At 40.7% G+C, this 60948-nt stretch overlaps 1 long non-coding RNA gene across 2 annotated transcripts; it reads left to right on the top strand.

The window, feature by feature from the left end:
* The first annotated feature begins 10642 nt into the window (after positions 1 to 10642).
* Positions 10643 to 29410, top strand: LOC140104982 (uncharacterized). 2 transcript variants are annotated; one of them, XR_011850468.1, is made up of 3 exons: positions 10643 to 10732; positions 10825 to 10943; positions 29076 to 29410. It is a non-coding gene; the product is annotated as an uncharacterized lncRNA (long non-coding RNA). The 2 variants fall into 2 exon arrangements; XR_011850467.1 differs by lacking the exon at positions 29076 to 29410 and adding an exon at positions 11791 to 11979.
* Positions 29411 to 60948: the final 31538 nt, after the last annotated feature.

Here is a 60948-nt window from a genome sequence, read left to right as displayed (position 1 = left end):
CCAAAATGCATTGTGACAAGTCATTTCGTGTTTTTCTTTTTTTTTGGCTGCTAAGGTGGTTCTGTGAAAACACAGCCATTTTTATCTGCCTGATCACGACTTTAGTGTCAAGACACATGTTCAATCGTTCACGTTGTGCAAATGTAAAACTATACCAATTATTTATGTAAATGTGTACATTTTCAAAATATAAATGCACTTCTGGCTCTGAGGATTATAACATTGGGGCACAATTAGTTACCCGGCCTTGGAGTTCACCGAAAGTGCATTGTCCGACGATAATGCCCTGTGGCGCGATTCACTAAGATCGTGCGCCCAATATCGTTTCCCCACTCAGATCCGACGGAGTTCACCTTCTTGCCGGTGCATGTAAGTGCATTGTCTTGCGACACAATTTGAATCTTAAATCCCGCGGTCAGTCCCAATCAGTCACATCGTCTGACGGCACACCCCCTGATTTCTGTCCCATTAAAGCCAGTGCAGCTGCACCAAAGTCCGATGACACAATCCCAGTGCAGACACCTGTTAAATACCTGTCAAAGCTGTGCAAGTCCCGAAAATGGCGAACAGTCCGATGAAAGAGCTTTCCGCGACCCCTAGTAAATAAGCCCCATTATGTTGGATTACTACAACTAATAAGTAATCATCTACTAAGACAATACAATCTAGTCCACACAATGTTAGTGAATAATGGAATTTACCTACATAGACCACAGGAAGAGTAACCTATATTATGGTTTTGTGAGTGAATAAAAGTTGTATCATCTGTGACTAATATTTGAGGACATTATCTTGACATCAGTTGATGTATGTTGTGGCAACACATCCAGAGTCTTTACTATAAACACTATATAAATAGTGAACAAAGTATTATTAACAGCAAAATATATGCACATATTAATATATCAGGGAGACTACTAGTGTCATAGGAAACGTGTGTTCAGGATGAAAAGGTGTAGCAAACATTAATATGTCAAGTGATAACGTAATAACACCGGGGAATAGCAGAAACAATGTCTCCACCCCAAAACAACAATCAGTTGATAATAACCAGGTACATGAAGCTGTGGAAAAAACACCTAACATATTGAATAAGTCACCTCCACAGATGTTCTGCAGCTCTCCGCCTTTGAATTTTGAAAGTTGAAATCCACATTGAAAGCCAAAAGCAACTGAAAACCCATGCACGTTACTGCTCCTATAGAGTACATTACATAAATAATCTGTAGGCAGCATGTCATATAGCAGAAGGAGCTGAGCATAGTGTACAGTGTGTCCTATCTTAGGCAGCATGTTATAGAACAGGAGGAGTTTAACAGATAGGGCCCTATCTGCAGAGATGATGTTATAGAGCAGAAGGAGCTGAGCAAACTATATATCTGCAGAGAACATTTTATAGAGCAAGAGGGGCTGAGCAGATTGTACATAGGGTCCTATCTGCAGGTAGCATGTTATAGAGCAGAAGGAGCTAAACACCTTTTATACTGTGTCCTATCTTCAGGTAGCATGTTCTAGAGCAGGAGGAGCTCAGTAGATTGTACAGATAGACCTATCTGCATGTAGCGTGTTCTAGAGCAAGAGGAGCTCAACAGATTGTACAGAGAGACCTATCTGCAGGTAGCATGTTATAGAGCAGAAGGAGCTAAACACCTTTTATATTGTGTCCTATCTTCAGACAGCATGTTCTAGAGCAAGAGGAGCTCAACAGATTGTACAGAGAGACCTATCTGCAGGTAGCATTTTATAGAGCCGAAGGAGCTAAACACCTTTTATATTGTGTCCTAACTTCAGACAGCAAGTTTCTAGAGCAGGAGGAGCTCAACAGATTGTACAGAGAGACCTATCTGCAGGTAGCATGTTATAGAGCAGAAGGAGCTAAACACCTTTTATATTGTGTCCTATCTTCAGACAGCATGTTCTAGAGCAGGAGGAGCTCAGCAGACTGTACAGAGAAACCTATCTGCAGTCAGCATGTTATAGAGCAGAAGGAGCTAAACACCTTTTATATTGTGTCCTATCTTCAGACAGCATGTTCTAGAGCAGGAGGAGCTGAGCAGATTGTACAGAGAGACATATCTGCAGGCAGTATGTTGTAAATTAGGCCAAGAGGAGATAATAAGATTGTACATCATGTCCATAACAAACAGCTGGTTGTGGATCAAACCTGTTTGACTTTGAGCCACCTCTAAGGGACTTTTCCATACACCTTTCCGATAATCACATTTTTACTACTATACAGGGATCTAGAACTCACTGCTGTCACATCTTGTGATGGTCCCTGCTATGTTCCTGCTCTAAAAAGTGGCAAAAGCAAATTAACAGGGACCTCCATAAAAAATAAAAGATTAAAATAAAGAGAAATCTCTTTCAAATAATACATTTTAAAATAATTTTGGACATCACAATGCCAAGTGTTCCAAAATGAGAATCCATCGTTTCATATTTTAGACATGATGAAGCTGAATAACAGCCAATCTTACACAAGAATTTTGGTGAAGCCTATATTTCAAAATGTAACATTAATTGAGAGAAATAGGGAGATTTATTCAGGGAAACCCTATTGGTCTCCTTGCAAAAAGGTGGTTCTGTGTAACTGTTCATGCTGACCCAGTTCTTGTTACCATTTAGTGCAGCCTCCCATATTCTTATCCATCTCACTGATTGATTATTGATTGACTAGCCCTGGCCACTGTTACCTCAAGATAGGAGATCTGGCTATAGACAGAATCTAACAATATATTAGATCTGACGCGTTTCTACAATCATCAGGGGTCAGATATAACAATAGGTATTAATTCACAGATCGCAGCTTGCACCCACATTGATGCCAGCACTGTGCAAACACAAGGGACACCCAGAGTTTAAAGAATTTGCCTCACCCCATCTGATGTTGCTGTGATATTCCCCTCCAATCACTCACGTCCATCCTGACTTACCCCGCCCCTTGTCCATGCCGCCCACAACTGACATATATGGAGGAGGGGGCACATCACTCAGCCATAGTCCCAGACATGAGCATCGCCCCTTCTCCTAGCCACGGTATAGGCACATCACCCTGGCCCTCATAACCTCCCGGGATCACGGGGTGGAACATCCCAGTAACATCAGATGGAGAGAGGGAGGAATTCTTTAAATGCTGGCTGTCCCTTTTGTTCGCACACTGTTGGCATCAATGTGCTGATTTAACACTTATTTTAGCAGTGGGGGGATACACTGAGTGAATTTTATGGTAGATAGATATACTATGCAATAAAAGTTAAGATTGCTGTTGATGTCCTTATTAGGGATTTGTTTGCGAACAACGGCCAAAGAAGAGAAACAATCTGAAGCAAAGAAGATTCAATTGTTTTAATTCATTCATTACTAAATAGATGTGAAATAAAGAGGATAACCCTCAATATCCAATCATTTCTATGAAAGAAGTTAAGAAAAATCCAAATCACAATTGTGCCACAGAGGAGCATTGTTTATTATACTTCATTGTATTGTATTCTCTTCTCCCCCAAATCAAATCACCCACAATGGATTCCAGCGTAGAGAATAGTTTCTTTGGTAGCCACATTGGTGAATTTCCCCCCAAAAGAACTAGGTAAAACAAGCTATTACAATGCATGCCAATTTAATGTGGAAGACAGTTCCTTGATTTTAATTTTTTTTACATAAAGATTCCATAAAAATTGAGAGATATTTAGTTCAATATAATATTACCTCTTTCTTCATTTATTCTGACTCTCAGTATCCTCCTTCCTTCTTAATTTGCATTCTATGGTTTGTTGAAGGCAATGTGTCACTATAATTTTTATTAAACCACAAAGTGTTACAAATATATTTTTCTTGTCTGTCTTTATTATCTGATGTTTATTATTATTATTATATTATTATTAAATTTTATTATATGTTAATGGAAATCTGCCATCAAAATCAAAATCCAGCATAATAAACTAGGGACACTGATTCAGACCGAAATTGTGTTGCACGCCGTATATGGGGAACTCTGTCGGACCAGTGCGGGGAAGCGACATATTCCTGATTTCTGGCGCACGATCTTAGTGTATTGCCACACACAGCATTACAGACGGACAATGCACTTTCAGTAAACTCCAGCGGCAATATAAGTAAATGTGCCCCATAGACCTAGGCACTGTGACTGTGGTCATCTTCTATGCTAATCCCCTCCATGCAGCTTCACAGGCTGTTAGGTGCATTCACATGGCCGTTATGGGGGCTGTGATCTGGTCGCATGATTTGAAACCATATCACGGCCCCCAAAGACCTCTATGGCTCCCAGTGATGGCATGGTGAGAATGGTGTCTGTCAGTGCACCCCCACCTATTCAGGCAGGCACGCCGCAAAATACAGTACTTGCACCCAGATTTGCAGCCCTGGTGCTTGTCTCCCTATGGAGAGAGGAGGGCTCATCGCTCCCAACTCCTCCTCCCGACCCTGTGCTTGTCACCAGATCGTGTCCCAGTGAGCAGGCTTGAGCCTTCCTGTGATGTCCCGTGGACTTCTGGCAGATCAGGGGCCAAGCTACTCATTCCTGTATACAGCCCCCTTCAGGAACACCACCACCATGTCAGTGGTTGGAGTGGTGTGCTAATGACATCTGCTTATCCCTCAAACCCCTGACTTGGGAGTGGTGGGTGACCCCATTAACTGAGGACTATTGTATTACTCACTAATTTCTTATTTTGTTTTTATATATACCTCATGATCTATAAAGTGTTGTGGAACATGATGGCACTATATAATCATAGGTTTATTATACGTATTATTACTAACATGTCATAAGCGGTTTCTTATATCATCTAGATCTAGTTGTTAATAATTGTAATCAGTTCTAAAAACCTGGCTACAGAATAGTTATCTCCACAAAAAAGAAGGGTTGAAAACTGCATTTTGCTTTTTTTTAACAAAAACATATCAAAAAAATAAAGCACCAAAAATCGAATGAGAAACAAAAACTGCTTCTCCATTTTTCTGAAATAGATAGTTTGCGTAATGAAAACTTTTTAAATGTTCACTCTAGGAAGGTTCATTGTTGTTTACAGTAAATAGAAATATGTCTCTGGTCATGTGATGTCACACAGGTACATGGCCCATAAACACATGGCTCTGATTACTCTTTGTGATACCAACGAGCTGTGCACCTGTGTGACATCACATGACCAGGGGCAGATTTGTATCCACAGGAAGTGAAAAACTTTTTTTTTAGCAAGTAGAGATTTAGAAACCAGTGAGAAAATGATACAGAATGTATATTGGAAAACTTTATATTATACATTTGTGAAGCTGGACAACCCCTTTAAGATTTTCACATTCCCTTTTTGCCATCAATATATAATTGCCGTAAGACTGACTGTGCCACAAACTATAGTGAAACTGCCCTCCAGAAAACCACTGTGGTCCCTTTAGTAGGAAATTCTGGGGGTTGGTCCCCTAAATAATCACACATTAATATGGGATCATAGAATGAGATATCATTATCATATCCCATAAATTGAATGTGATAGTCCCAACCAGGACAGGAGCACCAGTGGAGGTGAGTATATGCTTGTTATTATTTTTAAAGCCCCTCTTGTCAAATATAAACAGAATTGTATTCTGGACAACCCCTTTAATAATTATTTCTTCAAATTGTACCATTTCTTATAAATTGTATCCCCTTGCATACCACATAAGTTACATCATGGCTGAGTTGTGTAACATTATTAGCTAATGGCATACGTCGAGCGAAGGAAGGAAGTCAATGGCATTTTAAGTACATTTGTCCCTGGACAAAACAAGAAAGATAAATGCTCTCCTAGTTTATTTTCTCCATTAGGGTGGGGGCCCAAAGTTTTCCTTATCCTGATTAGTCAAAGCTGGTCTATAACACAAAGGTTTTAGCATTGCATAACCAGTACCCCTTCCACAAGCCCTTAGTGGATTGTTATGTGGTTTGGTAGACTTGGGCCTGGCTTATGATCATCAGATTTTCTATACAGTCCATGGCTTTGTATTGTAGAATGATTTGTTATAGAGCAAATCAGGACAAGTAAAACTTAAAATCAGCTGCAATAAATTTCTATATTTGCTATTGGCTGCTTGGAGTGAAGTTTTTATTATATGGAATATTTAAACTCAACCTTTACTCAATTTTTCAGTATACATATGACATGAATCTACACAAAATGTGTGTCCATTTGTAAATACAATAAATTACTTACCATTTCTAAACATTGACTTACTGTATGTATTACAGTCCACAGCTGCATTAACAATTTTATAGACTTCAGAAATTAAATCTCCCATCACTCCAAGTTTTCTCAGTGCATACACAGTTTTCAGTGATGACCTTCAGTCTGGCACAAGGCATTGTGCAAATAATCTCATGTATGAAAAAAAGAAACCATCCCAGTTCCAAGACTACTGAATTGTAGCCAGACTAATGATGGGGGAGTTTCCATAATTGTGCCAACTCTGATTCTGGCAACTAGTTATATATATATATATTGACTAGTACCATTGTAAATATGAATACTCTAAATATTATTATAATCTACTGTATATAGTTATTGATACTGTTTAATTCTTTTAATATACTGTATCGGATAATACCATTTTACTATAGCAAATCAGCAGTGGATTATAATATAGGCGGTTAAGGTGGTAGCCCAGGGCCCAAGCATTTTAGGAGGCCCATGGCCACCCGAACCACCCACCAAATTGTATGGCCTTCAGCCATGAAATACTTGTACATACTGTATTGTATGTTCCTCCTCTCAATACACATGTATACAAGAGCCATTTCAGGACCTTTGACGGTCCTCCAGAGGTCCTGAAACTGCAGGTTAAAAGCAGACAGAAGGGACACATCCTCCATTCCCCAAGAAGTTTGATTCTAATACCTTATGTTGGAAGTGAATTCCAGACTTGTAGGGGCTATAATATCCATGCAGTCCAGGGCCCATGCAGTCTTAATCCATTCCTGCAGTTATTATATTATTCTTGATTTTTATACATACTGTAAGTCATTTATGAACATGAAAGAGCTGGAATTGGAGTCAGTTGACTGACTGACTGTCTTCTACATTGTATGAGGTTGTTGGAGCTGTGTCTGACAACAAGGTGCTGACAGTTTCCAATAACAGCAAGCAGAACTAATAAGGCAGCTGCTGGGTATTTGAATTTTATTGATACATATAATGTACATGTGTAACATATATTTGGTGTATAAATGTCTAAATATCTCTTAAACTTTTACTTTGTGGATTGATCATATTAGAAAAACTAACATCTGGAGATCATTACGTAAATCGTTGCTTAGCAAATGATAGACATCACCAAAATAACCTGCAGTAAACAATGTTTTGTGTAAGCATAAGGCTCCTCCAAAGATTTATTACTTCTATGTCTTCTTGTAATTAACCATTAGACCCGACTGACCTGTTTCAACTGCTGTCAGACAGGTTTATACTCAGTTACAAACAGTAATCAAGTTCAACTAATTTGAGTCATTGAGAAAATGAAATAATTTGTCTACCCAGGTGGTGAGAGTGACAAAATATTATGCAACACGTCTTATTAATGAATCTGTACAAATTATGATTCAAACTACAGAATATGTAGAAAGATTTTCTTAAAGGAAATTTATCAAATGCAGTGTTTCTAATTACAACTAGATCAGCTCATTATGGTCTTGTGCACTCCATTAAAACTGAACTAATGAAACATTGAAAACAAAGGCCGGCCATGTATAAGGAAGACTATCTAACAAGTAAATGAAGTTGGTGGGGCTGCTATCATCATTATCTGTAGGGTCCTCATCTAACCCAGTCTTCCCATAGTATACATATTCATCTATTCATGGTCTATTGCAGTGTGATTGGCTAAAAAGAGAGAAATCACACTAAGGCCTCCACTCGGGGCCACAGCCCTAAATAGCTGCCAAGCCAACTGGAACCTTTCCTCGATCACAAAATCCCTTTTAATGACCTAAATGTCCCGGTCTAAAGATATAACATTACAACAATAATACATATTTTTGATTTTACAACTACCGTTTATATTTGGTGTTTGCCCTATTTCCACTTCTTGTTATCTGTACTCCAGCCAGTTTGGCAAGCTAGGTCCAAGCACATGCGCAAGACAACACCCTTCCTAAACTTAGACCCTGTTAACACAAAGTTGTGCGTAAGGACAACCACAACCACATCTGGTGAGCCTTTTGGACATGATTTCCATAGTATTTGTACCTGATATACTTAACCTGTAACCGTTTTTTTAAATTTCTTATACTCTTATACCTCTTTTCTAGAACTGTGGTATTTTGAGGTGACTACCAGTATACAGCTCAGAAAGTAGCCCTCTTTACTTCCATAGTAGGTTTGAAAGTTTTGCTTCCAGTGCTCTACTTCCTGCCCCTCAAGCCACAGGAAGTGCCTGATCAACCAATCATAACCACCGTGGTCATTTATTGGCCGAGCTTTTAGTTATTGTTAAGTAAGTTGGTTCTCCATGCAATGTCTCACACTCCACGCTGATGGCAGGTGGGAAAAGACACTTTTAAGAATCAGTCCCTGCTTTATATTAGGTGACTGCACCCCTGATGCTGCCATCCATTCTGCTGCAGGTTAACTCCCTTAGGAAAGAAGCTCACCTCACCTTATGGCAGGTGTACCCCGGCTTGTAATTATACATAATACAAAGAAAATATACACTAGGAATTAGGGAGAGTTGCTCCCTTAATTAGGTAGCCACCTCAATTTACTAATATGAAATCTAAGTGGATCAAGAGAGACTAAAATGTAACCTTTACTTAAATTGTCAAATCAATAAAGCATCATGCATAATGTGAGTAATATTACAAATAATAAACTGAAAAAATAATCACAAGAAAGGTAATGTACCCCAAATAGCGTGTGAACAGGAACCAGGTTTCAAAAATTCCTTCCATGTATAAGTCCTAGCGCACTCCAACTCAGTGATCTTCTGGTGAATGTGCAATCAATGTAGGATCTTATAGAATTAATATAGTATAACTAGTATGCAGGAAGGGAAAGTGATGTTTGTGGGAGAATGGAGCGACCCCCGGACCAGGGTACCTGTCTCTGTTGTCGCCTTATACAACCTTCATGTAATGCCCTATCCTATCATGTAATGCCCTATTAGCCTCATCTCAGGCCATAGTCCTATACGACTACCACCCTGACAGGAATCTGTCCATGCAAGCCTAGGAAGCCCTACTGCGACCTATTAGTGATTGGTGGTCTCATGTAAGATAAAGAATGCTAAAAAGTTCCCGACATGGCAGGTTTCGCCCTTGTGGGTTCGGCAGGGGAAGAAATCATTCATGCTCACCCTATTTCGGGTGAAGTGGTAGAAAACTCAACCCCAGCTACAAGTGTCGATTCAGCACAATGGCCGGTATACATGGTAATGTGGCCAGTGGGCAGCCAGTCTGCCTCAGATACAGGGTACAGTATTTTTCAGACTATAAGGCGCACCGGATTATAAGGCACACCATCAATAAATGCCTGCTAAAACGTCTAGGTTCATATATAAGGCACATTGGATTATAAGGCGCATCTGATTATAGGGATATATGACCAGCAGGTGCCAGACCTATGTTCAAGGCGGCTGTTGTCTGTAAGTACGGTCCATATATAAGGCGCACTGGACTATAAGGTGCACCTTTGATTTGTGAGAAAATAAAAGGATTTTTTGTGTGCCTTATAGAAAAATACGGTATATAACTTGCTACGTTTTATTTTCACCATTTGGATTTCATAAAATGTTTTCTAAGAGAACAAACATCATTTTACTGTAAGTTATAAAGGGCAGCAATTTGCAAACTTGAATCTCCATGATTGCTGTGAAACATCCTAAGCCTGTCAGGATATACTGGGAGTTGTAGTTGCACTGAAGTTGGAGAACCACATCTTGCAGGCCACTTTTAGACCAGAAAGAGAAGTGAGAGCGTTGGTACTAACACAAGGCAGACATGGCCATATGCTGCTTATTATCTTATTATAGGGACATGTTGCACAGCATGGAGCACTATCATCTGTATTACAGATCTAACTGATTCCATTCTCCAGATTCACAAGTTAACTTCCCATCTGACAACTCATATTTCAGCCATGAGGTACATGCCTTAGATTTATGTGTCATATTCACATGAAAATTCCTGGCCCTCCGCATACTGACTAGAAATGAGGACTACATTATTCAAAGCTAGCAGGATCACAAAGCCTGGTGTTTATTTGTTGAGTCCTGCTACCCCTCCTCTTGTTATGTGAAGATGAGCTGGAAAAGTTTGGGAATTATTGAGGATGTAACTTTCCAGTTTCTCATGACAGGTCAGAGACCCATAACTAAACAAGTTATCTTCAAAACTCACATACGTGCGGTGCTATTCTGGAAAAGGGAATGAGAAAATACCTGTGGAAATAACTGTGAAAATATTACATAAAAAATATAAAAATTTAAAGGAAAATTGTCATTAGAATCATGGGGAGGGGTAGATTTATCAGAAGTATTTGCAAGCATAAGTGTTCTAGCTAAACATGGAAACCAATCAGAACTCAGCTTTCATTTTGTATACAGCTGTTGGAAAATTAAAGCTGAGCTCTGATTGGTTGCCATGGGCAACTAGTACAGTTTTCTCTCTCAGACACTTCTGATAAATCTCCCCCACGATAGATTTACCTCTGCGTCCTGATTATAAAGAACTATGCTTTACTCTATGGTACTAGCTCAACTTTAAGCAATTTTAGCTGTTTTCCATTTGGCATAAGTTATGAAAGCTTTTTGTAACTGATCCTTTTTTATCAATTAAAGTTGCAAGAGGCCAGAGGCAAAAGCAGAAGATCGTGTGGCCCCATTTTCAGTGTGGTGGAGCTCTGATGACTAGCTGCATTGATAGCTATATTCACACTGGAAACTACCTAGTAACACAAGTGAGTAGAGCTCAGCAGAGTAAAGTGCGACAAATATAGAAAGATTTCTCTGCTGCTTAATGTCACCAAGTATTTACTTAATTTAACTTGAGACAGCCCCTTTAAATGATAAACTGTAAAGTGTCTACAGCTACCACTATGGAAAACTTGCTGCGTGCTTCTCTATACAGCTCCCATCAAAGGAATAATAAATGTAGAAGTAGTAATCGTCTAAGGTTACCCAGCTCCTTCTTCTCTCACGTACAAACAAAAGCAGTGACATAACAGGACCTACAAAGCCGAGAAGCTTGAATTAAATAGAAAAAGAAATGTACTGGGGTCTTCTTCAACCCCCCCCACACACACACACACACACACACACACTTTCTGCCTTTTTAGGTTCCATGATGGAGTGGACTGATGCCATCCTAAGAAAAGAACTACATACTCTTTTTTGAAACATGGGAAAGCTTTGATGCTTATTTGTCATCCAATGTTGTGGCCAGGGACGGCTTTGTTCTTACTCCATGTAAACGGGAACATCCAGTGTGGACTTTTCCATACCTTACACCACCCCCAGCCCAAGTGGGTGCAGAGTGGCATGTAGTCGGCTGTGTAGATGTGCGCACTACTTGTAAAAGGGTCTGGCATAGAAAGGTCTGCAAGACCAAAGGGGAAGGGGGAGTCAGGAAAAAAACATTTTCCATTTAGTTCTTACATTTTTTTTTAAAGATGCCTCATAGGAACATGGTTATACATACAATCTTCCCTAATTCTATTGTGCATTTAATTCACACCTATAGCTCATCAGTGCCTGATCCCGACCTCAGATTCTGTGACCATGACCAAGTTCATTTGTCTTTCTCAGCTGCACTTCATCACTACATCCTGACTACTGCTATATGATGGAAGTGCTTACCAGGAACTGCTTGTGTTTTACATCAGCTCCAAAGCAAAAGCCAGAGTTGCCCTTTGGAAATGTCTATCATCAATTGCAAGTGACTTTACTGGCAGAACCTACAGATTGACGTCTGTTTCTATAAGAGTAAAACCCATTCTCACAGATAAAAGACAGCGCTCAGCAATAGCAAACACTTCTTACTAAATATATAAATGTCATTACATGAAGGAGAACAGTATGTAGTAAAAGTGATTTGCTTTTCATGAAAGAGCCATACATATTCAGTGGATAATGCACCTGTCTATATCTGCTATCAGACACAAGGACTACTTTACAAGTCCTGCATTGTAGGGGGTTTTAGTAGAAAAGCCCCTTGGCTTATTGCTTGAGGAAAGCTGGATGCTGAGCTTCTAATTTAACATTGTAGTAAGTCAGTCAGCATGAAAATTAGTGCAAATTGCAGGCAGCATGTTATAGAGCATGAGGAGCAGAACACAGTGTACATATTGACTCGCTGGTAGGCAGCATTAGAGTCAGATGTGCCAAGAAGATTGTACAGTGCTGGCGGCATGTTATAGAGAAGGAATAGTTGAATAGATTGTACATGATGACCCACCTGCATGCAACATGTTATAGAGCTGGATGTGCTGAGAAGATTGGTTATAGTGTCATATCTGTAGGCAGCATCTTATAGCTCAGGATGAGCTGTACAGATGGTGCATGATGTCCTCTCTATGAGTAGCATGTTATAGAACAGGAGCTGAGCAATTTGTACATGGGGGCACATGTATCTTAAAGAAAATCTACCATTTATGTTTATGCATTGTGAACCAAACATGCCTTGAGAATGCTGTAGCTACACTGATGAAGAAACTTATCTTGTTTAATCCCTGAACTGAGTGTTCTGCTAAAAAAACAGTTATAAAATTCAGGACCTTGGGAAAGCTGGGTGTCTAGATAAACACATTACACACCAAGCTTCCTGAACTATCCAGACAGGACTAATCAACCTGAGCTGGATGACACATATGCAGCAGCTGGGGGATTGTGCAGCAATTGATGAGGAGAAGTGACAGAGCAGCCACAGAGCTTCATTATCATAATTTTGTAATAGTTTTTTTAGTGAAACCACTCGATTCAGGGATTAAAAAAGATGTTTGTGCATCAGTGTAGCTACAGCATTCTCAAGGTATGTTTGGTTCCTACTACACCTGGTAGTGGTCATGTGTGGATTTGCTCCAAAATTTACAAATATTCTCATAGACCTTATTAAAAAGTTCCAATTACCACATCTGGAGAAAACTGCAGAAAACTTGACCATGTTAAACTTTGAAAGGAGATTGTCCTTTCATAGTCACAAAAAAGTCGCAAAAGTGTATACGAGTCAAAAAAGTCACAAATAAAGAAGAATAGACCAAGCCTTATCTGGAGACCACATGTTATGGGACAGGCAGAGCTGAACAGAATGTGTATAGTGTCCTATCTGCAGGCAGCTTGTTAAGGAACAAAAACCAAAAAAAAGCCAAATTTCCAAAAGGAGATTCATATAAAAAGTATAGAATTTTATTTAATATCATGTTAAAAATAGGAACAAACATATAGAAATTACAAGTACGCTGTGCTAGAGGGACACAAACATCCAAGGGACATGGGTAATATCACAGTAGAAATCACTAGTCAATATATGATAAATTGTTGCGGTTGTAATTACATAAAGGAAACAGAAATTGTCACTACTAGTGCATATAGAGTACAGTGATGTTACATACTTAATGCCTCCTCTATATATAACTCATGTTATTTCTTATGCTACATAACTATCTACAAACTGCATTTAAATGTATTGGTAGCCCACGTCCACTGAGATGGCTGACACCCCGACGCGGGTTTCGGCACACTGCCTCCGTCAAGGATGTTAATGAACAGGAGCAGCTGGACAAATTGAATAGTGTGTCCTATATGCAGGTAGTATGTCATAGAGCAGGATAATCTGAGCAGATTGTTTGCAGTGTCTTATATGCAGGGAGCATGTTACAGAGCAGGAGGAGCTGGACAGATTGTATGGAGTATCCTATCTGCAGGCAGCATGTTATATTGCCGGAGGAGCTCAGAAAATTGTACAGATTGCTATCTGCAGGCAGTGTGTTGTAGACAGGGGTGTAACTAGCAGAGCTTAGGTCCCATAGTGAATTTCTGCATGGGGCCCCCTTCCCCTTAAAAAAATACATATTTGTACAGACATGATTATAAAATCACATACATTTTCGCACTCATACATACACATTTATATATTGTACACACATGGTTCACATTTCCTAAGAACAGTGCAGTCTGTACGGTGTGCAGTTTGCCTGTGTGTAGTGCAGGGAACACCAGATTCATGATTTGTGGCACCCGTTCTTCATGAATCTGGTGCTCCCTGCACTGCTCCACATTTTTTTTGGTGCACCTTTAACATGGGCCGTGCAACACCTTTGTTGGACTCCCCTTCAGTGCAGAAATTTGTTGCATGAAGAATAGTGCAGCCACGACAAAAAAGGGTCACTTGTGCCACATATGTGGTGCAGGCACTTCTTAAATACCTGTGCAAGCATTTTGCTCTAGAAGGAATGTGCAGTCAGACAGAAAACTGGCCCACGGAGCTTAGTAAATGTGCCCCATAAAGTTCTACACCCATATACTCACTATTATATACTCGTACATACATACACTCATCATACAGCATGGCCCATACAGGTTGGAGGACCTGGTCAGCCCAGCAGACGGGGACCCATTACATTGCTGGTAGCGGGCCCCTGTTCCCCTGTTACTGCTGTGCTGTATCCCTCAGAAGGGAGAGAGGGCCCAGGATAATGGCACTAATAAATTCTCTGCTGTCCATCCCGGGCCCCTGAGAAGCACGGTCCCAATAGCAGCCGCTACGGATGCTACGGCGGCTGTTACGCTCTTGGTTGTAGAGTGAAAGGATCAGATTTATATATTTTTTGTTGCAAGGATTCAGGATACCTTGTAATTTATGCATTTATATTTTTGCCTAACCAGATTTTGAAATTTGTTAAGATCCGGGTTCGGCTACCAAACCTGAACCCAGACCCGATTCCCCACCAGTAATGTCCACAATCGCTGCTGGCACCAATCCACCAATCATCCAATCATGGGCATTAACTGTTAAATGCAGTGGCAACTGATTACCAGAGTGGTGCAGCAGAGTTTTTACTTGCCCCCCCCCCCATTCTCCTTTATGGTACAGGCAGCACTATACATCTATAGTATATATCTGAATTAATGATGGGGATGTCACTATATGTAACAAAATTCTTATAATAATATATAAATTCCTAGGAGGGAGATGTATATAAATTCCATTATTGGCTGGGTATTAATTAATTTAGAGATTGATTGAGAGGGTGATTTATACAAATTATACAAAAAAAATTAGGGGGTGTTGTAAAGAGATTTATCAGGGTCAGCTGCACATTATTTTGATTAGAGGGGGTGCTATACATAAGGGGTGTTGTTTATATATGAATCAATAGGGGGTTACTACTTAAATTGAATATACAGTATGGGATGTAAAGTAGAGGGGTACTATATATAAATAAATAGGGGGCTGCTGTATAGGGTTGATGTACAGTATATATAAATAAGAGAGGGTGCTGTACATAAGGGGGAGCCAAACAATAATGATTTGATAGGAGTTTTCTGCATAGTTTGCTCTAGGAGGCGATGTACTGTATATAAATAAGGGGCTGCTGGACATAAATGAATTAATAGGGGGTTGCTGTATAAAAATGAATAATGGCTGCATATTATTCTGAGGTCATGGATCAATTACATAATGTGTGTTGTGAAAACAGCTACTCCTGTGAAAATATATCATGAATATTGTAACTTCTATACATTAAAGAAAGTTACACACACCTAGATTTTGTGCTGAGTTCTGTAAAAGTAATTACTTGGGTGATTACAAGTCTCATGCATGAGAGGTGTAGTTGTACATGTTAGAAGACTTGCTGTATGGCTGTACATATAGGTATAATGTATGTATTGTAAGAAGGCTTCATTTGGCTTATTCGGAGACTGTGATGGGACAGGTGAAGATTGCACATACAGGCAGTCCCCGGGTACATACAAGATAGGGTCTGGAGGTTTGTTCTTAAGGGAAATTTGTATGTAAGTCGAAACTGTATATTTTATAATTGAAGTTCTGGACAATTTTTTTTCTTTTGTCCCAGTGACAATCAGAGTTTCAAAATGTTTGCTGTAATTGGACCAAGGATTATAAATAAAGCTTCATTACAGACATCTTACAGCTGATCATTGCAGTCTGGGGCTATAGTAAAGCATTCAGAAAGCTTCACCAGAGGTCACAGTGGGCAGAGGGGTCTGTCTGTAACTATGGGTTGTCTGTAAGTCGGGTGTCCTTAAGTAGGGGACCGCCTGTATTGGTGTTAGGTCTCAGGTAAAGTCCAGAATGTATGAATGAGCTTATGGTTTCTGTAGTGGGTTAGTCATTGGTTGAATAGTAGTATATTATACCTTCTAGCAATTACTCCTACCTCTGCTTCTCCTCTTTCACAAATTTCTAATGATTTCTGACGGGATTCAAAGGGCCCTGGAAATTGCACGTTCTGTTTTCTCTTCAAAGGGAATATTACAGAACAAAGTGAGTGACAAAAACAAGAAGGGTCTGCTAGGTCTGGGAGATCAATATCATCCAGGCAGTCGCTGGTGCTGCTGATGATGGTGGTGATGATGTGGATGATGATGCTGATAATGATGACACTGATGATGATGAAACAGCTGATGAATGGGATGAGCTGTTGTACTTGGATCTATATGGTCTTATGGGTTAGGTTACATTGGCTAAATAGGTTACATCCTCATAAACCCTGGAGGCATTAGCACTCACAATTAGTCAAGTGTTCTGCTATTCACTAATAATATGGAAAATTAAGACATTTAGAAAATTTTACAGGAATTCAATATAAAAAATGTTTTTAATCAGATGAAACCAATAGGACATTTTTGAATATGAAAAGGCCTAAAAGCAGGGTGGAGATACTGAAATGAAATATAATTGAAGCTTAAAGGGGTTCTCCATAAAAAAAAAAAAATCAAAAGAGCAACCCCCACCTCTCCTAAGCATATTTGTGCCTTTTTCCCACAGGTTCTGTTTTTATGTTTTTCACTGAAGACACATCACATTTGTTTTTGAACAGCAAATTTACATAGTTTTTATAGGTTTAATAAAATTAAAAAAAAACATTTTACACAAAATGCATACTTCAGTGCAAAGAGCTGGTTGTGGCTTATTTTTTGCGGGACCAGCTGATGTTTTAATCAATACCAGTTTGGGAAATATTCAACTATTCAATCATTTCTTAATCACATTTTTATGGATGGCGAAATTCTACAAAAAAACAATGATTAAGACACTTGGATGTTTTTTCATTACTGGGTTAGCAGCATTGGATGATTATTTTATCACTTCTACAAAAATTAATAGTTTCCCCCAATGTGTAATTTTGACTACACAGTGAAAGACATAAATATGAAGGCTGCAGCATGTGTTACATGAAAGCACAGTATATAGGACTATGCATTTCAGCTTTTACAATCATGACATGTACAACCCCTGCAGTTTTCCTGTGGTTTCTGCTTAATGACTTGTTTTTCCATGTGGTACTAATGAGTTTTTTTCCAGGAGAAAACATAAGTGGTGACACTTAGCATACAAGAAGAGGGAAACGTAACAACTAACACTGATATGATTCAAACAGGATACCTATTAATCTATGGAAATGTAATCAGATATCTTATGATGTGCCCACTACTGGAAATGAGACTCCTTCACTCAAAGCTGGTTCATCTTCCCCCCATCATATAGATCTGATGTCTATATAGAGCCCCCCTTCCACTTAAAGATTTAAAAATCCATATTTATACACTCACACACGTTTATAAACATCATACACACATACATAGTTTATACACATAATATACATACAGTATATACACATTATAAACATGCACATAAAGTATATGCACAAACATACAGTAAACAAACATCATATACCCACATACTGAACAGTAACTATGTACACATAAAATACAAAACACAGAATATACACATTGGGGCACATTTACTTACCTGGTCCTGACGCGTTCCCAAAAGTGAGTTGTCCGACAAAAATGCCGCAATTCACTAAGATTCTGCATGTGTTGCTTACCCGCTCAGGTCCCCCGGAGTTCACGTTCTTCTTCACAGTGTATGTAAGTGCATTGTATGCGACACAATTTGAATGTTAAATCCCGCGCTCAGTTAGAATCGGTTGGATTGTCCGACGGATTGTCTGATTTCTGTCGCATAGAAGCCAGCGCCGCTGCGCCAAAATCCGATCGTGTGCGACACAATCCCCTTCTAAATACCTGTCCCAGGGCGCGAATCCCGAAAATGGCGGGAAGTCCGACGGAAATGCAATCTGCGGACCCTTAGTAAATAAGCCCCATTATATACACACACGTACATTACAGTAACACTATACACCTCTTGTACATGCACATACAGTATATACACATCCTGCACACGCACAAACGGTATATAGAGATCAAATACATTCATATACAGTACAGGCGGTCCCCTACTCATATGACCTCTGGTGAAGCTCTCTGGATGTTACTATAGTCCCAGATTGCAATGATCAGCTGTAAGGTGTCTGTAATGAAGATTTATTGATAATCATTGGTCCCATTACAGTAAAAAAATGTTTAAACTCCAATTGTCACTGGGGACAAATTTCTTTTTGTCTGGATCGACACTTATAAAATATACAGTTTTGACTTACATACAAATTCAACTTAAGAACAAACCTCCGGATCCTATCTTGTACGTAACCCGGGGACTGCCTGTATATATATACTTCATGTATATGCACATACAGTATGTACACATCATATACACTTATACATATACTGTACATTAAGCCTATAAAAATCATGTACATACTGTAAAGAAATCATATATACACATATATACAGTATGCCCCCACACTGTTATGGCCTTTGAAGGCAAAGTACGCACCCAGCAGCCCACCCAGTAATCATGCCCTGCACTAGGTATAGCAAAGTGTATAAGTTTGGCACAGTGTGGTCAGTAAAGAGACGTTGTCTCCAGATTGTAAACCATTAAACGTCCAGCATTCTAAGTTAGGGAATAAAAATGAGCAGAGAAGAGTCATATTTTGTCTGAGATCAGTCAAGTTTAAAGGAAATCTACCAAAGCAATGCTCCCCCTGCAGCCTCAGGCAAAGTATGGCTTGTCTCTGCTTGTTTTCACATGGTTTGGGGGGAGATTTTTCTATAGGTAAAAGGGTGAGGTTTCAAATAAAAGAGGGGATTTTAGAAAGGATTTTTCATACCCTATCAGAGGGAAATGATGTTCAATGTGTTAAAATCTGGTGAACCTTTAAATTATTTGCCAGTAGTTGTCTTTATTGTTTCTCTCTAGCATCAAAGGATTTGCCTTTTATGTGGCCATAAGCAACATGGGGCACATTTATCAACATGTTTACGACCGTTCTGTTGTGAGTGCGACCATAAAGGGTATTCAACAGTTTTTAGAAACTTTTACAACAAATATGAAAAACGGTCATGAAAAGGGTCAGGAAAAAAATTGTGTACCAAACATGGTGCATTTTTCTGCCAACTTTTATGAGGTGCAAAATAAGACTAGACTCTCTTACATTGTGCCAGAGTTATCATTCAGCATCAGACATTTTGATAAATGTATTTATTGTCCACGACTGTCTTACTTTTAAAGACTTGAGAAATCTGATGAATTTTGTCTGGAAACCCTCTGGACAGTTCTTCTCCAAATGGCAGAGAAGGAAGTCTCCTAATGCTTTCACACAGTATCAGTGACCCATGGGGCACAGTATCCCACCTCAACTTGGGATTCCCAAACAATTGCTTGGGTAACTTTACGGTAAATCTGCCCCTGCTCTCTGATATATGTAGAAGATACACAAACAATCACATTTATTAAAGTGTTTGCGCCAGTTTTCTGTCTGATTTTGCACTGAAAAGAACATGCAAACTACTTGCACATGTATTTATAAAGTGTCTGCGCCAGTTTTGTGTCGCGGCTGCACTATGTCCGACAAGACAGAAAAAATGTGCTTGTAAAGGGGCGTGGTAGTGCTTAGTCGCCATTCGTGCCATATTTAATAATGACATGCGCCACAATTCTGTCTGCGCCACAATTCTGCAATATGAACAAAGTGCACCAGAAAAGGGGTGCAGTGCAGGGGGCACCAGATTCATGAAGACTGTGCACCAATTTTCATCAATCTGTCGCACCCTGCACACTTCACTGGCAAATTGCACTAGTTTTGATAAACGTGGATCAAAATATTGCTAAGCAAATTAACTTTTAATTATACATTAAAAGGGCATCTATCACCGGGATGAAAGACTGTAAACCAAGCACACTGACATACTGGTGTGTGCCGCCTCTGGCAGGATCTTTTAGCTTCTTATGCCCTGTTTTTTTTTGTTTTGTATTTTTAAAAAGGATTTTAAAATGATGCAAATGGCGTTCCTCAGGCTGATTTGCATATTTTTTAAAGCTTTTTATTCTTAAATACAAGGGCATAAGAAGCTTAAAGCAGAGCAGATCCTGCCAGAGAGGGTGTACACCAATATGCCAGTGTGCTTGGTTTACAATCCTTTATCCTTGTGGTAAATTTCCTTTAAACTCTGGAATGTAGTCTCCAACACATAGCATGAGGCCAAAAAATGAATTTTTATACATATCACCAAACCAACAGATCATATATAGAGTTTGCGCCTTCCAGTATATACAGTCTTAGAATGTGGTGCCAGAATATGTATTTAATGAACTGTGTGATCCAATGCTAAGCTGTGATGGTCCATATGGTCAGCATGCCAGTAATCTATGTAGACACGCGCATCTATATGGTTGACTATGACTAACCTTAAAGTGACCCATACTGCTATACCTATCCTAGGAATGTCACGACTTGCCAATTCCTTTTGAAGGCAAATTCTACACATTCAGGGATAAACTGTTTACTTTGTCCGGTCCAAAAGGCTAAACAACAGAAAATATTTCCAAATGACATAAGCAACATATTCTTACTTCAACATAATCTCTTTGTCTTTTGGACCTAATTTAGGAAGCGAGGTCTATCTTTCGTGTACTTCATTTCCTTTGCCAATCTCCAACTTACTGAACCTCACTGGACGCAGCAGCCACCACTCTTTTGCTGTATACTAGTGTTGTATACTAGGCCTAAATGCACTACCACCGACATACAGTACTTGTACTTTTTGTCTATTATATAACCGAGCTGGGCCTCAAACGGGTGCATTTTGCAGTCACAAACAACAGGCCATGTGCCATTACTTGTGACTGGTATGACATCGGCAAATGATCACCACTCACCCTGCCGATGTCCACAGGAAGTGACCGTCCGCACCACAATGACTGGTAGGAATAGGTCCTGCCTTAACTTTTGCAGTCTGTCAACACACTGGGGCAGATTTACTTACCCAGTCCTGTCGCGATCCCGCGGTGCGTTGTCCGATGAGGATTCGGGTCCGGCGCCATTCACTAAGATCGTGTGCCCGAGCTCCTGCATCCGTCGCTTCTGCCCTGAGGTCCGCCGGAGTTCACCTGCTTCTTCCCGGTGCTTGTAGGTGCGTGTCTTGTGACGCAATTCTAATTGTTAAATCCTGCGCGTTGTCCGAATACGTCGGGTTGTCCGACAGCCCGCCCCCGATTTCTGTCGTGTACAAGCCGGCGCTGATGCGCCAAAATCCGATCGCGTTCGCCAAAATCCTGGGGCAATACGGAGCAAAACAGAAATCGTCGGGAAACTCGGCCAAAATGTATCCGACGGACCCTTAGTGAATGAGCCCAGAGTAAAAGGGCTATCTTACAATGTAAATTGATTAACTATTGTATACTTCAGCGATCAATATTATTTGATGAGGATCTGACTTTTGGCATTTAGGTTCATTGGCAGTTTAAGGGACATTTGGAGCAAGAGTGACCACAGTGGCTTCTTCTCTTGTCATTCTTGGAATACTGTTAAAGGCTTGAGAAATCTGCTGTACTGTAGCAGTGGCAGGTCTGAGTATTGCAGATTTGTCCCATTCAAAGTAATAAGCCTAACAGTAGTTATCACACGAATACCATAAGTCCCTACATCCACGCCATTATGAGTCAGTGGGAAAATCATGGTGGCTATTTAGTCAATATTTCCAAGCAGGTTAAGATTGCTGATGGTTATTACCTCTCATGAGTCTTACCATATCACCACCTTTTCTCTATCATAGCCTGGAACAACTAATTGGCAGTGAAAGAAGCAGACATCAGAACATACACTACAAATTCACTGTATAAAATCCAGAGTTCTGGATACAGAGAAATTAGCCATCTGGCATCCTTCAGTAAATGGCACCGGGATGGAGAGGAGAGGGCAATGAATGGTGAATCCCTAGCGTACCTATTGATGGGAGGGATGTGATTTTTGTCTTTCAGCTACGTAGTAATTTTGCAAATCATAATTCATCTGTATCCTCTATTTATTAAGATCTAGCATGTTCCAGTGCATTGTATATAATCGCTCCTATTCTAGCAAACCCATCTATATCTACACTATAAATCAAAGAGGACAAAACTCAGTAACTAATGTGCCTAGATTCAATCAAGTTTAACAAAGACAGAAGAAAACAAAAAAATAACAATAGATTATTGTACAAAAAAATATCAGTACAAGTAACAGTAGCCAACACCTGTATCAAGGAACAGCAATATGTATAAATGGCACCTGTACTGAAAGATGTCTCACAGGGACATAAACTGGCCGTCACTGCAACAAGTCCATAGGTGGTTCCAACAATGGAAATTAAATAGTAGATCATGGCAGAAAAAATGTGAGAGTGTAAGATCATCACCAATCAAAAAGGTTATAACAATGGGAAACCAGTATATATTGAAAAGTGGAAAAAAGGGGAGAGAGTAGTAGAAAGAAATAAAAGGAGAGGGGAAAGACATAGTAAAGAAAGGCAAGTTAAGGGGTAGGACAGTCCTGTAGTGGGGAGGGTGGGGGTGACTCCGCTACCCCTGTCCATAAGGGTCTAAGTACCACAATTTGCGCTAAGACAGAGAGTGTTTGAATTGTATCTACGGTTGCTAGATTTTTAGGTATTTTCCCTATGTGCAGGCCGCCTCTGCCGACAGCTCTTCAAAGCATGCAATTGTCAACATCTCCTGCACCCACTCAAACACAGTGGGGGGCGTGGAGGATCTCCAATGCCTCAAAATCACGGCACTGGCCACAATGAGAACAGACCGTAATGGGTCTCACTTCTGAGCTTTAATGGAGCAAGGGAGGATCAAGAGCAAGATCACTTCGGGAGTATTGTCTACATAGGCACCCAAGATAGAATGGTTTGCTGTATACACCTGATCCAAAAAGGGCCAAATCTTATCGCATCTCCAGCAAATGTGTAACATGTCAGCCCTTGACAGCTCACAACACCAACAGGTGTCAGGGATGGGTGGATAAATGGAGTTCAGAAGAGACTGGGCACAGTACCACCTTTTGAGGATCTTGTAATCACTTTCTTGCTTAGCAGAAGAGAGTTTATGACAGTATAGAAAGGCCTTTTGCAAGTCCTCAGAAGACAGTGATCTGCCTAAGTCCTATTCCCAACGCGCAACAATTGGTAAGGTGGAAGTGTCAGATTTCCGAACCAGTAGAGAGTATATTTGAGAATTGCCATGCTCTAGGGCCTTGATGTATGGGAAAGGCCTTAGAAGGCAGTGAGAGAGGACTCAACCCCATTATCAGAGCCAGGTACTCTGATGAAGGAGGACAATTGTGAGTATTCAAACCACAACAAGGGTTGGGGTGAGCCGTCTGAGATGTCGACCACCTTATGATGTCTCCTATACACTGCACATAGAAAGAAGAATTGAATTTGCTTCTCATTCTTATTTAAATTCAGAAGCCGAATTATATGGAAAATTTTAGAGAAGTTGTGACAAGTGTTAAAGGAAATCTTACTCTTAGATTCAGGCACTATGACTAATGTAATCTTCTTCTGTTTGTTATCCATGGTCTGCATACTTCTAAAATCAACTTTTAAAATGATGTGGGCGTTACCAGAACCCCTCTGTGCAGGATATGTCTCCACCTTCCCTCTGCTCCCTTGGCAATTCCCACTTTCCTTTGCCTGTTGTATTCTGGGAGTGGGAAAGGGGAAGTGTTTGTGTACAGTGTAACAGCCTGTGAAGCCAGAGCACAGTGGGTGCTCTGGCTTCTGGATATGTGACACTATCTGTTCATTTATACACAGTAAGAAAACTTTTCAGAAATGTTGAATAACCAGTCTGACATGGCTTCTCATATTATGTACACCTTAAGTTCATTAGTTCTGATCAATGTTCTGATCGATGCAAGTTATGATATAAAAAGACAGAGGTTACCAGTAAGTGTTATTCAATGCATAAACTCAGATGAATAAAGCAGCAACATTAGTTTCAATGTAGGGTATCCAAAGAAAAGATCAGTATTTCTGACACTTGGTCACATAAAATACATAATGGGGCTTATTTACTAAGGGTCCCGAGGCTGCATTTTCTTCGGTTTTCCCGACTTTTCGTAGATCGCGTTGGGGATTGTATCACACACGATTGTTTTGTGACGCAATCGCGCCGGCTTTCACGTGACACAAATCGGGGGGCGGGACGTCAGAGGATCCGACAGATTCGGACTATGCACGGGATTTAACATTTAAATTTGTGTCACAAGCCAAGCACTTACATACACCTGGAAGAAGAAGATGAACTTCGGCGGACCTGATCAGGGAAGCGACACATGCAGGAAATCGGGTGCATGATCTTCATGAATCTCAGAGTTCATCCTTGTCGGACAGTCCCAATCAGGGATCGCACAGGGACTGGGTAAGTAAATATGTCCCAATATGCCATAATAAGAGAGAACCATTTTTATTATCCATTCAGTTGATTTTGTATTGATAGGCAGTTGAAAACAGGGCAGCTGAAAAAAGCCTTGCAAGTGTACTGCCCCATGGGTATTATAGGTTTCCTGCAGTTCTTTCCTCTTCTGACTATCAATTGAATTATTGAGGAAACAATGGAATAGATTAGCTTTCTTTTCATCACACAGAGATAATGTAACATAAGAGCAGCCTCACAGCTTACTATTATTTGATTTAAGAACACTCAGCACAAGCATGTAATATTACCCTTGTACAAGGCATTGGTTCGGCCTCAACGGGAATATAATGGATACAGAAAATATTCAGACCCTTTACATTTCTCACTCTTTGTTTCATTGTAGTCAAATTGTAAGATCAAAAAAGCTCTTTTTGGCTCATTAATGTACTCTGCACTCCATGTTAACAGAAAAAAATGGAAATGTTATTTTCTTTTCTGGTAATTAAACAAGAAAAACTGAAATATCACATGGTTCTACGTATTCAGACCTTTTGCTGGGACACTCATATTTGACTCTCCTTGAGATAGTTCTGCTCTTTCATTAGAGTCCAGCTGTGCTTAATTAAATTGATTGGACTTGATTAGGAAATATATATTATATAAGTCTACTATCACCTCCATCAGTCGGGGCTTTATGGCAGATTTCACTTTTCCACATGACAATGAACCTAAGCACACAGATAAAATAACAAAGTGGCCTCAGAACAACTCTGTGACTAGTCTTGACTGGCCAAGCCAGAACCCTGATCTAAACCCAATTGAGCTTCTCTGGAGAGACTTGAAAATGGCTCCCACCAACATTCACCATCCAACCTGAGGATCTGCCAGGAAGAATGGCAGAGGATCCCTAAATCCAGGTGTGAAAAATTTGCTGCATCATTCCCAAGAAGACTCATGGCAGTACTGGCTGCTTCTACTCAATACTGAGCAAAGTGTCTAAATACTTATGACCATGTGATATTAGTTTTTGTTGTTTAATAAATTGGCAGAAATATCTACATTTGTGTCAAGATGGGTTGCAGAGTGCACATTAATTAGCAAAAAAAGAACCTTTTTTCTTACGAATTGGCTGCATTAAAATAGAGTAAAAAAATTAACAGGGTCTGAATACTTTCCATACTCACTGTATGCGGACCTGTTCTGGGCACCAGTCCATAAAAAGGATGCCCATGGTTCATTTATATAAATATGAAAGGTCCATACAAAAATATGGTGGAAAGTTGTTCCAGTTTAAATCAAAAGACAAAGGGTCACTGTCTCTGCCTGGAGAAAACACTATTTAATCTCCAGAGGCAAGGGGGCTTTAAGAACTGTAAATCTGTGGAATAGCCTGCCTCAGGCATTGGTCACAGCAGGGACAGCAGAGAGCTTCAAAAAGGGTCTAGATGCCTTTTACATCTAAATAACATTGATGGTTATGTTATAGTGTAGAATTCTTTCCCTTAAATCCATTCTTTACCCAATTCCTAACCTCCCTTGGTTGAACTTGATGGACATGTGTTTTTTTCAATCATATAAACTATGTAACACATAAGTACAATTAAAATGTTTATTTTGTGAGCCATGAAAGTTTCATGCAATCCTCCAGGCCATGCTGAAAGTTGCAGGAATGGCCAGATTTCATTGTGTGCTCAGGAATTTCTGGGAACAATGTGTGCGGACACATTTCATCTTCTGAGTCTTTTATCATGTTCTCCATATATAACAAGAATAATGTCTGGCTGTAACATAGATAGCATTACAAAGATAGGCGACTTTCATACATTCAATATTTGTTCATAATTTTGCTTTAGTATTTATAAGCCCAAACCAGGAATTAATCCAGAACATTATAGGAATGCATTCACAAGATTCTACACCAATCATCTCCTGGAGAAGTGTCCAATCACTGCATATATTTCTGTTTGCAGGTGTCTTTTAAAGACTTGTTTTCTGGCTATTTCATATTACCGTCTGTGCTTTGCTGTTATACTGACCTTTTGCCTGTACCTTGACTATTCTTGTGCCTTTCAATTTTGTACCTTACCACCATCTTAGTTTTGACTTGGTTTGCCTGTTATTTCTTGTTTGTATGTCTACTGTACTGTGCAGATATACAGGGTAGGGACTACTGTCCACTACTACCTTCGGTTTAGCGCAGGGCTGAGACGGAGAGCTTGTTTGAAGTGTAGGGGTTGCACTTTTTTTCCAGTCTTGACACTCTGAATGTAGTTGACAAACACAGAAATGCATTCAATATAAATTCAAAGAGGGTTTTAGTTTGCATACTGACAATTTTATTGTGAGACCAGTTACTTGCTTTAGTAATTAATATACTTTTTATGTATTACTAATTTTATTAAAAATGCTCAGTAGCAAAGAAAAAGATATACATGTAAGGAAAAGGTAAACCCCTCTTGTTTGATAAACACACCCACCATCCAACATTTGGCGAACATGGAAAGAAAAAATCAATTGTAATATAAGCAATGAATATACTTTTTACAATTACATTGTATCTTATTTCAGTATCAGCCCAAGACTAAACATTTAGTATATTTAATCCTCCTGGTACTTGCTTGACATGTCAGTCAAGGCTTTCAAACCCACATGTTATATCAAAGTGTATGAGCTAGATTTTGGGACTGGCAATAAAACGAGGGAATGTTTGCTTTGTGCGTCTTCCAAAAGTCATTAGATTTAAAAACAAAAATAACAATCCTCAAGCCAAAAACACAGATGACTTCCAATCCTTTAATGACATATAATGCCTGCAAACCACAGAGATTCTAAGTGTATTACTGATTGAACTGAAGGTCTGTAATTGTTATTTATGACTTAGAGGGTTTCCAGCAAAACTTGCATATCAGGAGATTTAAGCACACACAGACTTAATTAGGAATTGATTATGTATGGGCAGTCAACAAAACACACTATATTATCTTCATTGCCTAATATTATATTAAGGAGGAAGAGCCCGACGAGAGGTTCAGGAAGGCGCTTGGTGCAAACAGCAGACGTAGAGATCCAATGGATAAAGGAATCTCTTTTATTATTGTTAAAAATATTTATCTCATAAAATGAGCATATGCATAACGTATTAAAAATACAGTGCAACGCGTTTCAGCTCTGGACTAGAGCTTTCATCAGGCATCATAATATCATAATATTATATTAATATTTAGTATCACAAGGTTGAAACCTTGGATTACGAGTAACTTGGTCTGCATGTGTTTTCCATCACAAGCTTGTTTTTTTTTACAAAAATTGTAACTTGGTGTACAAGCAAAATTGCATAATACAAGCATTATGTGATCCCCCCCCCCTCTACTGTATTGAACTATATGTTCTCTTTCATAAAATTGTATATCACAATTTTGAAAAAGAAGAAGAAATAGATTTTGTACTACACATGACAAAAAATTTTTGTGGAGTGGAATGAATCATTTATGTTTTAATGATTTCCTGTGGGAAAACATGCTTTGATATACAAGCAACTTGGATAATGAGCACAAATTCTACTTGTAATCCAAGGTATTCAGTCATTGTGAAACCAATTGTCTGGGTTTTAATAATTTCTTAAGGGAAACCTTGCTTTGTTATACTAGCGATTTGTATTACATGCATGTTCCTGGAAGGAATTATGCTCGTAATCCAAGGTTCCACTGTATAATTATTAGTGTAATATGTGAAAAACACAGCGACAATGACAGTTCTGTAAGTAGTTCTCCAAGTAGTGGCCAAAGCTGAGAACTACAGCTGAATTCCTGAAGGCTGTCGGAATGAGGAGTACTAGGAGATGGATCCCCACTGATCTAATATTGACCTTTCATATGGATACGTCATTGGTCCCTGGTCATGTGATGTCACACAGGTGCACGTCTCGTTAGCCACAACAGAGCTGTATGATATAGCGAGTCGTGCACCTGTGTGACATCACATGATGGTTTTTATCCAATGAAGGTTGATGAGCAACACCAAGCAGACATCTAGAAGACTGTCAGGAATTGATACAGAAAGGTTATTGGAAAATTGTTTAACTTTTCATTTAATAAATAGTATCAATTATTTGCTTAAGTTGGACAACCCCTTTAACTCACAAAGTCTTATAGTTGAGGATCACTTTAATGACATTTGTATTTGCTGTTCAAAATGTTGGCTTGTCTTCACCATTCCCATTGATCGAAGATAGAAATAGTTTTGTTTTCTGTCCTAGGATTATTTTGGATTAATTTTTTTGGACCATAGTCTGTCAGTAAAGAACATATTTCCAATAACAAACGTCTGGAGCGGCACCAGTGAAGATATAACAACCTGGGACGGCATGTGCAAAATACAGCTTGGCAGAATTCATCATAGAGCTGGCAGTGTAAATCAGGGAGAGGAATTTGGATGGTTACACAAGGCAATGTGTGAGATTAGGAATAGGCAAGATAAGAGTAGTTTTTATAGTTGGAGTATGTGTCATCTTCCTAAAAAAAAAGCACAAACATGACCTGTTCTCTTCACCAAACGATAAATTCACAGCAAGTTGGAAAGACAAAGGAAACCTATATCTAGGTGTTACTGGAGTTATAAGGTGCAAAGAACAGTGCGGACCAGAGCAGGTCATTATAAGAGCATGTCATGATTTGTATAGTTAACATTGCCATAAACAATTTATTTTTGGAAGTATTTTTAAAAGGACTATAATTTCATAAAGTAACAATGCCCATAAGATATAGTCAGTGGTAATGCACCTATATCTAAAAGACCAGCTGTAGATAAATCCAAGGTGGGACGCTCTAAGAACAAGAGGTACATAATGCATGGTTGTAAGAGATGGCTTCAAGTCACAGGAAGATTTTCTCAAAAACTTGGAGCAAGAGTGTACTAGAGTGACATCTTGAGATCTTACAAGCCAAAATAAGGATGGATTAAAACAACAAAATGGTAATGACAATTACAGGCAGTCCACGGGTTAGGTACAAGATATGTTCATTGGGTTTTTACTTAAGTTGAATTTGTATGTAAGTCGGAACTGTATATTTTAGTAGCTCCAGACAAATTTTGGACCAAGGTAATGGGACCAAGGAATATCAATAACACTTTGTTACAGACACTTTATAGCTGATCATTGCAGTCTGAGACTAAAGTAAAGCATCCAGTGAGCTTCACCAGAGGTCACAGTGGCCAGAGGGGTCAGTCTGTAACTAGGGGTCGTCTGTAAGTCAAATACTTAGATAACCACATTCATGGTGCCTGGATGTATGAGTAAGTGTAACTGGTTGATCATGATGGATTTTGATGGTAGACTTCCAGTAACTTATTTTTTTTTCTTAATGGCACTGAGGGGGCGTGTTGCATTGGACAACAGGATTGACAGAGGAAATAAGGATAACTTTTTTGGGAGTTTTACAAACTCGCTGGATGGTTATATAATTGGTTTAAAGTCTGGATAACCCCTTTAAACTATTCACTTATATTAGATCCATGTTGGTAAAAAAACAAGCAACCCTTCAATCTGTATTGAGAGGGGATGTCCTGACCTGGCAGATGTGTGGAAGATAAGGATTGAACTGTTGTATTTCAATATACTACTTGTGTTCTCTGGTGTAAGTGACTGCTAGCAGAATACATATATACTCAGCCAAACCAAGTGTGAGTGTGCATAGGAGGGAAGAATATCTAATTCTGTGGTAGCTGGGCATTATGTGCAAATTTGAGATACAGCTAAGGTGCTAAAATAATTTCTTTTTTTATTCTCAAACTTTTCCTTGTTGCTATGGGATCTCCTACATTAGTACTATCTCCCTCAGGACTCACTGAGGGGCATTTATTCATTTTAGCACAGGGTGGTGCTAGAACTGTGCTATGTTTTTCAGTGGGCTGTAACTTTGTGGCGCAAGGGATTAATGAATTGGTGCAAGGACTAAAGGGTTTAGAACTCCCTATACCAGTTTTTAGCTACTCTATTGGTGCCAAAAATTGTGCCTAAAAAAAGTAGGAAAAGTATAAGAGTCAGAAAACTGTTGGATTCATATGCAGCGCCAAAATTTTGCGCCCATAAATAGAATAAGTCCGGAGTTTCACAAAACACCACTTAATAAATTTAGGTGCAAGAGGTGCAGAAAGGAAAAAAAATAAAAACAAAACAAAAAAAATTAAAAGTTTGAAAGGCCATAATAAATGACCCCACTGTGGTTCTACCACACAAGTTATAAGGTTAAGAAATGTGAATAAAGTGCAGCCATGCCTGGTGTGTAGGCATAATCCGCTCATCTGAGCCTTTGAAATGGTATAAACATGCAATAAAACGTACTGGGTCACTTAGTTTACGTTACATATAGCATGACTGGAAGTGATTTGCATTGACATGTTCTGTTTAAATAGATTCACGTCTTTAGACACTGTTATTCATGAAAAAAAACGTGGAATAGTTCTAGGTAAACATAGTAAGGGCACCATAAAAGACTCAAGAAAAATTATTTAAGAATTCGGTACAAGGAGAAGACGCTAAATAAACTTTCCAACAGATATATTAGACACTCGGTGGGTGGTTTAAAAGTGAAATGCTTGGATCACGTCATACAGATAGCTCACTGGAACATTGCTGCTCTCTTCATGCTACACATAGAGCACTTTTAATTGTAAAAGACACATTTTGGCACTATTTAGGCTGCTTCCTAAAATAATCTTATATAGTATAGTCCGGTTTACTGTTTACCGATTTTAGTGTCAGTACAAATGGGAGAATCGATTTGAACGAAGTGGTGATGCCACGGGGGGGGGGGGGGGGGGGGGTTGTAGGAGCAGTAGCAGCTCCATCTGCAGCAGCTTAAGTCTGGAGTCCTTAATGAGCAACTTCCTTCACCCACCTAGTGAGGAGGATAGCCGCCAGCAGCAACAGCAGGACATGGAGCAGACCCTTCACCAGCAGGTCGTGGCCTACTTGGACAGCACTTTACCACCCTAGGTAGAGGAGTCTCTGGACTACAGGGCAAACAAACATGATGCGTGGCCGCAAATTGCAGAGTTTGCAGTAGAGAAGCTGTCCTGCCCGGCCAGTAGTGTGGCATCAGAGTGGGTGTACAGTGTGGCGGGGGCCATCATTACCCCAAGGAGAACCCGTTTGTCCACCCATAATGTGGAGAGACTGACCTTTGTCAAGATGAATCAGGCTTGGATCGGCCCGGATTTCAACTCACTGGGTTTCAACTGCTGCTTCTGCTGCCGCCACCTCCACACTCTATCATTGTGCATTAGATTAGAACAGCCATAACGCTCCCCGCCTCAGCTACTATTCTGATGCTGCCACCTGCCTGATGCCACATATCTGCTGCCAGTTGCTCCATCTGCCTCCTACCATCTTTACCAGGGACTGGAATTGTCCGCCACCTCCACACTGTGACACTCTGTGGCTTACCAGGTTGCCGCCACCTCCACACTGTATCATTGTGCCACTCTGTGGCTTCCCATGTTGCTGCCACCTGTGGGCTCCTGCTGCTGCCGCCACCTCCACACTGTATCATTAATAATAATAATAATAATAATTCTTTATTTATATAGTGCACACAGATTACGCAGCGCTGCACAGGCATGTCAAATTGGTCCCTGTCCCCATGGGGCTCACAATCTAAACAACCTAACAGTATGTTTTTGAAGTGTGGGAGGAAACCGGAGTACCCGGAGGAAACCCACGCAAACACGGAGAGAACATACAAACTCTTTGCAGATGTTGACCTGGGTGGGATTCGAACCCAGGACCCCAGTGCTGCAAGGCAGATGTGCTACTCACTCAGCCACCGTGCCGCCCACTCTGTGGCTTACCAGGCTGCTGCCACCTCCACACTGTATCATTGTGCCACCCTGTGGCTTACTAGGTTGCTGCCACCTCCACACTGTATCATTGGGCCAGTCTGTGGCTTACCAGGTTGCCGCCACCTTCACACTGTATCATTGTGCCACTCTGTGGCTTTCCATGTTGCTGCCACCTCCACACCGTCATTGTGCCACTCTGTGGCCTACTCATGCTGCTACATACTGACCGATGTCTCCATGGAACACCCTGGGATTTCCACAATGCTGTTTTCACCCTCCACCGCTCTATGACATTGCCACTATGTTTAGTTTTCCCCGTCATTTCATCTGTCAGAAGGAATTAAAATCCTCAGGATTGATAGCCAAAAGCAGGAGTGGATACAGAACACAGAGTACATGCAAATATCCCTTTTACTGGTCATCTCTGTTTTGGATCCACTCCTGTTTGTTTTTGGCTTTAGCAATACTGATGATGGATTATTGACCGATTGAAAGCGGACACTGACGGATGAAATGAATGACAAAATTATCAGTGATTTCAATGCAGAATTACTGCCGACACCCTCTACACTCTTTTGGGGGGTTTCTACATGTATCTGCATTTAACAGAACAGTTTTTGTCATAATCTATGGAATCATCTGATGTCTGTGTAAAAAGAGTGCACTCTTTGATGTTACAGTGGGATCTTGGCCCTCAGCTCAGTCCTTTCGAGCTGGCACAGACTTTACCTTGTCAAGTTACGTTCCCGCTTCACTTATTTGATGAAGATTGAAGCGATTCTAAGAGCGGTGGCTGTCATGTGCGTGTCATACTAAAATACAGCATTGTTTGAAGACCAAACCACACACCCTATGCATTTTTCAGCATGGCGTAATGTACCACAACACCCTACAGGCTCACTGCAGCCAGGAAATACATGTTTTTAACGTGATTCGTCATAATTCGATTTGAATCGATTTTTTTCAAAAAATTCAGAGAATTAGGTTGAACCAAATTTCAACAAATTTCAAACAAATTTCAACAATCTCTAATTGTCAGGTATACCATGTGTCCTCCTTCATTAACCAAAGATGTTTTGTAGCTTAAGGCTCAGTCCCATTTTTTGTATTCTGACATGCGTCTCTTTATATGTTACTTATCAAAGCGATTCTGAGCTTGTTTTTTTCCCCACATGTTGTACTTCATTTTAGTGGTAAATTTTGGCTGATAAGTTTTGTGTTTATTTACAAAAAAAAAGAAAAAATTATGAATTTTTGGAAAAATTTGCCATTTTCAAAATTCTAAATAATTGCGTTTTCAGGCAGATAGATTTACCACCTAAATAACTTGCTGAATAATATTTCCCATATGTCTACTTTATATTTTCAGAATTTTTGAAATGTCTGGATAAATTATTTTGATGTCAAGCGGCTTACAAATCGAATATCGTATATTCAGAATTTACTATTTTGGGGATAAATATTGTTTTAAATGAAATTTTACATATTTTGCATTAAAACCCCCTAAATAATCAACCCATTTTCAAATCTGCCCCCCTCAAACTATCAGAAACCACTTTTAGGAAGATTGTTAACCCCTTGAGATCCTCATAGTAATTGAATCAAAATGGAGGTGAAATTTAGAATGGTTATACTTTTTGTCGGTTATACGTTCATTTAGCCCTAAAATTTACACATTTCCAAAAGATAAAAAGAGAAAACCCACCATACAATTTGTTATGAAATTTCTCCCGAGTACATAGATCCCCCACATTTGGCAGTGACTTGTTTTATGGGCGCACGGCGAGGCACCGAAGGGAAGGAGGGACCTGCAGCTGCCAGGATTTTTGTTTTTTCCTTGACCCATTTTGTAGGCTATAAAATTTTTGTCAGAGTACGCCATCTTAGTGGCACTGCCTTCAGGCATCTCTGGGGTCTGGGGACCGCAGAGATGCCTGAAGGTAATGATCGGCACCCCCGAAAAGCGGTGCGGGGGGGGAGATCGTGGGGGAAAGACCCCCGGAAGGCATGTTAAATGCCGCGGTTGCGCTGACCGTGGCATTTAATGGGTTAAATGCCCGCGATCTGAGCCCACTCCGACCGTGGGTGTTACCCGGGGATATCAGCGGTAGATTACCACTGACATCCCGTGACCCCTGATGCCGGCTCGGCTCCTGTGCAGAGCTGAACGGGCATCGTCTCCGCGCCATAGCTCTACTGCGCTGAGCGCTAGTCGCAGGACCCAGCGCAGTACAGCTACGGCGCGGAACGCTAAGGGGTTAAAGACATGCATTTATGTATGGCTTATAGTTCTATCACTAAGTTAGCTTAAACATTGCTCCCCTCTCCCCCGAATTAATTCCAACATACAGGGGCACATTTACTAAGGGACATTTTCTGTCAGACTTTGCCTGTTCTTTCTAATGCAAACTTTTTGCACAGGTATTTGAGAAGGGTCTGCGCCAAATTTATGTCACACGCAACCGTTTTGTGGCACAGCTACACTATGCTTCTTGTGACACAAATTTCTGCACTGAAGGGGGCGTTCTGGTGGTCAGTCTGACCATGCACTACATTTATCATGCAAAGTCCTACAGAAATGTGTTGCATGTACTATGTTCAATGTGAACCCAAAAAAAGGGGTGCACTCTGTCAGAGCAGTGCAGGGGGCGCCAGATTCATGCAGAACGTGCACCAGATTCTTAGTAAATGTTCACCACAGTTCTCCCTTTTAATTAAAATTTGTACAGGGTTTTTCAAATTATAATATTGTTTCTTTCATTAATTATTATAAAAGCAAAGTACATAAATACAGCATCAGATCAAAGCTTAGTACATAAATACAGCATCAGAATGGAGCTCAATATATTAAGTACTAGAACTGAGCTTTGTACAAAAACACAGCACAGATCTTTATAAACATATATACAGTATTCCAAATAAATTTACATGTATACAGAACCCCAATAATGAATTTAAACATGCAGTCCCTTCTTTAAATTCATACTGTGAACCTCGTTATAAATATGGATATATACAGTGCCCCCTTCTATTAGAGATATACTGTGCCCTTATGTTATTTACTGTACCCCCTCTTACTAAATACTGTGCCCCCTATTTTATACATTGTGCACCCTCTTTCTATATACTGTTCCCCCTTTTACTATATACTGTTCTTCCTCTTTTATACAATGTGCCCCCTCTTTTATACACTGTGCCCCCTCTTTTGTATACAGTGTCCACTGTACCCCTATAAAATAATAAAATCACTTACCTTTCCCACGTTCCTCCTCCTCCACCTGTTACCGCAGGCATCATCACACTGCTGGGTCACAGAGACGGTGCTGAAGAGGAGGGTGCATAACAGTAACAAATGATTTTAGTATAATTTGGAGTAGGTAGGGGTTCATGTTGGCACTCCCCCTTCCCCCCCAGCTTCAGCTGGAGGGGTGCTCCAGACGGGTGCTTGACCCACCCAGTGGCACAAACGACCCTGCTTCTTTTGCTACCTTGTAAGGCAGCCCCCTTAACATCAAGCATGACTTTCAGTGGTCCTAAAATATGATGTAGGATTAAGCCAAATCAGTATATCTATTCCAGAAGGAACAGATTCCCAACTGTAGACAGCACTGTTTCAATGTGGTTGTGTCTCTTCAGTACAGTGTAGGGAACTGGTTTAGCTGAGTGAGAAGCTTGTGACTAGGGTCAGGAAGTAAGAGTTCTCTTTTCAGAGACTTTACCATTTAAGACCAGCTTCCAGTGCTTTCTGCAGTTAGGAATCTGTTCCTTTGAGAATGGATATACTGGTTGGGCTTATTCCTACATCATGTTATTAGGCATCCTGGAAGTCATTCTTGATGGTAAGGGAGCTGCCTTACAAGGTAGGGGCATTGTTTTCCCTGTCCTGTCCTGGAAAACGCACAGAATCTCATAGTGGAGCATCAATGTCTACACGTCTCCACACAACTGCAAGCAACTACTTCCAGACCCATCTCTTCAGCTTGTGATTCAAAGTTGCTACTCATATGAAAAGTGCAAATAATACACTACAAATATAGCATTTATTGGATGTTCATTTCCATGCTCATCTCAAAACAAAAATTAATGGGTTGCAGTCAGAAACAATTTTCTTCTCAATTCAACTTTTCAACCTCATTTTCTTTTACAATAAATTTTCTCTTTATTAAAATTTCAGAACAGTATGTGCTGGTGAACGCCAGGCATAAAAATGAGTACTTGGATGAAAACACACACAAAAGGACTTAGACACATAAGGCGCTGCCTCTATCAATGATTATGTCCTTTATTTGTACAAAGCATTTTTGCTCGTAACCTGAGCGTTCGTCACGTTGTCATTGATGGGAAAAATTTGCAGTCAATCTACACAGCAAGATGAAAAATCACTTGAAATATTGACTCCTCAAAGTTTGTCTCATACACTACATTTGAATTTTTTGCTCTTGTTTTCTTCCTCCCTCCCTTCGAAATCTTCACAGCTCCTCCACTTCTCTTTCAGTCACTGCTCAAAATCCACCATAATAAACCAGGGACACTTTCTCATAGATCCAGGCACTGTGACTGTGGGAATCTTCTTACATTTGTTATACATGGCCTCTTTCCTTCTAAATCAACTTTTATAATTATTCTAATGAGCCTTAGGGGGTGTTACCAGAGCTTCTCGGTGCTGCAACTTCAAAGGCTTTTACAATGAGCAGAATATGTCTCACCGTCCCCTCAATGCATACATAAGTATGGATACAGAAATCCCGCAAAATCCCATTGCTTAAAATCATCTACAGTTTTACATGATCAAAAGGGAAGATGGATTTGCTTTAATAAAGAGCGTTGGTAAGATGAGTGACTGGTATATCGGCAATCAAATCTTACTGCAGTCCCTCAGGCCAAAGATTAAATATTAATTTAAGCTTTTCTTCTTTTATGTTAATTTAAATTGGCCTTTTTCCTATTTTAAAAAATCACCTTCATTTCATGTGTAAATTAGCAGAGTAACATCACTCATTACCAGTTATCTGAGGAGATGCTGAAGGAAAAGGATCATTCAGAGGGCTTTTCTTGGGATCTGTAGACTTTCCAGGCCGTCAGTGCTGTAAGACTGTTAAAGACATAGGGGCATATTTACTAAGGGTCCGCACACCGCATTTCTGACGGGTTTCCCGACTATTTTCGATTTGCGGCGCATTTAACAGGGGTTTTTGATGCAAGCAATGGGATTTTGGCGCAATCACAACAACTTTCATTAGACACAAATCAGGGGGCATGACCGTCGTACAACCTGATTGATTTGGACTAAGCGCGGGATTTAAAATTCAAATTGTGTTGCACAACATGCACTCACATACACCGGGAAGAAGATGGTGAACTCCAGCGGACCTCAGCAGGGAAGCGACACATGCACGATATCGGGCGCACGATCTTAGTGAATCGCGCCGGACTTCATCCTCGTTGGACAACGCACCTGAGGGATCGCGACAGGACCGGGTAAGTAAATGTGCCCCATAATTGGGAATGCCAGCTTTAGATATATATCCAATTTTCTGACCATGCCCACGTCTTCTGTAGCACACAGAACCACAATCTTGCTTTATTTTTCAAAAACATATAAAACTTGGAACTACAGTAATGTTTTGAAAATCTGAGAATCTGAGAGTCACTGAGATTGATTATTACTCTTGTCCAGGATGAACATGCACCTAGCACTATTCTTCTACGTAGCTTCCAGGAAGACACGGTTAATATGGTGATATATGAAGGATGTTGTTCATGGGATGATCACATAATGGCTTAATATAAAATATTATATATAACCACTTTCTCTTTTAGAATACATTGTCCATTTCTACTGTTCCCCGGTTGAATAGAGTTAGGAACCAGTTCTAAAAATTGTAACCCATTAAGGGTATCATTCACAGGACTCCCATTCTGCTTCTTGTTTTCACAGCTGGTCAGTTTGCCCTCTGGCCACGCCGGTATATATTATAATTTCCTTTTAATTAAGCTCTGTCTGCCTTATAAATCCCTGCGGGAACAATTTGTCTATTTATTTTCCTCTGTTAATATCAGATCTTCTTTAGCATTTCATGGCTTAGGAAATGAAAACTGATGTGATATTTCACAATGATAACACCAAGTATTTAAAACTTTCCATTATACTTTAGTTCTTTGTGGTGTCTTAGGATAATAAAATTCTTACAGAAAGTTTTTCTGATTTTAGGCAATTTTTACTCTTAGGCAGCTCGATAAATCTCCCCCTGTGTTTCCAGGTCCCTGTGTGTGATTGGACTGTCTGAGCCGCAAAACTCAGAGTAGGACCCATTCGCATCCATTTCTGTGGCTTGGAATGTCTCTTCTACTGTCATTGGTGTAAGAGTGGACCTCACACACCGTTAACTCATGGGCCATAAACAACGGATCACTGATCCATTGATTGCTGCTTGAGTAAGCACATTTTGGTATCAAGGTAGGGTAACCGGAAACCAGGATACTAGGAAATATACATATACTATTTATCTGGCCAAAGTTCAACTAAGAAGAGAACCAACATCAGAGTAGAGATCTCAGGGTTTTAACCCCTCCCTGCCTCTCAGCCTTTTACTGTCAACACGAAGACATCACAACATCTTAATGTGCGGGCTGCTGCCATTGACACAGCCAAGTTAGCAACATGATGTCTCAGTTGAAAAAAGAAAAAAAGTATTAAATTACAGGAAAATCTTACCAAAAATACTTATTTGAGAAGACTGATATACGTTATGCATACTGGTCATAATAATAAGAGTTAGAAACATACCGAAAAAAGTACACTTTTCGCAATTCTCTTCCATTAAACCATATATTACAAACTGGGGTTCCATTATACCAATAGCTGATGGCCCCATGTCTCTTATCTCTCACTCTCTCTCTCTACAGAGATCTGTAATATATAGAGCAGTGGTGGCGAACCTATGGCACGGGTGCCAGAGGTGGCACTCTGAGCCCTCTCTGTGGGCACCCAGGCCATCACCAAAGAGGACACAAGGTGTCTTCATGCATTCCCAGATAGTCTAGGACTTTCTGCGCTCAGTGTTATCTTAGAGCGACAGTGCTGCCTGAGACTATAGGAGGAAGGGGAAGGTGTGGGCAGATCTGCATTATCATTGTAGCTTCAGCTCCAGGCCTGAAAATTCTTCCTATTCAGGGTAACCTGAATTTGTCACCCTCTCTTTCTACTGTATTGGTGTTCTTAGGATTCTGATACGTTTGAAAGCAATGACAGAAGGGAGCAAGAAGTTACTGCTTAAATGTTGGCACTTTGGGATAAATAAGTGGGTTTTGGTTGTAGAGTGGGCACTCAGTCTTTAAAAGGTTCGCCATCACTAATATATAGTCTCACTGAACGCTGTGATGAGTTGTTATTGCTTCAGTGAGAACAAAAACCCAAAACAATGACAATTTTCATTTATGGAAAATAAATTAGTGGTCCAGGCCAACACAGTAAAAGCTGCCAAATAAATTTATAAAAAAAGCTGGTGGCACCATATTTGCCACAGATATGAAGGCCAAAATTATCAACATATGTAATATTTTAATGCCAGAAGACTAAAGCTGGTGAGTTGACTGATATACCCCGATGTGTTTTATTTATAAAAAAAAAGTACCTATTACACACAAGACCAAAATTAAATGCTCATACTTTTTTTGTTGTTTTTTGTTTTAAGTTGTTTTAGCAAAAGGCAAAGCTAAAGCTCAGTTGCTGCAATTCCACATTTTTCCCAAGACATATGAGGACCACTGGGAGACATGGATCACTGATCTGTCTTTATCCAACTGGTGATTTAAAGCAGTATGTCCATCTTCAATGTGTATGGCATATCCACTGGAAGCTCTATTGCTCCGCTCTTTTCTGAGCTCATATAGAGGTGAATGATAAGAGCTGAGCATTTATAGCCATGAATAGCCTCTCCATTCACAGCGGCCAACAAACAGGTTGCCCATGGACCATGGGAGTCAGGTGGGAGTTCTGTAGTTTGAATCATCTATCAGAAGCTTCTAGCATAAAATAAACAAAGCAGCATATTCTGAAAAGGGAACCCCCTTTTAAATGTTTAATTTTGTTATTTAGCAATTTTAGAAAACCAGAAATGAACATAAAAATTATTTTTATACTCTACAACGCTATTCTGTTGTATTCTGTCCACGCTGGTAAAACCTTATGAGGACAATGTCATCAGAATTGGCACATTGAAATATTTAATAACATTTTATAGTTTTATCAGCTTGTATTTGTTTACTGTAGCGATTATAGAAACAATACAATGACAGATGTTCCCCTCAAGCTCTTTGGATTTTATGTGAGTGTCAAAGCACACACCATTATGCCCTATGGGCACTAACATCAAGGGAATTAACAATGTACTAAGTAAAGGAGCCAAAGTCATTACATTGTTGTAGTTTTATAGTTAAATGATCACATCATATAGAAAGCATGATTAATTCACATCTATATTTACTTCACTGTCTTTTATTTTTAATTTCATCAATTTGTAGTGCAGGTGATATTACTAAACCATGCAATATATTTCATTATATATACTCTATAAAATCTTCTTTCCTGAAACCATCTTTGATTCTGAATAGAGTTTATGCTTCAACAGTGAGTCCTCCATCTTTCTCCAACCTCTTCTATTCCTGCATTGACATTTTGGAGGCCATGTAGGGCTGTTCTGCAGCTGGAGAACACTGTGAACCAGGCTCTTCTGCAGCTTTACAAATTGGCCTCTGACAAGGTGGCTCCTCCTGGTACACTCACATATGGCATTTACAACAAGTTCTGTAACATAATTTAATAGGAGAAGAGATTTGACTAATTGCTTGTGATAACATTGGGGCACATTTACTAAGGGTCCGAATCGTTTTTTTCTGCCAGGTTTCCCGAATTTTTCCGATTTGCGCTGAATTGCCCCGGGATTTCGGCGCACGTGATCGGATTGTGGCCCATCAGAGCCGGCTTTCACACGACAGAAATGGGGGGGCATGGCCGTCGGAAAACCCAACGGATTCAGAAAAAACACGGAATTTAAAAAACGAATTGTGTCGCAAAATCAATAACTCACATGCACCAGGAATAAGATGGTGAACTCTAGCGGACCTTGGCGGACTTCAGCGCAGCAGCGACACCTGGTGGACATTGGGCACATGACCTTAGTGAATCGCCGGAAACCCTGAATCCTCGTCAGAGAACGCGCCGCTGGATCGTGACAGGACCGGATAAGTAAATGAGCCCCATTGTGTTAGCACTGTGTTAACATTCAGTTTCACACAATGATAATGCAATGTAATTAGGCAAATCTGTTCTTTCAAAATGCAATATAAACACCATGGGGAAGATTTATCATTAATCCTATGTAGCTTCTAGGTGTATAATTTTTGCACAAACATCGTTTTTGCAGGTTTTTTTAAGTGAGAAAAAACGCAACTCTAAACTCACGCAATGACAGAAAAAATACACTGTGCAACACCACATGTTAAACATACGTGCGACTGGTGCAGTCTATGCAGATAGAGCACACGCAGTCACATAGGAAGGCATGTAACACTGCACATACACCGCACTATAAATCCAACTGTTGGAAACCTGCCAGTCTTACACATAGACAAGTGCTCAAAATCCTGCCTGATGATAAATCTCCCTCCATTTGTGACCGCACCAATAACTCTGTAACTTCTTGGAATCTGAGTACCTAGAAGAACGGGTGAAGGCCATTAAGGAGCTTGGAGTACCCCAGAACAGAATGGACGAGTACCTGTTCAACAAGCATACCTTGGGAGAGAGCAGATAAGAGGTTTTTCTCCCTTATCCTTTTGTAAAATAAATGTAATGTCTCTCGTAGCTGTGGTGAGCCATTAAACCTTATATGATCTTCTAACTAAGTAGACATACCTGTGCTTGCCTACAAGCTTTCCTATAATGTTTTTCTACATTTAAAAATAAGTTAATAAAATAATTTTTTAAAAATCTTCTTTTCAAGGGGTCACTTTTACCACCCCCACTTGGACAATAAGTCTCCAAGTTAGAAAATTTGGAATACAAGTGCAACATCTGTACCTATGTCAACCTATGTTTGTAAATTCCAGATGAATATGAGCTGATATCTCATTTTGTTTCGTTCTGTTTTGTTAGTGTGAACACTAGTCTGTTCCTTTTCCTGACAGTTATGATTGAATTGTACCACACCTGAACGTTTCTTTTACAGGATCCGCCTCCATTCACTTTGGATTTGCATATAATCCCTTCTTGACCAGTACTCCTAGCCTACTATAGTCCATATTCAGTAAGGTATTGATATTCTGTCATTCTATATCCTGGTGTTTCTGACTCTTGCCTGTATTCTTGACCAGCTCTTTCCTAAGTGATTGTGTAGTGAGTCTGTTCTCTTGGCTTTGACCCCGCTTTGAAGACCATTCTTGTCTGTTAGTTTTGTCTCTGGACTTTGGTGCAATTAAGGAACACCAACTAGTTGTCCCCTATCACATAGGGTAGCAGAGGCCGTCAGGAAGAGGCACAGCTGGGAAGGGGATTCAGTGGCCCAGTGCCTGTCTGTAACACCTGTCTATCCCAGATCCAGCAGTACACTCATATCCTGATATACCAAAGTCAGTTGCAATCCTCCAATACAATAGTTGGAATCTGGGACTTGCCAAGGCCAAATCATGGACAAAGTTCATCTCACCCCTCCCCTCTCCATCGAAAGCTGAGAGTCCATGTGGCTCGATCACTGATTGAGTACCATAGACCTCTATGGGGGCCATGATCTGACCGCTAATCATATGGTTGTGTGTATGGGTCCACACAACCCGATATTACCTTCTGAATGTGGTCACATGAAAAGCGACAAGATTCTTGGGTTAAAATCAAGGAATTTATATGTCACTGACTTTGTGACTTTTGACATATTGTATGAATAATATTACTGCAAAATCCATTAGTCTGTGTAATGGAAAATCTTCACAAACCATTGCATTTGAATCTTGCTTGATCTTATTGATTTGACTACATAAGCTTGACAACATAATCCACTTTAATTGGCACTCTCCTAATCATATTTAATTGTCTTGTTGTTACATGCTATCTTATTGCTAGAAAATATTTACTCAAAAAACATATAAAAATGTAAGGGCATCTCTCAGTTGGCTTTTACTTTGACACAATTGTATTTATTGCTTCAAAATGTAGAACACCTAAAGTAAGTGGAGTGTGGAAAAATCATCTAAAATAGATAGTAAACATGTGATATATAAGGTGCAAAGAAACACAAAAATTAAGTCTTTTGGAGCAGCACATGTAAAAGTATATAGTGTGCAGGATTCTAGAAGGCCTGGGCTTACCATACAAACAGCAAGAAAATCAGTTGCCAATTGGCACGCCAAAACTTTGCAAAGCTATTGGTGGAATAATTTATCAGAGCAAGTACAGGCAGTCCTCTACTTAAGGACAGCCAACCTACAGACGACCCCTGCTTAAAGACGGACCCCTCTGCCCACTGTGACCTCTGGTGATGCTCCCTGGATGCTTTTCTTTTGTCCCAGGCCGCAATGATCAGCTGTAAGGTGTCTGTAATGAAGCTTTATTGATCATTTTTGGTACGCTTTAAAAAGGGCAATTTACAAGTGTGCAAACCATGAAGGTCCTAAAAATGGTAATACCTGTGGTGGTGTTAATAGTACAAATCTGTGAGCACCAATGGAAAAATCCGGCCTGGATACATTGCATACATTCCCAACAGACCCTATGGACAAATATTTTCTTCCTCAATATTCCAGGACATAGATAAACCGACTATTCATTTCATGCGGCAGAAGATACTGTTCGTATTACTGAATTGTGTAAGGGGGGCTTTGCCACTAGTAGAACATCTTGACCTACATTGAATTATCAACTGTTGGATGAAAGTGGATCAAACTAAACCAAGCAGGTAGTAAACCTAGTGAAAATCCCATCCTAGAGAGGATACATGGGCATTGTTCTTACTACTGTTGCTTCAATGGACACTCACACAGCTGCTTCTGGATTGTGTCATATCTCTGTAGTTTGGCAAAAGTAGAAGATAATGGTGCCAAGTAGCAACAGAAATCCTGTTAGGCATCACTGTTAGGACTGTTTGTAATGTTATGGAGTCACAGAAGCTCTAGGGTTGTTAGTGGTGTCTAATTGTAAATTATTTATTATTTCTGCTCTGTGCTGAGTGAAGTGTCTTATAAGTGAGTAGTCAGATGGCTAACCTGCGGAAGTCGACACCTACGTATAACTATAGAGACATGCTGCACATTTAGAGAGAAGATGAAAAAACTGGTACAAGGAGTGAAATGTTGTTACAAGTATTAAACATATTAGTGATAGAAACTGATACTTACTGAAGACATATAAAGAATAATTACTATGTATGGGTAATATCTTGTATAATATTGGTGGGACCCAGACGTTAACTGATCACCTATGTCATCCACATATAGTAGTGGTGGACCTGTGTGCACTGGATGTTTTCTCTAGGAGGGTCAATGAGGGTTAGATGAAAGTTGGTATTATATGCTGGCTACTGCTCTACATCCAAAATGTATATGTCCTGTAAATAGCCATTTGTATATGATATTTTTTCTATTCAAGTATCCATAATGTTCCATGTGTCAAAAAAGGACCTCCTCCAATTCCAACCTCTTGTAGACGGTGAAGGTTTACAATATGCCATTTGTGGTGCTAAAACAAACACTTAACAAATAGTATTACGTAAATTAAAACATAACTCCCATAGAGGCTTGTGAGGGACTGGTCCTTCAGCTGCTTCTACAACCAGTATGGAGTTCCACTTCTCTATACTGATAAAGAACAAAAACCAAGATACAACTGGACGAGCTGGTCAACTAAAGGCCATCTATTCTCATTGACCCGAAGAAGACATCATTCTGATCCCGATTTATTTACATTGATTTCTTATGAATTCCTTGAAACATTTAATTCATGTTCAATACTAATAAATAAAAATAAAGTGTACACAACATCTGCATGACACCAAGGTCCTAACTCTCCGTCCCACAGGACATGGCCTTTTGTTAAAATAGTCGGAAACAACATTAGCATAGTAAAACTTAGAGCACAATATCGGCCTAATAATTCTCTCTGGTTATGACCTGCAGCCTGAGACCCAGGATCTGGACATTTTGTTTTATATCTAAAACACACAGAAGAACATACCCAAAGGGATCTACCTCCCATTGGTCCCTGTGAAATATGTTATTATTATCAAATTTATCATTGCTGCATTTCCCCAAGGAGAGTTAAGATCAGAAAAAATGCAGTGTACAGAATGATGTCAGAATTCACAGAAGAAACAACATTTTCAATATAATGTAGAAATACTGATAAATTCCAACTTATTATAAATACAGAACAGAGTCAGGTATTTTGGAAGGTTACATTTATTTCTATGTATAGAAAAACCAAAAGTCATAGGCGCACGGTCTTCATTTATCAGGTGCACCCCGCAAGCGCCAATTGCACATAAACTGCGTGCACTAGCGGGTGTGCACCACAATTATATCGGACTTGCCAATACAAATGTGGTTTGGCGGCCCATGCGAATACACACCAGAACACCCCTTTAGGTGCACAGCATTGTGTCATGGAGCACATAGTGCAGCAACAACACAGTACTGGTGGACACGCTAACTACATACATGTGCAAGCAGTTTTCACACGTATTTATGTGCAAACTACTTCAGAATACTGGCACAGGGAGATGAATAAAGCTGGGCTGTAGTATGTAAATGTACAGCTGGCCATATACACCAGATAAATGTCACCCAAGCCTACCCATTTTAGTAAGACTGGACATCCAGTTCTTTCTAGTTCGAACTGCTTTCACAGGTATTTAACCCCTTACCGACATGTGACAATAATGTACTATGTCACGTGCGGGTGCATGGAGAGGGCTCACGGCTGAGCCCTTTCCATAGCCGGTAAGTCTTTGCTGCATATCACGGGTGTTTTCCCGCAGATCGCTGACAGCAAAGCTGTCAGCAACTTAAGAAAGATCTTTCTGAGGATTGTCGCTGCCCATGATGTCATCGGGGAACGGCGATCCGTCGCCATGGCAGCCTTGGGTCTTCTGAAGTCCTAAGGCTGCTTCGGGTTAACTCATTCATTACAATGTGCTATCATGAGGAGTAAAATCCCCATATACTGCCATACTGTATTAGTCTTTATAGTGACTCTTTTTTTTTCTTTTCCTGTACTGTGAAACTAACTAATAAAATGTTTATAAAAATGTTTATAAAAAAAAACATTTGTGTCGCACGCAACCCTTTTGTGACGTAGCTGCACTAGGCATCATGCAACACAAATTAGGGGGCCTTTCGGTGCTCATTCGGACCGTGCGCCAGATTTAACATGCAAAGTCTGACAGAAATGTGTTGCATGCCTTATCTTAGAGGTACGCCAAAAAAATGTTGGGGCAGTGCAAGGGAGCTCCAGATTCATGCAGAACATGTGCCAGAAATCCTGAATCTGGCGCCCCCAACACTCGACACAGGCAAACTGCACATAGTACAGACTGCATTGTTCTTAGTAAATGTCTCCCAGTATCTTATAGTCCTTCATATTGCCCTCTTCTAAAAAATTTCTATTTGTAATAATACTTGTAAGTGAAACCATAGCTGATGGTCCAATTCTACCTCAGCATTGAGATTACAGCAGGAAGTGCTCGCTGCTCAAGTGCTAAGGAATCAGGGGAAACTGTGTATCAGCCTGTAAAGCCAGATCACAGAGGGGCTAGGGAAGCCCATCAGGCTCATTAGCATAATTTAAAAATAGATTTTGGAAGGAAGGAGGCCAGTCATGTTTTAATTACCAGAGGAGACAAGGTATCTTTACTGTTAGAACAGTGAATCTGTGGAATAGCCGAGCTCAGATGCTATTTACATCAGAGACTGCAGAGATCTTCAAAAAGGTCTAGAAGCCTCTTTATAGCAAAATAACATTGATGGTTATAATATAGAATTGTGTTCCCTTATACCCATTCCTCACCCCATTCCTTCCTTGGTTGACCTTGATAACCACATGTCTTTTTCAACGGTACTAACTAAATAACTATGTTTTTTTTTTAAATATTTTTTATTATACAAAATATGCAATCCAGTTATATACATAACATCTTACACTTCACAATTTTCCAATAACCAAAAATAAAACAAGGATTGTGTCACATTATAGCTTTTACCCTACTTCCCTCCCACCTTCAGCTGATAACATCGCACTTATCTAATCTCATCTCACTTTGCAAAACCTTTTTTCCCTTTCCTTTTCTATTTAACTATCCCTTACTTGCACTACTATATAATATACTTTTCCCAGGTTTTCCTCACCCCCCCCCCCCCCAAACGGGAAATAAAAAAAAAAATATCTCTCAGTAACCTTTTTTCTTCCGGTGTAAAAAACAACTCCGGCCATTTGGACCATAACTTAGTGTAAACCTGTTTTGATTTGGGACCCATTCTAACATTCTCAAACTCTTCGGCCAAAATTGTCTTATTGGTTATTTGTTTCCAAAAAACAAGTGAGGATGGAACAACAATTTTTTTAGCTACATATTTCCCCTTATCCAAACAAACGACCCCTTGCCAAATACCCAAAACACAAATCAGGAAAGGAATTTGAATATCACAAAACCTCTTAATTACCTCAGTGATTTCTACCAAGTAGTTTTTAATTAACGGACAAAACCATAAGATATGCATGTCATCAACTTTCTCCCAAACACATCTTTTACAGTAAATAATTTTGAGATTTTTTTAGGTGTACTTGCATGTTCTTTAAAGTATTGACAATTGAGCCAGTCAGTGTGCAGGAATTTTAAGTATCTTACTAATATCTCTACAGGTATCTGACCAAACCTGGTCCTCTAAAACCCCCATTTCCTCTACCCATTTTTCTCCCACTCTGTTTGAGAACTTCTTACTTTTGATTTTTTTTTTTGACTGAAGCCCACATTACATTTATAACCGACGGTAATCTATCCCATTCCATTAAAGACCTATTGGTAGTAGTCCACCAATGAGCCAGTTGCACATACGAAAAGAAACATGATTGTGGAATCACTAATTCTTCCTGAATAGTCGAGAAAGATTTAATCTTTCCATTCCTGATTACCTGATGAATATATGTAACCCCTTTTTCAATCCATGGAAAGCCATGAGCCCGAGCATCCCCAAATTCTGGTTCCTCCATAGAGGGGTAAATGGAAATATATCTACCAGATTCCAGAAGGACTTACTCTCCCTCCGCATTTGAGACATAAGGAATAGAGTAGGTTGTGTTTTCCTTTTACTTTGTCCATCCCAAATATCAGTCTCCAAGGTTTCCAAAATGTTAAGTTTTGTTATACAATCCTCTGCCCGTAATATCCTGGTAGGTAGATCTGCCAGGGGCAAACAGTCCCATATCTAGATGTGCTTTGTTTGTGCCATTGAAAAGTAGGCTAACATGTCCGGTAGACCAAATCCTCCCTTTTCGTAGGGGAACATCATAACCTCCAACTTAAAACAAGGTTGTCTAACCCTCCACACCAGTTCCCTAACAAGACTAGTACACTAGCAGATAGTACATTAAGAATTGTTGGGAGTAACTACATTTTAAACAGGGCAATTCTGCCCAGCATATTGAAGGGTGATTTTTTCCAAGTTTTAATCTTACTCCTAATATATCTTAATACTTGTGTTATATTAAGCTCAAAACTAAATAACTATGTAAGCAGAAGTGATAAATTTGACCACATAAAGTATGGGTTGGGTTACCATCATTGCAAGTCATTGTATATGCTGTCACGTACCACCCAGTCATTCTCAACAAGGTCCCTTTCTCTAGTAGATTTTGTTGTCTTTACATGGGCCCTTTCTTCTTTTCTGAACGAAAGGTGATAGCGTCAAGAAATTCTGAGATTATTTTATCACTTTCCATTATTCCTTTCTCCCATTTTGTCTCTTTGTGCATAATATACTTGTGAGGCCACTGATAATATTAAATAATCACAATAAAAATAGAGCAAACAAAAGACAATAATTACTATATGGGGTGCAAGTCGATTATATAAAGTGAATGGTGGCATTGTTATTAGTGACAAAGATCTTTGTATTTCTACATGATGAAATCCATTCTAACACTGGCAAAGAAAGCAGGCAATGCATCCAGGCCAAACTAAACAAAACTCAGACAAAAACATATTGCGCCAGGACCAAAACACGACGATACTGACTGGATAGTAATAGAATTCAGTGCTGCTGGATACAGCCTCTCGCAGAGATTCGGTCCTGATGGTTATGTGAATGTCCACCCTTAAGGCAAATATTATGGCTTAGGGACCACGTTTTTTTCTTTAAAATATCATCATTGTTTTCCTGTGTGGTAATAATAACAAGGGATTGTCACTATTACAAGGAATGTGGAGATACAAACATTACCAACATTACAAGTATTGACTCAAGTATAAGCCTATGGTGGGAAATTTGGCCGCTACTCTCTAATCAAAATGTCTAGTAGCCTCCACTCATCAATAAAATGTTCAGTGGTCTCCCCTCATGAATGAAATGTCCAGTAGTCTCCCCTCATGAATAAAATGTCCAGTAGTCTCCCCTCATGAATAAAATGTCCAGTAGTCTCACCTCATGAATAAAATATCCAGTAGTCTTCCCCCATCAATATAATGTCCAGTATTCCCTCCTCATGAATGAAATTCCCTTTAGTCTCCCCTCATCAAAAAAACGTCCAGCAGTCTCCCCTCATGAATGAAATGTCCAGCGGTCTCCCCTCATGAATAAAATGTCCAGAAGTTTCCACTCATCAATAAAATGTCCAGTAGTCTCCCCTCGTGAATTAAAAGGCCAGTAGTCTCCCCTCATCAATTAAACGTCCAGCAGTCTCCCCTCATGAATGAAATGTCCAGTAGTCTCCCCTCATGAATGAAATGTCCAGTAGTCTCCCCTCATGAATTAAATATCTAGTATTTTTCCCTCATCAATGAAATGTACAGTAGTCTCCCTGTCAGGCTTCTGTGGTAGTGGATCCACTGGACCACCACGGCTGATGACGTAACCCGATACCTGGGACCGGAATCTAAGTGGCACCCGGTTTTCACTAGACCCCGCCGTTAAGTTTGTTGGACTTGCTGCAGTGTGGTACCACCAGGTTGTTCCACAGGTGCGACTTTTTCCGCTGGGGCAGCCAAGGTGAGGTGCAAAGACATTAAGCAGAATTGTAGTCGGAGACAGGGAGGAGGTCAGGACGGACAACACAGGATCGGAGTCGGAGGCATAGCAATAGGTCAAGGAAGCGGAGGAGCGTAGTCAGGAACGGAACCGGGTCACAACAGGAAATCACAATAATTTTCAGCATGTACCGAGAGGTGCGGGTGAGCCCGGGACCAGAGATTTGCATCATGGGAGCCCCTGTGGCACTCCACTTATCAATAAAATGTCCAGTAGTCTCCCCTCATGAATAAAATGTCCTGCAGTCTCCCCTCATGAATGAAATGTCCAGTAGTTTCCCCTCGTGAATGAAATGTCCAGTAGTCTCCCCTTATCAATAAGATGTCCAGTAGTCTCCCCTCATGAATGTTCAGTAGTTTCCACTTATGAATGAAATGTCTTAGTTTCTATGCTGGCAGATCGCATAGACTTGCATCTGCCAACATGGCCGGGAACCCGAAGAGGGTGAGTACTATATATAGATATTTTGCTAATTTATTAAACAAGAAAATCTGAAATATCCCATGGTCATAAGTATTCAGACTCTTTGCTGTGACAGTCATATTTAACTCATATATTAAACTATGCTGTCCATTTCCTTCTTATCCTCCTGAGATGGTTCTACTTCATCATTGGAGTCTAGCTATGTTTAATTAAACTAACTGGAAAGGCACACACCTGTCAATATAAGACCTCACAGTTCATGTCAGAGCGCATTAGAGTCATGAGGTCGAAAGAACTGCCCAAGGCACTCAGAGACAGAACTGTGACAAGGCACAGAACTGGCCAAGGTTACAAAAGAATTTCTGCAGCACTCAATGTTCCTAAGTGCACAGTGGTTTCCATAATCCTTAAAAGGAAGAATTTGGGGCTGATCACAACTGTCTCTCGGCCTGGCCATCCAGCAAAACTAAGCAAACATGGGAGAAGAGCCTTAGTGAGAGAGATAAAGAAGAACCCCAAGATCGCTGTGGCTGAGTTCCAGAGATGCAGTAGTGTGATGGGAGATAGGTCCACAAAGTCAACTATCACTGCAGCTCTCCACCAGTAGGGGCTTTATGGCAGAGTGTGCCAACAGAAGCCTCTCACCAGTGCAACACACACAAAAGTGCACATATAATTTGCAAAGAAACACATGAAGGATTCCCAGACTATGATAAATAAAATTCTCTGGTCTGATAAGATGAAAATTGAACTTTTGGTGTTGATTCTAAACAGTATGTGTTTTATCATTATCTTTAGGCCTAGTTTCAAGTTATTATGTTGATAATCAGGACCGATATTACGTAATCTGTCCTTGTTTTATGTGTTGACTTTTTCTTAATAAACTTCTGTGTTTTCAGGTTTATTGTTTTTCCTCTCGAAGTTTTATTTTATTTTATTTGGTGTATATATGACAGAACCTCGAATACTTGCATGCCAATACAAATGCAATTATAAACACTGTATCACTGAAACTCTGTGCAAATGAACGGGAATGTATAAGCAAAAATGTGTTGTCGGGAAATGCCTGTTATTTAACATGCTCTCTGTCCATTTGTTACTGACTAATATAAGTACTGCCCACTGGGCATGTAATGTCTGTCAAACTTTTTTCTGTTGGAAAACAATAAAACAATTTTTTTAAAAAAATAAACAGTATGTGTTTAGAAAACCAGGCAAAGCTCATCACCTGCCAAATATAATCCCAACAGTGACACGTGGTGGTGTATCATCACCAACGTTCACCATTCAATGTGAGGGAACTGGAGAGGATCTGCAAGGAAGAATGGGATCCCCAAATTCAGGTGTGAAAAACTTGTTGCATCATTCCCAAGAAGACTCATGTCTGTACTAGCTCAAAAGCTGTTTCTACTCAATACTGAACAAAGGATCTGAATACTTATGGCCATGTGATATTTCAGTTTTTCTTGTTTAATAAATTACCAAAAATATCTACATTTCTGTTTTTTTCTGCTAATTTTGGGCGCAGAGTGTACATTAATGCACAAAAAAAAAGAACTTTTTTGATCATCCTAATTGGCTGCAATGAATCAAAGAGTGAAAAATACTTTTCATACTGACTGTACATCTATTAAAGGTTTGGCAGCACTTTATGGATCTATAAATTAAAACCCCTGGTTCAGAAATGACTTTCACCTCATCAGCCAGACATTCCTGTCCATAAAATTCTGCAGATGGAGGGTCATGTGATCTCTAACTGTCCATGACCAATCAACCTTCCAGGACCTTAAGCTTGTAATTAGGAATATTATGATAAGGTCATAGAAGGTAGATTGTTAATGGACAGTTATGATCACATGACCCGCCACCTCTTGGCGTTTTAAGGAGGTTAAAGAATTTCTGAACTGGGGTGCTTTACTTTACATTGCATTTACATTTAGGCCAACCCCTAAAGTTAAAAGGCTTTACTGAACAGAGCATTTCTAACAAATTTTCAAGGGCCATTATTTTTTCGTGACACATAGGGAAAGTTAAAAATAAAAAAGTTAAGAAACCTTTTAACATTTTTAGTTTTTAGGGGATTAAAGTTACAAAAACTGGGGAAAAATATTGTTTCTTGTACTGCTCGTGGCCAGGTGGTACAGGGTTCTACCCGATTACACACCATATTCCCATCGGTACCCCCTACGTGTTGGAGATGCAGTGAGGAGGAGGGATCCTTTTTTCATATGTTTTGGTCATGCCGGGTCCTTACCCCTTTTTGGCAGAATTTTCAGCGTCTTATCTCCTTAGTCTGTGGAGATTCTGTGAAACTGGATCCTCCTCTTCTCATTCTCCACCATTGTGATATCTCAACACGGACGTACATAAGATCACTGCTGCGTTTCATAATAATAGCGGCCCGATCCTGCATTCTCATACTTTGGAAATAGATTACCCCTCCAACAATTGCTATGTTGATCACCAAAGTAAACTAAATCATACACATGGACCTCACGTCCTCTGCACGGCACACAAGCTATTCAGCAATTCAGCAAAACCTGGCAGACGTGGATCCTCTTTCAACAATCAGCCAGATACAGGCAATCCGTTCGACATACTTGAGTGGCCTCTTCAGCCTTCTCTGGTTGTTGCTCTTCCCCCCTGAGCTGGATGTCCCCACTCCTTTGTCTACCCTTCCGCCCCACCCTCCATTCCTTCCTCACACTACTTTACTGCCCCCTTATCCCACCCCCATAATTTACATTGCTCTTCTTACAGTTAGTGATTGCCCTGGGGAGCACTCTGTGGATACTCTGAGTCCAGGGACTCCCCCATGGCCTTGTTTCTTAAAAATATTATAAAAAAGATGGGATTGCAGGAGAGATTGGAACATGAGCAAAAGAAAACTGCAGTGACGTCAAAAGAAAACCACTGAAATCCCACATGGTTACACATGTAGTACATGTAGTGACTGCTTAAAATAGCCATTACCCCGATACAAATGAAACTCTGCTGATTATGTGGATTGATTGTGTTAATTGATGTAACATTTTCCCTGTCATATAAATTGTATGCAAATAATTAACTACCTCAATGTTATTCCACAACATGCAACTTGATATAAAGGGGATATGTGAGTCAATAAATTCAGTTCTAGAGATCCAAATTAACTTTAAATGGTCGAATGTAGAACTCAAATAAGGCACAGTCTTAGGTCATGTAATACTGAACTAAAGGTCAAGTTACAAAAGGTCTGGAAGTAAACAGGAAAAGAGCAAAGTAATATGTAATGCGGATCAAAAAGCAGACATGGGAAGCTTTGATGTACCCTCCTTTACTGTTGCGATGTATCTATATAAAAAATCACCACACATACAGGGCCAGATGTACTAATAGGAAGGCAAACCTTACTAATGTTCAGCGGTTGACACCATCATGAAGACCGGAGCCCCAGGAGCAGGAACTGTACCTGTTGTTTTCTTTGTGGTGCACTCAGTTCAAGGGGCGTGCACAACATTTCTGTCGGACTTGCCAAAATAAATGCGGTGCACGCTGCAACACAATACTAGCGCAGACACTTCATAAGAACACGTGCAACCAGTTTACACAATTATTTATGAATAGTCTACCCCAGAATTCTGGTGCGGACTGCATCGTAAATCTGACGTCCTTTATGTCCTTACTGATATTTTGGGATGAGTGGTTATACTAGATTAAGAAAAACATGTCTGCTTTCTCACAAGAACAGTGCTGATTTACCAGCACATGGGTCGGTGAGGGGCGCCATCAGAACATTAACCCCTCAACAGTGCTTGGCCAGCATTAGCTACTATTGTAAGGAGTAGAAAACAGAATTGTTTGGACCATTTTTGGACCAGGGTAGTTTGCATGTCTAAGACCAGACACAGTTTGTAAATCGCATGTGTTCTTTTAATGGCTTCTTTAATTCTTGCAGCATTTTTTTCGGGAAAAATATGGAACTCTGATTTTATTCTTTTTATTTGGTCCGAACTTTTACATTTAAACAACATCTTTATTTTAAAATCAGAAAATTACTAAACAAAATGGGGCACATTTACTAAGATTAGTACAAACTGAACTAAAAGTGCTCTACCCGTGTATAATGCAGGGGGCGGCAGTGGCCCGACAGAGTTCACCACCTTTTTTGTGATGCACATTTAACATAGCGCGTGCAGCAGATTTTGCATGTTAAATTTGTGTTGCATGGTGCCAAGTGCAGCTGTGGTTGGTGGGACACAATAATGGAATAGACACTTCTGTGCAAGCAGTTTCCACCACAAAGAACATGCAAAGTCCGACAGAAAACTGGTGCAAAGCCATTAGTAAATGTACCCCACTATGTTTTTAGATTTTAGCTATTTTTGTCTGTCAGCTATTTTAGATGTCACGTAGTGTTAATATTTTAAAATAATTTTAATAGTTTTTGGCACTTTATGCCACAAATATTGACATATCACATCACAGTTCTTTACTGTAAGAGAAGTGAGACTATGGAACTCTCTGCCGCAGGAGGCTGTTATGGCAGACTCTATGTACATATTCAAGAGAGGCCTGGATGCCTTTCTGGAGAGAAAAAATATCACGGGTTATGGGGATAAAACATTTATTAAATTCTTAAAGGTTCGACTTGATGGACTTGCATCTTTTTCCGGCCTTATATACTATGATAGGTAGACGTTAGTCACTTGAGATTTAAACAGTTTTTTGGGGTATTTTTTATGTATTTCGTTTCATTTATTAATTTTTTTTCTTTTAGTATGGACATTGATTCTTTTTTCATTTTATTTTTGCACTGTAACTGGAAAGATTTACATACTAGTTGTCAAAAAGATAAAATATACCATATTTTTAACACACTGCCTATCAACTAAGGTGTGTAATGTGTTACATTCTCATTCTTATGTACATTTACATTCTCTTTATTAGAATCAATAAACCAATAATCCCTGTCTTCCCTATTAGATTCTGTTGTGCTATTATGATGCTGTATGTTCTTTACTATTGGGCAAATGAAGCCACAATCAGTGTTATCAGTGATTCTAGGAGTTTATGCCAAAGAACACTGTTGCCTCATCTTAGTAGTGAAGCTATGTTCTCGACTTGGGTACTATTTTAACCCCTGGCCGCAAACCAATGTAATACCATAGTATTAAGTGTGGAGCAAGGAGTGTATGGAGAGGGCTCACGGGTTGCACCCTCTACATACAAACATGTTGTGTGCTGCATATTACAGCAAACACCCACTGTTAACAACCGTGATCAGTTCAGGCACCAATCATGGGTGCTAACTAGAGATGAGCGAACATACTCATCCGAGCTTGATGCTCGTTCGAGCATTAGCGTACTCGAAACTGCTCGTTGCTCGGACTAATACTTCGCCCGCTCGAGAAAATGGCATCTCCCGCCGTTTTGCTTTTTGGCGGCCAGAAACAGAGCCAATCACAAGCCAGGAGACTCTGCACGCCACCCAGCATGACGTGGTACCCTTACACGTCGATAGCAGTGATTGGCTGGCCAGATCAGGTGACCCTGGAATAGACTAGCCCCTGCCTGCGCTGCTCGTTTCATTCTCTGTCTGGATGCCGCTAGGGAGAGAGCTGCTGCTGGTCAGGGAAAGCGTTAGGGTGTTCTATTAGAATAGTGTTAGGCAGGAGTGATTCTACAAGAACCCAACAATCCTTCTTAGCTTCTTATTTTTTTTTTTTTATGTTTATTTCTTTTTAGAACTCACATTAATCTGCCAAAGTAGTGTGCTTTGAGTGTGGGCTAGAAAATAGCCATAGGAGAACCCCAATGGCTTATTTAGGCCTACAATAGCGTTATATTTTCCTTTTTTTTAGTTTGCTTGTGGCTGAGCTTGCTGGCATTAGTAGTGCAGCTAGTACCATATTGTGAGGAATTTGCAGGGAGACTTGCGACCGTTGTGTTTAGCTCTTAGTGACACACATATCCACCTCAAACACCGAAGTGGGACAATTTATTAGGGGTTTGATTTGAATTACGCTGAGTCTGATTTATTATTTTTTTTACGTTTATTTCTCTTATAACTCAAAGTCATCTGGCACAGCACAAAATCCAGTTGTGTGCTGTGAGTGTAGGTTAGAAACTAGCCATAGCAATAGGATAGCATTGTTTTGTTTAAAAAAAAAAGTTTAAACTTTAATTTTGAAAATGTTTAACCCGAGGGCTAGGGGTAGAGGACGAGGGCGTGGACGTGGGCGTCCAACTACTGCAGGGGTCAGAGGCCGTGGTCCTGGGCGGGGTGAGACACCACCTGCTGATGAGGGAGCAGGGGAACGCCGCAGAGCTACATTCCCTAGGTTCATCATGTCTCAAGTTACTGGGACTCGTGGTAGAGCACTGTTGAGGCCAGAACAGTGCGAAGAGGTGATGTCGTGGATTGCGGACAATGCTTCTAGCCATTTGTCCACCAGTCAGTCTTCCACGCAGTCCACCCATGTCACCGAAATCAGCACTCCTCCAGCTCCTCCACCTCAGCCTCCTTCCCCCCAGTCTGCCCCCTCCCAGCAAAATTTGGCATTTGAACCGGCATACTCTGAGGAACTGTTTTCTGGACCCTTCCCACAGTCACAAACCACTTGTCTTGCTGCTGAGCAATTTTCCGATGCCCAGGTTTTCCACCAGTCGCAGTCTGTGGGTGATGATGACATTATTGACGTAGTGGAAGAAGTGTGTAAAGAGGTGTCGGATGATAAGGAGACACGGTTGTCAGATAGTGGTGAAGTTGTTGTCAGGGCAGGAAGTCCGAGGGGGGAGCAGACTGAGGGATCGGAGGATGATGAGGTGACAGACCCAAGCTGGGTTGATAGGCCGGGTGAACACAGTGCTTCTGAGATGGAGGCGAGTCCTATAGCAGAACAGGTTGGAAGAGGCAGTGGTGGGGCCAGACGGAGAGGCAGGGCCAGAGCTGGTGCATCAGCGCCAAATGTTGCCCGTAGTCAAGCTCCCGTGGCGAGGGCTAGATTTTCAGAAGTCTGGAGGTTCTTTAAAAAAACACCGGATGACCGACGGACTGTGGTGTGCAACCTTTGCCAAACCAGGATCAGCAGGGGTTCCACCACTACTAGCTTAACTACCACCAGTATGCGCAGGCATATGAATGCTAAACACCCCACTCAATGGCACCAAGCCCGTTCACCTCCGGCCGGGCACACCACTGCTCCTTCACCTGTGTCATCTGCTAGTCAGCCCCCTGCCCAGGACCACGGCCCAAACACCTCCCGTGCGAAAACCCCATCTTCGCCTCCACGATCCTCCACAGCATCCACCAGCGTTCAGCTCTCCATACACGTGGATGAGTGCTGCCGAGCAGGGCCACTATGTATCGCTGACGGCACATTGGGTTAACTTGGTGGAGGCTGGGACCGAGTCTGACCCTGGGGCTGCTCATATACTGCCGACGCCGAGGATTGCGGGGCCTACCTCGGTCCAGGTCTCAAAGGCCTACTATGCCTCCTCCTCCTCCCACCCCTCCTCCACCTCCTCCTCCTCCGAATTACCATCCATGGGCATGGCGCCATCAGTCGGTAGCTCTAGGCACAGCAGCAGTGCCATCGCTAAGCGACAGCAGGCGGTGCTCAAACTGCTGAGCCTAGGCGATAAAAGGCACACCGCCCAAGAGCTATTACAGAGCATCACGGCGCAGACTGATCTGTGGCTGGCACCGCTGAACCTGAAGCCAGGCATGGTTGTGTGTGACAACGGCCGTAACCTGGTGGCGGCTCTGCAACTCGGCAGACTGACACATGTGCCATGCCTGGCCCATGAGTTAAATCTCATAGTTCAGCGTTTCCTCAAGAAATACCCCAATCTGTCTGATTTGCTCACGAAGGTGCGCCGCATCTGTGCGGATTTCAGGAAGTCCAGCACAGATGCTGCCACTCTCAGGGCAGCGCAGCGCCGCCTCCAACTTCCCGCTCACCGACTGTTGTGCGACGTGCCCACGAGGTGGAATTCAACATTAACCATGTTATCCAGAGTTTACCAGCAGCGCAGAGCGATTGTAGACTGCCAGATGTCAACTTCCACCAGAACTGGTAGTCAGGTCAATCAGCTTCCTCAAGTCTACAATGAGGAGTGGACGTGGATGACTGATATCTGTCAGGTGCTGAGTAACTTCGAGGAGTCAACACTGATGGTCAGTGGCGATGCTGCCATCATCAGCCTCACCATCCCGCTGCTTGGCCTGTTGAAAAACTCTCTGGTCAGCATGAAGTCGGAAGCTTTGCGCTCGTCACAAGAGACGGGGGAAGAAGATTCCCTTGTTGATAGCCAAAGCACCCTTAGGTCTGTTTCTCAGCGCATATCGGAGGAGGTGGAGGAGGATGAGGAGGAAGAGGAGGAGAATGTTGGCGAGACAGAAGAGGGGACCATTGTTCAGTCCTTCACTGTTCAGCGTGTATGGGCAGAAGAAGAGGAATTGGAGGAGGAGGAAATGGGCAGTCAGGCCAGTGAGGGGAGTGAATTCTTGCGCGTTGGGACTCTGGCACATATGGCAGATTTCATGCTAGGCTGCCTATCCCGTGACCCTCGCGTTCAAAGAATTTATTCCAGCACCGATTACTGGGTATTCACTCTCCTGGACCCACGGTACAAGCAAAATCTTTCCACTCTCATCCCTGGAGAGGAAAGGAGTGTGAGAATGCATGAATACCAGCAGGCCCTGGTGCACAAGCTGAAACAGTATTTCCCTTCTGACAGCGCTAGCGGCAGAGGGCGTACTTCTGCGGGACAAGTAGGCGAGTAGGCAGCTTTTCCAGCACTGGCAGGGGTACGCTTTACAAGGCCTTTGCCAGTTTTATGTCACCCCAGCAAGACACTGTCACCTGTCCCCAGTCTCGGCAGAGTAGGGCTGATCTTTACAGAAAGATGGTGAGGGAGTACATAGCTGACCATACCATCGTCCTAAATGATCACACAGCTCCCTACAACTACTGGGTTTCAAAGCTGGACATGTGGCACGAACTGGCGCTGTACGCCTTGGAGGTTCTTGCCTGCCCTGCCGCTAGCGTGTTGTCCGAGTGGGTTTTCAGTTCAGCTGGTGGCATCATCACCGATAAGTGTACACTCCTGTCGACTGACAGCGCTGACAGGCTGACGCTTATCAAGATGAATAAAGCCTGGATTTCTCCGGATTTTCATTCTCCACCAGGTGAAAGAAGCTCAACCTGAATAATGTATGCTCTCCTCCTACTCATTGTCCTCCTTCTCCTCCTCTTTGTACACTAAAGCATAGGAAACTGGCTATTTTTTGCCAGGGCCAACTGGCTCTAGCTATAGTACTCTATGTATTTAATTTTTCTGGAGGGCCACCTACCCGGTCCTCTGTTTTAAGCAATTTTTGGGAGTGCCACATACATGCACTCAATCTATTTAATTTTTCTGGAGGACCACCTACCTGCTCCTCTGGTTTGAAAACTATTTTGGACTGCCACATACAGGCACTCAATTTATTTAATTTTTCTGGAGGACCACCTACCTGCTCCTCTGGTTTGAAAACTTTTTTGGACTGCCACATACAGGCACTCAATCTATTCCATTTTTCTGGAGGGCCACCT

The sequence above is a fragment of the Engystomops pustulosus genome, chromosome 10 (genome assembly GCF_040894005.1).
Source record: "Engystomops pustulosus chromosome 10, aEngPut4.maternal, whole genome shotgun sequence".
In the NCBI taxonomy this organism is placed as follows: domain Eukaryota; kingdom Metazoa; phylum Chordata; class Amphibia; order Anura; family Leptodactylidae; genus Engystomops; species Engystomops pustulosus.
The sequence above is the reverse complement of the archived record's forward strand: the minus strand, read 5'-3'. Positions and strand labels throughout refer to the sequence as shown.